The sequence below is a fragment of the Triplophysa rosa genome, linkage group LG9 (genome assembly GCF_024868665.1).
Source record: "Triplophysa rosa linkage group LG9, Trosa_1v2, whole genome shotgun sequence".
In the NCBI taxonomy this organism is placed as follows: domain Eukaryota; kingdom Metazoa; phylum Chordata; class Actinopteri; order Cypriniformes; family Nemacheilidae; genus Triplophysa; species Triplophysa rosa.
The window spans coordinates 8103763-8175851 of NC_079898.1; the positions used below are offsets into that span (position 1 = coordinate 8103763).

The 72089-nt window shown below is 43.0% G+C and overlaps 3 protein-coding genes and 1 non-coding gene across 4 annotated transcripts; 2 read left to right on the forward strand and 2 right to left on the reverse strand.

The window, feature by feature from the left end:
• Nucleotides 1-12794: 12794 nt before the first annotated feature.
• Nucleotides 12795-16301, reverse strand: hcar1-3 (hydroxycarboxylic acid receptor 1-3). The gene is made up of 2 exons (XM_057342514.1): nt 16171-16301; nt 12795-15357 (listed from the first exon to the last, which is right to left on the reverse strand). The coding sequence occupies exon 2, from the start codon at nt 15347-15349 to the stop codon at nt 14372-14374; it is 978 nt and encodes a 325-aa protein (XP_057198497.1). The 5' UTR covers nt 15350-15357; nt 16171-16301; the 3' UTR covers nt 12795-14371.
• A 6857-nt stretch (nt 16302-23158) lies between these two features.
• LOC130559261 (transmembrane protein 229B-like) lies at nt 23159-23890 on the forward strand (the record flags this gene model as incomplete). Its single annotated transcript, XM_057342229.1, has 1 exon — nt 23159-23890. A coding segment is annotated over one exon (483 nt), but the record flags the coding sequence as incomplete, so codon positions are not given.
• A 128-nt stretch (nt 23891-24018) lies between these two features.
• Nucleotides 24019-41304, reverse strand: haao (3-hydroxyanthranilate 3,4-dioxygenase). Its single transcript, XM_057342517.1, has 10 exons — nt 40963-41304; nt 40790-40868; nt 38948-39031; nt 38188-38294; nt 37647-37736; nt 37509-37552; nt 32054-32199; nt 31444-31509; nt 25008-25090; nt 24019-24711 (listed from the first exon to the last, which is right to left on the reverse strand). The coding sequence occupies exons 1-10, from the start codon at nt 41049-41051 to the stop codon at nt 24636-24638; spliced, it is 864 nt and encodes a 287-aa protein (XP_057198500.1). The 5' UTR covers nt 41052-41304; the 3' UTR covers nt 24019-24635.
• A 20354-nt stretch (nt 41305-61658) lies between these two features.
• Nucleotides 61659-61752, forward strand: trnai-uau (transfer RNA isoleucine (anticodon UAU)). The gene is made up of 2 exons: nt 61659-61696; nt 61717-61752. It is a non-coding gene; the product is annotated as a tRNA-Ile (tRNA).
• The last annotated feature ends 10337 nt before the right edge of the window (nt 61753-72089 follow it).

Genomic DNA, 72089 nt, shown 5'->3' on the forward strand with positions numbered 1-72089 from the left:
CACTAAGGGATCACCCACTCGAATCCACTGGACGGAAGAAGCACTCAGGTGTTTCGACAGATTAAAGAAGCTGTTCTGCTCTGCACCCATCTTGGCACACCCAGATCCTGAAATCCCGATTATCATGGAAGTGGACGCATCTGAAATGGCAGTTGGAGCAGTGCTCTCTCAGAGGTCAATCACGAATAACAAAGTTCATCCGTGTTCATTCTTTTCCAGAAGGCTGTCGGTGGCGGAGAGGAACTATGATGTGGGCAACCGGGAACTCCTAGCAGTAAAGTTTGCTCTCGAGGAGTGGCGGCATTGGCTCGAGGGAGCAAAACACCCTTTTGTCGTGTGGACGGACCACAAAAACTTGGTTTATTTACAACAAGCGAAACGTCTTAACCCTCGACAGGCCAGATGGTCTCTATTTTTTACTCGTTTTAATTTTGTGATCTCTTACAGACCAGGCTCAAAGAACATTAAGGCGGATGCACTGTCACGGCAGTATGATTCTTCCCAGAGAGACAGCTCCCCAGAGTTTATAATTCCTAGAGGACACATCCCAGCCCACCGCTCCATTGAAGACACTGTGCGAGAGGCCCTAGGGTTTTTTGCCCCTGACGGGGTCCCACCAGGAGCCCTGTTTGTCCCCAAACAAACAAGGGCTGAGGTCCTCCAGTGGGGACATGCTTCCCCCCTCGCTGCCCATTCAGGAACAGATAGGACATTAGAATTTATTCACAGATGCTTCTGGTGGCCAGAGATATCCAAAGACATCAGATCTTTCGTTCTAGCCTGCTCGGTGTGTGCTAGACAGAAATCCTCCAACCAGCGCCCGGCCGGCCTATTACACCCATTGCTCATCCCACGACGCCTTATAAACCCTTATAAACAGTAATACTGTATATGTCTACCTTACTATTTGTCTGCATTACCTTCTTGACTGTCTCCACCAACGCTTGCTTTACAACCAACCTATTTCAAACATTGAAAAAATAATCACTCTCTACTTTAAGCGGAAGGCTCTTTCGTCATCTGGTGTTTCCAGGAATTCAGTGTTGCAAATGATTTTCAATTGATTAGTGTAGAGAATTTAGCATAAGCCAAATAGTCGGAGTCATTGAAAGAAGAGCCATCAACCCCCTCCACTCCCCTTTCTCCTGTTTTCTTGATACCATTATCAAAAGACCAGAGTCAAAACCTAGCTCCAGGGGTCTGGGTTTAGGTTGGTGCTCTCACCGAAAGTGTGGATAACCCCCTTTTGTTTCTCTGTGGGATATTTTACGACTCCTAAGCTTCAAAGCAGAGGTGAGAAGTCTCTCTGTCTAACCGGAAACTAAACATCTGAGGCTAACCAGAGAAACTTCTCGGACAAATAGGAACTTGTCATGATTCAACTGTCCTTTTCTATAAATATATCTAAATATCTAGGTTATATGTTGTCGCTCTTGCCATTTTTAAATAATCTGTAATTGTTAAATAGGCAAGTTAATTCAGGTTTTGTTTGTATTCGTACCTCCGAATGAATCATGACTTGATGCAATTCAAACCTTAGCATATTTGATATATAAATGTTTGTCTTTACAATTCCTCCTTGTTTATGTACATTGTGTGACCATAGAACACTTTCTTTTCATTATGTTATAATTGGAATGATATCCCATGAAGATGCAAATTAGCTGTTGAGTGGACAAAGAACCTCTTCCCTGCTCAACTCTGATTGGTCAATTCAAACTCAGGTGGCCATGCCCTCTCATGAGGTTAAATATCGAGCCTGCTCTGAAAACCCCTATCTTGTCTCTTCCTCTCTTCTCTTCTGCTCTAAAACTCCGTGGTGTCTCTTCGGAGACTGCCCTCTCCCCCCCACTGGGGGAGAAGAAGGAACAATGGACTCTGCTGCCACTTGGTTAGGCCATGCGGCCGATCACAAGGCCCGCAACTTTCAGCAGGACTTGGCTTCTGAAACCTTTTGAACAATTCCATCTCTACACGCGCATACGGATATCGGGACAGCACAGAACTTGCAAGTATCCGTTTCTATCTATAGAATGGCTGCGTTAAGTCTGTGCCTCTTTGTTAAAGATGATTTTTATTGGTGTTAAGAAATTGCTGCCATGCCCTCTCTCTCTCTCTGTCTGTCTCTCTCTCTCTCTCTTTCTCTCTCAGCGCTTCCTAGCGCATTTGCATTTCATGTAACGTTATTTGTTTTTTTATGCGATCATCATTGTTTTGTTTACCATGTAGAGTAGAGTTTAATAAACAATCATATATATTCATTTGTGATGGGTTTTCTGTATTCATGCTCACAAGCCTGGTCCCTTTTACTGTGTCTCGATTTATGCTACATTTGCTCTAAATTCTGTTTGGTAAAGTCACGTTACTTATAACCATGAGATAACGTAAAGTATATAATATCATTGAGGCATTTGCTGGACGAATGCATACAAGTATTGTTATGCTTTATATTACTAATCAGAGACCGTAAAATATGTATATTTGATCACGATTATTATACATATTTTCCTTTGAGCTAAACTAATTCCTTGACTGAAATTGATGTTTTAAATAACTCATTTCATGGATATGATCTTGAAAGATCTGGTGGAGAACCATATTTGGTGAGCTTTGCTCAACAATATAATAACGTTCGCTACAATAGGGTGAGAGAGACTCGCATGGGGAAGCAACACTCAACTGACAAATTTGCAAGTAAATAAGTCAGAGGAAAACGTCTTGGTTACGGATGTAACCTCAGTTCCCTGATGGAGGGAACGAGACATTGTGTCTAACCGACAGATGGGATTTGTCTTGAGAACCTATCAACTTCGACTAGAATGAAATTGGCGAATGAAATTTGCATGCCGGACTCCGCCCCCTGATATCCAGGTATAAAAGAGAGACGGCGTGCTGCATTCATTCACCTTTGGGCTGAGGAGCCTGAGATCCTCTCACGACTGCTGCAGCGGGCGTCACGCATTGTGGCATGAAGGACACAATGTCTCGTTCCCTCCATCAGGGAACTGAGGTTACATCCGTAACCAAGACGAGACATCCGTCTGTCGACGTTGTGTCGAACCGACAGATGGGGTTCCTATGGAAAACGCCACAGTGCTGTGCCGCATCACAATCTCTAGCGAAGCAATGGTGACTGGCCTGGGCGTGTCAGACATGAGAGCTAGCGCGAAATTGTAACCTTCCAGTGGATAGGTATGGGCCTTGTTTCACTAACAGCGAGTCAGCCTTCGTAAAGACTCGTGGGGACAGGGACAGCTCGGCTAGAGGGACGAGCATGATCGCTTCCTTCACCAGAAGGGTGGTGACCTCGGCCCGAAGCACGGGAGCATCCTTGCCTCTGAATGAGGTTGTGAGAATGCCCCGAAACTTGGGCGGGCGTCTGGCGAGTTGGATCGTGCAGTCGAGACGGATCGTATCCCTTAGCCACTGTGACGCTTTGGGAAGCTCTTGTCAGGCTCCCAGGGACCGAAACAGGGGGTCTAGGGGTACGATCTGCTTCATCGACCTCCCGGGGGGTGGTTCGATTGCTGGCAGGCCCCCGGGGAGGAGATCGGCTCTGCTGACTTACCTGCCCGGCGATGCAGCTCAACGCACTGTCGATTTGAGAGTGCTGAGGGCTGCAGAGTATGCTCAACCATCCCCCGGGGGGCCTTGCAGATGTTGGGACGGGGCAGGGACCCTGGTGGTAATCTCCGTGGGGTCTTCCCGTCAGGGCTGCTTCCGCGACGGCTGCTGATGGGGCGGTGATCTCCTCTTCCGGGGGCCTGTCTGGACCGGCGTCGAAGAGGGCTGGGGCTGCTGGGGAGCAGACTCCGCACAGGATCTCGAAGGCCAGTTGGCGGCCGAGTTGTGGCGGGGTAGGATGTGGCTGATTGCCTTCGTCTCCTTCTTCACTGCCGAGAACTGCTGGGAGAAGTCCTCGACAGTGTCACCAAACAGCCCATCCTGCGCGATGAGTGCGTCAAGAAAGCGAACTTTCTCGGCTTCACGCATATGCGCAAGGTTGAGCCAGAGGTGCCTCTCCTGGACCACGAGTGTGGACATCGCCCAGCCTAGGGCCCACACGGTCACCTTGGTTGCCCGTAGGGTGAGGTTGGTGGCAGTGCGGAGTTCCTGCATCAACCATGGGTCAGTCTTACCCTCGTGGAGCTCTCTCAATGCCTTGGCCTGATGGACCTGCAGGATGGCCATGGCATGGTGTGGAGAGAGGAGGCAGCTTGGCCCACAGCCTTCGACACCAGAGATGCCAAAAACTTACACGCTTTGGACGGGAGTCTAGGTCGACCTCTCCAGGTGGCCACCGTCTGCGGGCACTGGTGCACGAGCCGAAAAGGGGCCATTCCAGGTCTACTCAGTTCCTCATGCACCTCCGGGAAGAATGGAACTGGGGCTGGGCGCGGCTTGGAGTCGCGCCCCGACCCGAGGTACCATGTGTCCAGCCGCGAGTGTTGGGGAAGGGGTGGTGCAGTGCATTGCAGCCCAATGCTCATGGCGGCCCGGGAAAGCATGGCTGACATCTCAACATCCGCCTCTTCCTGGGCTCGACCCCCCGAAGGAAGGAGCTCCGAGGAATCATCGGGGTCGGATGCCAGTAGATCGCCCTCCGATGCTGCGAGGGACATCTCATCTTCATCACGCACCATTACCGAATACGTGGCTGAGGAACAAGATGGGGTGGGACCACCTTCTGGGGAATGGTCAGACAAGCGAGACGGGATGCAAGCGGTCCGCGAGCGCTTGGCTGACGGATTTACGCTCGCAGTAATCCCCATATCACCCTCGCCGCTCGCCGAGGCGGATGGCAGGGTCTTAGCCACTGCTGTCACGGCCTGGGAAGCAAACGAGGTGGTGGCTGGATCTCGAAAGAACACAGCCACCCATGACCACAATGTCTGGATCGCCATCCGCCCGCACTGTGGGCAGGACGTGTCCACAAAGGCTGCCTCAGCATGCTGGAGACCCAAACACTTGAGGCAGACATCGTGTCTGTCCTCAATGAGAGTAGCACACTCACGAGAACAGCAGGACATGCCACGCTTGAGAAATTTTGCTCTTTTAGAATCAACAATTCTGGAACCGCCGAGATGCCCAGGGTAAGTCGCTGCAGGAAGGGACAGTCCGTTGCACCACGTCGTAAGATTCCGGCAGAATCTAGTAGCTAGTTCTGAAGTCAATCATCAATCAAAGGCTCCAAAGAACAAAAGGTGAATGAATGCAGCACACCATCTCCATTTTATACCCGAATATCCAGGGGCGGAGTCCTGCATGCAAATTTCATTCACCAATTTCATTGGCCTTTTCTAAGTCTAGCCGAAGTTGATAGGTTCTCAAGACAAACCCCATCTGTCTGTTCGACACAACGTCAAGAGACCGACAGAAAGGGAACCAGTTTGCACAGTCATATGAAACTACCCAAAAAGTTTACTTTTGGACATGACACTACTTGTTTGCTTTTGTTGTTTGCTGACGCTTGTGACTTTTTGTACTTACTTGGCACTTAAAAATTATCTTACATGAGTTTTTGTTCTCTCTTTCATTTTTTCTGGCCAGCAACACAAAGCAATATTTGTTTAAATATGAATTGGGTTCATAGGTTCACCACTCTGCCATATTAATCACGATGTGGAGATAAGTATTGGGACATCCCCTTCTAATGAACAGGTGTCATGATTCTGCCTCATCATGTCATGTCTTTCTTGGCTGTGTGGCAAGATCATGGCAGAGCCTCATGTTTTGTGTGGAGAGAGGCAGGCTATTGTTGGTTCTGACATAGCATGCACTCTCTCTGGTATCGTCTTCGGCACCACTCCTCTCGTTTCCTCGTTTAGCTTTCCATTTGTGTTTCATTCCCGACGCCTGTCCCTTGTTAATTATCCTTTGTTAGTTCCCCTATTTAATGCCCTTGTGTCTGCTGTCCTGTGCTCGTTCGTTTTTGTTACGGTACCACAGACCAGCGGAGACAGAGCTATAAACAGGTAAGTATTTATTGAACAAAGGTAGGTAAGTAATCCAATGGCAGATGGTATAAGGTGCAGATGGTGCAGCTCCACACCTACACTTGGACAGTCACTGAGTAAGAGAAGGTGAGTCACTTTCCTTCTTTTGTAGATTCCCAGACGATGAGGACGAGACGATGAGGATAACATCTTCTTATCCTTGGAAGGTATGAGTAGTCGGGTGAGTAGGAACAAAGTCACTGTGGCGTGGTATGTTCAATGAGACCAGCCAAAGACTGAGTGACTGAGTGCAGTTCATATAGTGGGGAGTGGTGATGAGGGACAGGTGACGGTGATTAGTAATCTGGTGATTGTGATCATTGCGGGAGAGTGCTTTGGGAACCTGGTGATTCTGTAACAGTTCCCCCCCGTCATGGTCCGCTCCTGAAGGCCGGTGGGACCTTCGACGCTGAGGTGGTCGACCTCTGCCTCGGGGGGCGGGTTTCTCTGGGTGGGTATTGTGGAAGTTGGTAAGTAGTTCTGGGTCAAGGATATCGTCTTTTGGGACCAAGGATCGTTCCTCGGGCCCGAAGCCCTCCCAGTCCACAAGATATTCTAGTTGACCACCTTGACATCTAGAGTCCAGGATCTCCCGAACTGTTTAGACCTCTCTAGTCTCCTCCAGGGGGTACTTCTTCCTCACCAGGTTCTGTGGAGAGAGAGGGAGAGATGAGTGAGTTATATGGTTTTAATTATGAAACATGGAAGACGGGATGAATGCGGTAGTGCTGAGGGAGTTGTAACTCGAAGGCTACCAAAATTGATCTCCTTGATGATTTTGAATGGTCCGATGTATCTGGGACTTAGCTTCTTGCAGGGAAGGCGAAGTCGAATGTTCTTAGTGGATAACCAAACCTTTTGTCCCACGAGGTAAGTTGGTGTTTCAGAATGATGAGTTTCAGCGGTCCGCCTCTGTCACCTTAGCGCCCCCTGCAGGTGATGATGGGCTGAGTCCCAGACCCTCTCACTCTCCTGGAACCAATGTTGAACTGATGGTACCTCCGATGGTTCTTCCGTCCAGGGAAACATGAGAGGCTGATAGCCGAGTATGCACTGGAATGGGGTTAGACCTGTTGCTTGCTGACGGAGCGAATTTTGTGCATACTCGGCACAAGGGAGAAATTGGCTCCAGGAGTTCTGGTGGCTGTGACAGAAGGTTCGGAGAAAACAGCTCACATCCTGAATCTTCCGTTCCATTTGTCCGTTGGTCTGAGGGTGATAGCCTGAGGAAAGGCTTACGGTTACATCTGGGAGTTTGAAAAAGGATTTCCATACTCGCAAAATGAACTGGGGTCCTCGGTCAGATATGATGTCTTCAGGGATACCAAAGTAATGAAAGACATGTTGGAAGAGGAGTTCTGCGCTTTGCATGGTGGTAGGCAAACCCTTGAGTAGTATTAGGCGGATGGATTTGGAGAAACGGTCGACGATGATGAAGATACATGTATTGCCCTGTGATGGCGGAAGATCTGTTGCGAAGTCCACTCCCAGATGTGACCATGGGCGGTTTGGGATGGGGAGAGGACAAAGTTTACTGGATGGGAGTCGAGGGGGGGTTTGAAATGGCACATTCCTTGCATCCACTCACGAACATTCTGACCTCCTGAGCCATGTTGGGCCACCAGAAGTGGTGTTTCAGCAGTGAGAGGGTTTGATTTACGCCGAAGTATGTGCCTTGGTAATGAGAGGTGTCCGGTGAGATCTAGGTACATACTTGTGGTTAGGTGGACAGCCCGGCGGAGCATCTTGGGATATGTCGGGAATCGTATCTTCTTCACTCCATTGAATGAAATTAACAAAGAGAGTATCTGGTAGTATGTTTTCCGGAGATTTGATTTCTTCGTCGGATGAGTATAGACGGGAGAGGGCATCAGCTTTATGGTTCATGTCTCCTGGACGGTAGGTAATGGTAAAGTTGAACCTTGTGAAAAAGAGGGCCCAGCGTGCTTGACGGGGATTGAGTCGTTTTGCTTCACGTGATCTGTGAACACAATGAAGGGATGTATTGCACCTTCGAGCCAGTGTCTGCATTCTTCAAGAGCCAGCTTGATTGTGAGTAACTCTCGATTACCTATGTCGTAGTTAACCTCCGCCAGGTCGAACTTGTGCAAATAGAAGGCGCATGGATGAAGTTTTGGTGGATTTCCCTGCTGCTGGGAAAGGACGGCTCCGACACAGATTCGAAATGCATCTACTTCAACCATGAAGGGCTTTGTTGGATCGGGATGGACGAGGAGGGGGGCTGAACAGAAGGAAGTTTTGAGTGCTTGGAAGGCTTGATCTGCTTCGGGAGTCCAGGATAGGGTTTTCGGTTTTCCCCGGAGAAGAGTTGTAAGAGGCTGGGCAATAGAACTGTAGTTATGAATGAAGCGGCGGTAAAAATTTGCAAACCCCAGAAATCTCTGCAAGTCCTTGACGGTTGAGAACTGGCCAGGCTTTAATGGTCTCCACCTTCCGATCGTCCATACTCACACCTCCTTGCGATACGTTGTAACCCAAGAACTGTATGTCCGATTGGTGGAACTTTTCAGCCTTGAGATACAGCTGGTGTTTACGGAGACGGTTGAGAACCTCCTTCACATGATGGTGGTGTGCTGCAAGGGTTTTGGAGAAGATGAGGATGTCGTAGATGTAAATTAATACTGAGTGGTTAAGGAGGTCTCTAAAGATGAAATGCATAAAATCTTGAAAGATGGAGGGGGCATTAACTAGGCCGTACGGCATGACTAAATATTCAAAATGGCCAGTAGGGGTCACAGATGCTGTTTTCCATTCGTCTCCACTTCTGATTCGGAGGTCAAGTTTAGTGAATATTTGAGCTCCTCGAAGTTGTTCCAAGGCCACCAGGATGAGAGGAAGGGGGTAGTGGAATTTGGTGGTGATTTTATTTAGGGCACGATAATCGATACATGGGCGGAGGCCGCCATCCTTTTTGGCCACAAAGAAGAAGGGAGATGCAGCAGGGGAAGTCGAAGGTCGGATATATCCTTGTTGTAAAGCCTCTTCGATGTACTTCTCCATGGCCTCCTGTTCGGGGATAGTGAGTGGATAGATTTTACCTTTAGGCACTGGTACACCCGGCAGGAGATCAATCGCGTAGTCCCATGGCCGATGAAGTGGTAACTGTGACGCTCTCTTGGGACAGAAGACTTCATGAAAGGCAGAGTATACCTGTGGGATGTTGATTGGTGCATCAACCTTCGGGCTTTCTATGGTAGTGGAGTAGATGGATAGGGCCGTGGAAGCATTGCGACAGCAAAGTGGTAACTGAGGGAAGCATGAAGGGAAGCAGTGATCGCCCCATTTCTTCACTTCTCCCGTGTCCCAAGAGAGTTCTGGATGGTGTTGTATCAACCACGGTCACCCTAGGATGATAATCGCTGTAGAATTCTCCAGAACCAAGAGACTGATGTCTTCCTGATGTAGCAAGCCCACTGTCAGGGTGATGGAGAGGGTACGGTAATGGATGGAGGCACGGTTAAGTGGTTTTCCTGTTACGGATTGCTGGATACTCTGTGAGACCCGGTTCTTACTCTCTATGCTATAGACATACTGAAAAACTGAGCTGTTAGCTTGTAAGCATTGCAATACTTCTCTCCAAGTGATTTTAAAAAGAGGACAGTCAGCACTGTGGCAATGCTGGGGGAAAAAAACATAAGATAAAAACCCCACTGATAACCAGGACAGTCCGGATGGCCCTTTGTCCCCGCTTGCCTTTATCCATCTGGCGAGAATGTAAGACGCAAGAGATGCGCACGGAGCAAAAGATCAGGAGCATTAGCGGCACAAAAAACTCTAAGATAAACACACCATGATGCAGGAGGATACCCGGTGATAGATTTTTATCACTAGTGAAACTTCTGCAATGGGAGTAGTTGTTGTTTGTGTTTAGAAGGTTTTTGGCCAGCAAAGGGATCCACAAAGCTATCACAACGGCCCAGATGAGGCAGGCAACCCGGCTGCTTGTTTTGAGGATATGTAATTGATTTTGTGATGCGGATGGACCACTTTAAAGTAGAAGTCAAATGCCACAGCAGTCATGAACGCAATGCTGGCTGAGCGGTTGACGGCCACCATGAATAGATTGATCCGACACCAGGCATCTCTGAATATCCATGTCTCACCACGCAAGTAGTTGTCGATGCGGTAGGGTAGACTCAGGAGGAGCAGGAAGTCGGACAGAATTAGGTTGAAAATGAATGTGACATTGGTCCCCCAGGATTGCATATTTTTGCACATGGTTAATGTTCCTGCTTCATAGTGCAGTTGATAATTTAAGCATCACACAAAATACCATGAGTAGAAGGCAGTAATAAGGAGGATAGTCCAAAAGCAATGAACTGTAGGAACAATGGTTACTATGCACTATGCAATAATATTTGGAGCATATTAGGAAGAATATCTTTGGAAATTGCTTAGGAAAAAATGAAATTGGTGATTAATGAAGAGTAATGAAACATTGGCAACTTGGCAAAGTTCTACACTAAAGTAATAATAATTAAGAGCATTTCTAAGGCCATTTGTTTATAATTTAGCTTGTAGTGCTTAGTAAATTGTGGTATGTCAAATTCGAGTAGCAAAACTGTGCAAGCTATACAGTATAGAATGGTAAAAAAAATCTGCACATCTGCACAACAAACTTGATTCGAACTTCAAACTAGCTTTAAAAAACCTCAAAAACCTTAACCTCAACTGATTCTACCCATTTGATCTGTACCCAGAATTCTCATCTTGAAGCACTTCCTATATCACACTTCCTGTTAGTTCAAGTTTATCAAGATTAGACTTGTAAAACTTGTAAAAGACTTTGAACACATTGCTTGCAAATATGTATATGAAGAGTTTGGTTCCAAAATGAGATAACTCCATTTTTAAAACATTTCAAAAATCAAGTTTTTTTTTATTGTGCATTCCAATTAATATCAATTTAACTGCAGTTGGTTTGTTTTGATTTAAGCCATAATAACTAAAAAGCTACAGCTAACTAACACAATAAAACACAATAAAAACATGATAACATTATAAAAAACATGATTTAAAAAAAGTTATCTCATTTGGGAACCAAACTCTTCATATGTTAACTGACGACATGGTGCAAGTTACCCACTAGAGATAATGCACAGTTCACGGATCAGTATACAACAAACACTGTTTCTCATCTTGTACTTTATTTGTAAGTGTAATTTTATCGTCTTTGGTTTTAAATTATTTTGCTTAAATTATGGTATAATTCTGAGCTACAGAATTGGATTAGATCTAACATTTTCTCAAACTCATGTTAAATTTTTAGGCAATTCAAGCACAATTATTCTATAAACATTGTGCAAATGTTTATTTTTTTGTGTGTTACTTACCAGATTTATCTGGTTATCTTGAATCTTTACTCAGGACTCCAAATTAAGCACATTAAGATGTAGACAGAGTGTGAGAATAAATGCCTCAGCATAAATGTAAATTTCTGATTAGAGTGCAACAACCAACCCAGTACCTGCCTCAATGCAAATGTCATGATGACATCATACAGGAAGCGAAGTTTTAGCCGATTCTGAGGCATTCTGAAATGCTCCTACAAACTTTTGTTTCTTTTACTCTTCTTGTCTTTTTGTTTGCTATCTTTCTTTCCAGATAATTTGCTTGTCAACTCTCTTTGAGAGCGCAGAGTTCTGTACCATGTAGCTGAACAAACTGTGGGTTTCAGGATTAGTTTTTGACAAAAGCAAATCAGCTAAATAATGGTACATGATGCAGCTCATCAAATTTCTCTGTCAATTTAGGCTTTGATCCTAAAGCTAAGTTCAGTCAATGTTTGTGTGCACATAAAAGAGTGATGTCGTCAACTAACAGTCAAACGCGTGCAACATGGATGGAGGGAGTTACGTACATTTCTCAGGAAATAGGGGCAAATATGCACAAAAATTTCCATCAAAAAACTACTTTTTACTGATATGCAAAAGTTGTGGTTATATACAATCAATGAGAAGTCAACCCTCCCATTTTCCCAGGATTCTATCATATTTTACTGTTCTATCCCACTATCATCCCATTTAAATTTTTTACTGTATTTCTCTCATATTTTTTAATCTTTGTAAAAAAACACTGGCCGTGTTTGATGTGTTTGCTACCTTTGTCTCCAGTAAAGCAGGCGGCACTATGGACCACTTCGAATGACCTAATCAACGCTGGCCCAGAAGAACTTACTGTTTTAGATTTTAACAGTACACAAACGTTTGAACAAAATATAACCAACAGAACATTTATAACGGGATGTTAAACAATTCTTCATGATTTGATTACATATGTGAGATTTAAATAAAAGCTCAAACCAGACATGATTCTGGAACGGTGCCTTAAATCTACTTCTTTCTTCTTTGCGAACAGACTGAGGGGGACCCCAACCAAAAAGGGACAAACCCAACAGTTTGGTTAAATTAACCCACATATTGTTAATATTTAACCCAACAACAGGTTAAAACAACCCAGCATAGGTTAATTAATAACCCAACGGTCGGGTTCGTCCCTTTTTGACCCAACGCTGGGTTGTAAATAATCCAGAGCAAAGTCTCTTCCATTATCGTGTGTAACAACCACCACTGGGTCACTAAAAGCACTTAAATTGAATGATGAATGACTTTTTTAGTTTGTGATATCTATTACATGTATCATACTTTTAGACCAAATGGCATTAAAGACATTTTGATATTGTTTATTGACCACGTTCAATTTTCAATAGAAAGTAGCGAAAGAGTATGCTGTTCTCTTATATCTGATTTTTTTTTATCAAGAACACTCGGAAGAGTGTTCTGTATAGATAAGTAACCAACATTAGTAAACAATGTGTATTTTTATTTCACTAATACTTTAGTCAGACATAGTAAAATTATAATAATTTACATTGATATTGGGATAGTCTCTTAAAGGCACAGTTCAACATGTCATCATTTACTCAACCTCTGGTTGTTCCAAACATGTATAAATTTCTTTGTTCTGCTGAAAATAAAGAATGTCAGTAACCAAGCAGATATCATACTCCATTTACTGCCATAGAAAATAAATACTATGGGAGTCAATGGGGGAGGAGATCTGTTTGGTTACTGACATTCTTCCAAATATCTTCCTGTACAACCAGAATAAGAATTAATCAGAATTGATAGAAAGTTTAAGGATTATCACAAATGCCAAACAAAGAGATGTTATGATGCTGAAAACATCATGCAAACATGAAGAAATATTTACAATTCTGCGCTATTTCTGAGATTAAAGCGTCTGTGTGACATTACGGCAGCTCACATAGTGAAGCATTCCAAATAAATAGGCCTAGTTTGAAATTCACAGTCATTTTGTTACTTTAACTTTTTTATAATGATTCATAATAAATTCATTTGCATAACAATACAGTTTTATTTATGCATTTTGCCAGGCGCTTTGATCAAACCTGACTTACAGTGTGTTCAAATTTGATTTGCACTGCATGTGTATTCCTGGGTATCAAACCTACAACCTTTCAAGCTTGTAATGCAATGCTCGACCATTTGAGATGGCAGGCAAGGGGAAGTCAACAACAATCCTGCATGAATTGTTTTCCAATTCCATTTGGTGATGCCTGCTGGGACAGGCTCCAGTCCGCTATGACCCTCAGAGGACAAAAAGATTTGAAAAATGGATGGATGGAATAAAAATGCTTCAAACGGGAAAGTTTGTTAAGTAATACAACATTTTGAACATTTTGAACAGAAAGGTAAGACAATGCCAAGATGCGATTCGTATACGGATCTATAGACGCTGTATTAAACAGTGCTTGTGTAACAACGCCCCCAAACGTGAAAACATTGCTGGAAATATGATAGTTAAGTGTTGTCTCATAAATGACAGCAAATTCCAGTAATGGCGGGAAATAGTTGTTTTGGTCTATTTTCTTTCTTTTAGGACTACACATTTCAGTCTATTTGCAAACCTGAAAATTGTTATATTGTTTCATTTTATTTATTCATTTAATTTATCATTTTGTATTTATAATAATATTATTTTACATACTTTTTATGTATTATTTATCATATTTTATCATAAAAGTGTAGGGATGTGTGAACCCATCTATATATCTATGGTATCCATCCATCTAATTCATCCATCCATCAAATCTATCGAATCCCTCCATCCACCCATCCATCCATCCATCCAGTGTGGACCCAATGCTGCCATGTTGTACAGAAAAAGTCAAGATGTCCAAACAAACATGGCAGTGCTTTAATAGGTAGTGAGACATTGCGAGTCGTCCTTTAAAATGACTCATTTATAATTATATTTTAAACTGTGATACATGCAGTCCAATGCCTGATCAATCCCCATCCACATCATCCTGTGTAGTCCAAGCCCAGTTCTCAGTCACTGCCGCTGTATGTGCTGCCCCGTCTGCTGAGCTGTAGCTGTATCACGCCAGTCCGGTTAAGAGTTGACTTCAAATAATTGCGAAATAAGGAACTGGAGAAGCAGTAGATGACTGGATCAAGAGCGCTGTTCAGATATGTGAATGCTATAGACATAGCAAACAACTGAGAGGTTATATTGTAAGCGTTGCAATACTTCTTTCCAAGTGGCTTTAAAAAGAGGGCAGTCAGCCCTGTGCCAATGCTGGGGAAAAAACAAAAGACAAAAACCCCAACGATAACCAGAACTGTGCGAATAGCCCTTTGTCCCCGCTTGTCTTTGTCCATCTGGCGAGAACGCAGGATGCATGCAATGCGCACAGAGCAAAAGATCAGCAGTATTAGAGGCACAAAAAACTCTAAGATAAACACACCATAATGCAGGCGAATACCTAGTGATGGATTCTTATAATTACTGAAACTTCTGCAATGGGAGTTGTTGTTGTTTGTGTTTAGAAGGTGGTTGGTCAGCAAAGGGATCCTCAGGGCTATCACAGTGGCCCAGATGAGGCAGGCAACCCCGGCTGCTTGTTTTGAGGATATGTGATTGATTTTGTGATGCGGATGCACCACTTTAAAGTAGCGGTCAAAAGCCACGGCAGTCATGAACGCAATGCTGGCTGAACGGTTCACAGCCAGCATAAATAGGTTGATCCGACACCAGGCTTCTCCGAATATCCATGTCTCGCCGCGTACGAAGTTGTCGACGCGGAAAGGTAGACTCAGGAGGAGCAAGAAGTCGGACAGAATTAGGTTGAAGAGAAATGTAACGTTGGTCCTCCAGGATTGCATATTTTTGCAGAAAACATATAATGCCATGATGTTCCCAGGCAGACCGAGTAACATCTCTATGATTAGCACCGGAGGAAGGACCGATGCCACCAAGTTGTGAGTTGAGCCATTGCAGTGATGTTCAGGGCCGTTTGCGGTCATGGTTTTTTCTGAAAGAAAGTGCAAGTAAAGGGTTTAGGTTTAAAACATCATTACTGTTCCTCGTTTATAATGCAGTCGACAATCTTAGTGGCACACGAAACACCATCAACAACAGCAGTAGGAGACGGTAGAATGGAATAACTAGTTGCTATCCATTTTGCAATAATGTTTGGAGCATATGAGGAAGAATATCTGTGGAAATTGCGAAGAAAAAAACATTGACTGACAACAGCTTTGTGGTTAGTGATACAAGCATTGGCAAGTATTTCATAGGAGCATACAAAGGAAATGATCCATCTTGTTTTAGTTTGACTTCAAATGAGTCACAAATTAGTCACAGAACAGTGAATTCAAAGTAGATTCTAGCTTCAGTAATACTAAAAAGTAGTAATCTAGTTTCAGATTATTATCGATTTGATTTGTACCCAGAATTCTATTCTTACAGCACTGCCCATTGCGTGCCACATTTGGAGTGATTGGCTTCCTCTAATTTAAACTGTTTCAACATCAGACTTGTTAAACCGCCTTAAGTTTGTAAATATGTGCTCTGTTAACAGCTCTGAAGACAGGATGCAAGTTAGCAGCAAGAGATAAATACAGTTCACACAATAATATAATGTACAACAAGACATTATGTTTAGTAATGTTTAATGCTATCATTTCATCTGACAGTTCATCTCTTAACTGGTTTGAAATTTTGTTATCTTCTTAAACTAAAGAATGGGTTTAGATCTAACATTTGTCTCAAACTAATATGGAAATAAGGAATTCAAGCACATAAACATTGTACAACAACACAGTAACAACGTATTTTCACTTACCAGAGTTAACTCCAGACTAGTTTGCTGAATCAAGCACATCGAGATGTAAGCCGAGACAAAGAAGAAAACTGCCTCAGCACAAGAGCAGATTTCTGGTGTGAGGGCAACAAACATCCAGAACTTGCTTAAAAGCGAACTTCCCCTGTTTTGTCATGATGACATCATACGAGAAAAAGTGATGTCCAATTCTGAGGCATTCTAAAATGCTCACACAAACTTGTTTCTTTGTTTGTCTTTTTTCTTTCTTTCTTATGCTTTCTTATTAAACAAGCAGTGATGCTTTCTTTTTTCCCATATAAAATGTAAAACATTTATGTTGGTTATATCACTTTCAGTTTTTCATTATATTTACATATATATTTTAAGTTCATTTTAAAACTTTAAGCATTTTTTATATGTGTGAACCATCTTTACCAATAGCCTACAGTATAATTCTAAACTTACGCAAGTAGGGGAGACCGGGTATGGTTGTAACACGGGTCAGTTGTAACACTTCCAATCTCTCCAATCAGGAACTAGTTACAAATCACCTGATTCACTTCACACATGCTCAGTTAAGTCCTTATTTCACATGCGAGAAAGTAGAGCAGTGTGGCAGACACAGCCGGTGTTAGAGGGAAAAATCTAAATTTGAGGTAAGAAAGTAAGTTTTTTTACTCATCTTATTTTTGTGATGGCAATGCCTGATGTGTAATTAAACTAATCAAAGTAAAATTATGTTAATTGTGTATCTGCGTCGATGTTTTTCATGCAAGTTGTTCATGCTAATGTTTTAGCAGTTAGCTGTAAGGTGAGCTAATTCATGGCTATAAGACTCTGGGTCAGTTGTAACAACAAGACTCTGGGTTAGTTGTAACATCATTGAAACATGTTACAACCAACCCCAAGCAAATTTAGTTGAATTTTTATGTTTTAATTTCAGTATGCCTAGGTATTGGAAGAGACAGACAGACAGAGGGGTGTCTCTTGAGATTTTGAAGAGAGCATCAGATGATGTGAAACAGCTTGGAAAGTCCTGAATTCAAAAATTCGAAGCCAAAAGAAGGTTGGGTTAAGTGTTTGACCTGTTCTCTGTGGGCCCATGAAGCCTGCACTCCAGGAGTGCCATACATATGTCACCACTGTGACTCTGATTGTGACTAACAATGTATTACAAACACAAACAATGTGTTACAATTTTATGTTATTATGGACAGTACTGTGACTGCCTTTATCAAACATGTTTACACACACAGACATACACGATGTTCAAATGTAATGCTATTATAGACAATACTGTGACTGACATTAACAAACATGTTTACACACACAAACAATGTTCAAGTGTTCATGTTTAATTTTATTCATTTTATTATGGTCATTAATGTGACAGAGTTACAAACTTACACACACACACACACATGAATGTTAGCTGTTCAGTTTTATGAGGATAATGCTAATGTAACACACACACACACACACACACAAATAGTGTTCAATTGTTGAAGCTGATGCACATTTGCAAATTTTATTCAGCTTTGTAACACACACACACTCACACTAGTTACACTAAAAAGTCAGTGTTAAATAAAAAGCTTTAATATCCATTTTTTTGTCATAATTCTTATTACATTTTGTTACATATTACCCCGGTGGATATTCTATTGTTACATCTTACCCCAGGGTATGTTACAACTAACCCAGACTATGGGGTGATTTGTAACATGTCACTCCTTGTGTTTGAAACTAAACCATGCTTTTTCTGTTTGTGCTGCAAAGATAACAGCTATGTTATTTAATAGCAGACACTTGAAACTAGTTTGATTTGCATTTTGAAGGCACTGGCTTAAAAAAACTCCAAGATGCAGACAGAAATGTAAAAAATGTTACAACCATACCCGGTCTCCCCTACCTGACATCAAGTCAGATTTTTTATGTTCAGTATTAAATTCAAAGAATGAATCAAGAGCAAGGAAATTTGCTTCATCCATAAGAAAGACAAAAGCAGGAGTATAACTTCTCGAGGACTCAAGTCTGAAACTTGACAGTCTGGCATGGAAACATATTGGGTTTCTGTTGGATGACACAACTGCGTGCTTATTCACACTTTCAGAAAGTGTTCATGCTAATTACAGCCCTACAACAGTTTTTTTTCAATTTTTGTGTGTGCATGTGTGAAAGCGAGAAAGAATTTGCATTGGACTCTGTTCCCGCTTGGCCTGCTAGTCTGTACTCATCACTCATTTGAATTTTGATTACTGTGAAAAGCAAACATCAGAGATATATTAATGGCAGCAGTGCAGCTTTTGTTTGTCATGGAGTTAACAGCCTCCCCTCTATGAACTCAAAGCGATCTTTCATAGTAATGTGCTTGTCTGTGCTATTTTTGGTTAAAGTGTCATTGGTCTTTAGTGCAACATTGTTTATCCTGGAAACCGGATGTAGCATGGGCCTGAGAAAATATATTGGTTTTGAAATTTCATATTTTGTACGTGTGCTATGATACTGAAAAAGGAAACACCCAATCTCTTAATGGGCAACCAAACATGTCTCATTTCAACAAAAATCACATCTGCATCTTAAAGGCCCTTGAGATAGCTTTGGTTTATTTGCCATCTTGGTTATGACTGAATGTTCACGACTGCAAGCTTTTAACATCAACCTCACTGATATCACCATCATGTCTTCTGGGAAGTGTATGACTCGTTTGGTGTTACATGGAAGTACAGGCCTTATAATGGCAAAAGTGAGTAAATGATGACAAAATGTTTGGTAAAATATTTTTTAAATGGCACCAATTCCCATTTTTCATGACAGGCCGCTGGCCTGTACATGTCTTCAAGCTGCCTGATAAGCACCAATGAGTGGGCCTATCAAAACTTCTCAAATACACCCTATTCTAATATATCTGTTTACATCTCCCGATGCCATATAAGAGGTAGTATGCTTAGGGTCCCCGCCCTTTCGCCTCTTTATTTCTGCACAGCTCGATGAGGATGTCACTGATAGCGCGGCTTAATATTTAGCCATTGTGCTCCCAAGTCTAGAGAACATAAGCACAAACAGGGAAATATCATAGAGCCAGAAGCTGCGGTGTGCTTTTGGGTTGGATGAATTGAAGATGGAGTCTAGAAAGTTGCTGGTGAGAAGGCCAAGCCCTAAGTGTAATGGTGAGTCTTGAGTGGTTTATGAAACAATTTAAACTGTTTAAAGGATGTTTAGGAGATAGTAGCGTGACCTATGAGGAACCACCTTGCTCTCATGTACAGCATCCGAACAGTGAATAACAACATACCTGCAATGACAAGATCTACGTCTATTAAGAGAAGTCTAGAAGAAAACTTGATGGCTTTATTTTGACTGAATGCAAAAATTGTGTGGTTGAAGGGAACAGCTTCTCTAAGAAATGGGCCTAGCGTTCATGTAAAGCATTTAAGAACAGTCATTTCATTACAGTTAAATCTTTCCTCTATGTTTCTGCAGCCTGATCAAGAGACAGATAATCTATCAATGACTGTTTTATGTCTCTTGAACCCTATGTACTTTCTGACATGATAGTAAGAAAGTTTAGTGGTTTTAGTTTTATACAGACTAAAGTAAAGTGTAAAGTAGACCAACTTAACCAGCTTGACAACTTAACCAGCTTGACCAGAATTGGTGACCAACTTGAACTAACTTTAAAGGTGCCATGAATTAAAACCACAATTTTAACCCGAGCTTTTGTTATATAAGAGGGAATCGTATTCACGCGAACATCATGTAAGTGTCAGAACTGAAAACGCCCTTGTTACTGAGATTACAACTGTTATTGACACCAGGCCCAGCGAACGGCAGGTTCTGGAATGTACATTGATAGGTTGAACACCGATTCCACAGAAAGAATATCAACGACTACTTCTCTAGCCCCACCCACTGGTTCACGAATGACAGAACTGAAGTAACACAAGTGGCGTGGAACCAGATAGAGCGAGCAAGCAATAAACAAATATGCAGTTAAAGATAGCTAAATATTGTGCCATCCCTGGTTGTGGAAGAACACAGTCGCTGCATAACCTTCCTTCAGATTCCGATATTAGGAATGCGTGGTTAAAGTTTATTTTTAAAGACGTTCCAGCTCACGTGGGAAAAACGTGGAGCGTTTGATGGTTTCATTTCTCTGAGGATTCCTTCGTGAACAAGGCACAGATCGACGCTGGATTTGCGGAGAGACTAAAATTAAAAAGCAGTGCTGTGCCGTCAATATTGGATCTGATAGGAATGGCGCAGCAATCTTATGTGCTTTGTTAGAGATCGCTTGATATGCCCACGGGATTAAGTTAGTATTACCTGTGGACCTGTAACGTTAGTCATTTGCAATAATTGCAAGGCGGGATCCCGAATCGGGATCTCTGTGATTTGGCGGGCTCATATGTAATTTTTCAAGGTTTTATCCATCGTTTGCAAATAATGGAGGATGTTTTGAAGTGTTTTGGTATTATTTCGGGTGCTGGGTCATATCCATAAGTTACCAGGAGTCTCCCGTTTCTTTATTTCTCATGGAAACTCTTGTAACATTTGAGAACCGCGATCGCGGTGATCTTCTGTCCGGTTCGCGATCACGGGTCTCAAATGCTGACAGGTACAGTCATATATCATTAAACACGATACAACTATAGGCTATACAAACTATATGCAAAGCCTTGCCATCACATCCGGGAAATAAGTCAGTAAATTTGAGTAAAATCATCCCGTGCGTGAAATACTGATGTGGGGAGGTCATTTATAAATCACATGGGGTCCCCAGATAATGCTAATCTCGTGCGAATGGTGCTAATGTGTAACCTAACGTTACGTGTCTAACCAAATTCACAGAAGGCTCCAACTAAGTTTACTACGCAAACTGCTATCCAATCATAGCAGTGGGCGTTTACTTCCAAGTCTTCATGGCGGAACGCCCATTCAAACTGATCGTTTGGAGAGCCGGCCTCAAAACCCGGGTAGAAAATAGCCTATTACTTATTGATTTTGATGTTTTTGAATGTAAAAACCACGCGAACGTCATACTACAGTATAAAAAAATAAACAAGCCCAGTTCATCACACCTTTAATTCATAAAACCACCTTTGACTGATTCAAGTTAGAAACAAATGGAATATGTAAATTACATGATGCAGGATGTTCAGACTGAAAGCCTGTTAGTTTGCATTTCAGCTTATCTCAGGCTTGATCTGTCCTGTGGTTTAACACATCATCTTATCTCATTTCAGAAAAGCTTTGCTCCTACCAAGACGTTCATACGTCTATTACTATCAAGCAGTTAATCTGCCAGTTTCACTTCACAGCTGAGAGCTGTTGCAAAACAGGCAGATGGTAAACACAACAACATGCATGTATTCCTTTGCATAAGTATTAAAACAAGCTTCAGCAAAAATGAAGTCACAGCTCTGTTTCAATACTGTACCTGACTACCTATTAAAGGATTATCTTAAATTTAAGGCAGTATCCTAACAGTATCCATCTCCAGATACCTTTCAACAGGGGCATTCAACTTACAGAGTCGGACATTTTTGTTTAAACAAGCATTTTTTTATCAGGCTCCTCCATTTACATCCAGCAATAGCAGATAAAAATGTAACAACGCGTCAACTCAACGCGGACCGCAAGCGCTGTGATCGGTCTGTTTGAACCCCTCCCTCAGGTCAAAAAACTCAACGTCATGTTTACTCAAACGCATTTCCGAATGAATTATTTAAGTAAATTGTTTGTTCTTCTGTACTTAACATCTCAAGCTGCAACAAAAGTGACTGTTTACTTGCCGCTATCACTGCTAATGCTTCTCAAACGAGCTGCTTCTTATTTGGCTCTTGTCTTGGTTACACAAGCAACATGTGCGTGGACACTGACGCCTAATGGTCATTGCCTGTCGAAGCGGACAACGGCGCAGAAGTATAAATTTAAACCGACACGTAGCCTACAGCGTAGAGGCTACTGCGTAGGTCCTCCGCACGAGTATGAACTGAGCTTAAGAAGGCACAACAACGTCTACACTTCCTCCGCCGAGAGCAAGTCTCCCTCAAACCATCCTGACCACTAATAAAAAGATCATCGGTTCCCCTCTCCCCTCCATCCTGGACATTTTCCTCACACAATGCTCCAGCAAAGCCAACAGTATCGTGCAGGATCCCACCCACCCCTCCCATAGTCTCTTCCAGCTCCTACCATCAAGAAGACGATACCGGAGCATCAGAGCCCGCTCCGTCGGACTGCTCAACAGCTTTTTCCCCCAGGCTGTGAGAGCCCTGAACTCAACCTGCCCCCCTGTGAAACCCCATACAGAAAAACCCTTTTTGTGCAATTCTGAGTGTGCTACTCACAGGTGATTGGGCCTTCAAAACCACCTGTGTAACACGCTCTCCCCTATGTGCACTAGAAACCTTTTACACACACTGCTGTGTGTACACAATCTCACAAAAGAACATATGCTATGTTTACATGCTTGCACTACAAATCATCTTGCACTGTTCCCCAGCTATCTGCCTGACTTACAATGTTTACAATGTTCTCCTTGCAAATGTACAGTATTTATTTGTAGCATCTGCATATAGACTGTAGTATATTTAGTCACTCTCTCAGTAAATTAGTCGTTTAGTTTGTGTATAGGTTTATTCATGTTTTACTCCACTGTTGTTTGTCTGTATTTATGTAGCACTGTGGTCCTATGAGGCACGACATTAAAGCTCAACTTGAACTTGAACTGTATGTAAAGGAAATGTTAAAATCTATTTCTCAGATGTAATTTACTGATAAGTAGCTGTTGTGGTCATACTATCAGTGAGAAGATCAAATGGCTAGTTTACTGTTCTAATGTCTGTACCAGCTCACTGAAACTCAAAAATTGATTTGTTTGAAAAAACCCTCCGAAGTTTTCTCATTAAAGATAGATCTACTGGTTAATGATACAAGGTATAATCAATGACGGTATTCTAGAGATAAGCACCCTTGTGTTAACAAAAGACTATTTTCTGCCTGTGCAGACGGTGGTGTTGACACAGACGCTGAAGCTGATGAACAGATCACACTCTCACCCCTCTCACCTCTCGCCCGACTCTACATTTACGCCCTGCATGGGTGTCTCTGCGAGGTGGCGTTCACAGCAGCCTGGGACTGGTACTACACTCATGACCACAAACTAACCGGCCACACAAGCCTTTGGGCTCTGCTTATCTACAGCTCTGCCATCTTCTTCATGGAAGGTCTAAGTGCTCAGCTGCAGCAGCAACACTGCCCCCTACCAGTCAGGCTGACTGTGTACACGCTCTTCATTTATTCGTGGGAGTTTAGCTGGGGGTTTCTGCTAAGGCTGTTTGGAGCCTGTCCTTGGGACTATTCCGAATTCAGGTTTAACTTTATTGGTCTGGTAACACTTGAGTATGCTGTTCCCTGGGCCCTGGCTGCCCTTATAGCTGAGAAACATGTTATCAGGAACACTTTGAAGATACGTCTGGATAAGTAACCACCATGAAAAGACACTGTTTTTTTTATCTCATGGCACACATGACCTTAAAGACAGCTCAAACATGCATTTAAGTCTGGGATTAGCCTTAAGCCGTTTGTAAACTAACGGTACTGTTTAGCGCGTTGACAAATTTGTTATATGCTCTCCTACTTGTAAGTCGCTTTGGATAAAAGAGTCTGCAAAATGAATAAATGTAAATGTAAGCCTTGTCTGTGAAACCGGACAATAAACTATAAGTAATATGATCATCTATATTTGTATTGGGTTAGTACTGTATGATAAGTACATGATGCGGTGAGGTACTGTACACATTTCTAATAAATGCGGTATTGTATGTGCAGTGTAGTCCAAAAGTCTGAGACCACACTGAAAATCTGAGAATCAAAATCTATTTTAAACTTGTAAATAAATAGAAAGCTTAAGGGGGAAAAATGATGCTGAAAAAACATACAAGTATTTCTAGATTATATCAAGTGTAGCCTACGTTTTTACAGTGATGCAAAGATGTACAGTTTTTTTTAACTCAAATTGTTATTTTCATTTGTTATAATGTGTATTTATAATCAGCATTATTAACATATGTGGACTCCATTGTATCCCTGGCACTACTAAATTTGGACTGAATTTTGGCTTTAGCCAAAACAAAAAATTCACCTTTTTTATTTGCTCTGTACTCATATGAAATGACTGTGTAACTGGCACGTAATTCTGATCAAAAATACACTTATTATATATAAAGAATTTGTAGATTTGGTTTTCTGCCTAAAGTTGTGAAGCTTATAAAGATAATAGTTACGAGAGTGTTTAAAAAGTAAAGTTTCTTGGCACATTTTAAAGTCCTTTATTTTAAAAAGTCAACATTTTTTGTTATACTAATTGAAAGTCTCTTGACATCTAATAGCAATCGATAATTAAAAGGGTCTAAATATTACAATATATACATTGTTATAAAGATAATACATCTGGTCATAAAATTTCTTGTTTATAAATCTCAATAAGGTCTCTTCCTCTCCGGGTCTTGCGCAACATACAAAGTAACACAATACGGTGACCGTTTCCACTGATACCTATGGAATCCACACACAAACAGTGATGTTTAGAAAACAGTTGTCATTTGTCAAACTAATATAAATATTTACTTCTATTGTTAGTGTACATGTATAGTAAAAAAACAACTAACTAACCTCACTTAGGACAAAACTGTCAGCTAAATGAATACATGGAAATGTAAATATTTATCCACAGATTTATTCCTGTTTTTAAGTTCTGTTAAGACTATCCATTAATGTGGATAAATGATCAGTTTTGTTAGATGTAGCTTATTACAACCATTCATTCAGGCACAAATTAAAAGCACACTCACTTGGTTCCTCCAAAGATAAGGAGACAGTCTCCTGCAGAGAGGTTATAATCTTTGCCATTCATGAAGACTTTGGATGATCCCTCCTAATAGAAACAATAAAAAGTGAACAAAATTCAAGTATTAGGCTAAAGTAAGCATATGATACCACAACTTGATCAGATTCACATGCTACTGTATTTAGGCATGCGCTAGAATAATATAACCATGTGTTTGGGAATGGCATAAAACGTCTTGGTTACGGATGTAACCTCAGTTCCCTGATGGAGGGAACGAGACGTTGTGTCGAGCCGACAGATGGGGTTCGCTCTTGAGAACCTATCAACTTCTGACTAGTTTAGAAAAGGCCAATGAAATTGGCGAATGAAATTTGCATGCCGGACTCTGCCCCCGGATATCCGTGTATAAAATGGAGACGGCGTGCTGCATTCATTCACCTTTTGGTCTGAGGAGACTGAGCATCCCTCGACCGCTGCGGTGGGCAGCCAGCATTGTGGCAAGAAGGACACAACGTCTCGTTCCCTCCATCAGGGAACTGAGGTTACATCCGTAACCAAGACGTTCCCTTTCTGTCGGTCTCTCGACGTTGTGTCGAGCCGACAGATGGGGTTCCTATGGAAAACGCCACAGCGCTGTGCCGCGTCACAATCTCTAGGGGACCGACGCTGACTGGCCTGGGCGAGTCAGACGTAAGCGCCAGTGCGAAATTGTACCCGTCCAGTGGGGAGGTAGGGGTCCCAGAGCTTTTTGGGAAAAAGGTGGGAAGCCCCTGCCACCGGCCATCACGGGCAGAGGCCTTGATTCTCTAACAGCGAGAAGCCGCCCAGCACCATAAGGGCCACTGGGTAAGCATTATCCCCCCTGGGGGAAAAACGCTACAGAGAGCACCATCCTACCATAGGGAGGAATTAGTGCAGACACCACATGGTCTCACCATCAGGGGAGAACTCATGGGAAAACGTGCGGACTGAAGGAGTTAACCGCAAGGTGGAGGTCCACCTAGGGAGGTCATTGGTTGCCGAGGTGGGAACCATTGATGAGGATACATCAGACGGAACTGCCCACGGGGGGGTTTACCACATCTGGAGCACTAGGTCCGGTTAGAGCTATGTGGTAGATAACGCAACCGTTCCCGGCCTAAGGAGGCAGGGCTGCTCTGCCCAGCTTGCCCCCAGGAGGGTGCTTAGTGATGGATGGAATGCCTGTTCTTTACCCAGTGGGGAAAGAAGGGAGGCGTAATAGCCGCTGATCCCCCTAGAGGAAGGGGGAAGGGCTTTCGCAGGAGTACGCTCTACCGGCTGCCGGTCCTACACGTTGCCCTGCAGGACGCGGGCTGACACCGGTTCCACGCGTAGGTATTAGAACCTCGCGAAGGTGTTGGGCATAGCCCAACCCGCAGCTCTGCAGATGTCTGCCAGAGAGGCGCCCTGAGCCAGTGCCCATGAGGAGTGTGCCTCACTCCTAATGGACAGGGGCAATCTTGAGATCGGTATGCCGTAGCTACGGCATCCACGATCCAGTGCATCACCTCTGTTTGGAGACAGCCCTCCCCTTCTGCTGACCTCCCGAACAGACAAGAGCTGCTCAGAGCTTCTGAAGCTCTGTGTGCGGCCAAGTAGAGGCGCAACGCACGTACTGGACACGACACGGATGGGGTTGGGTCTTCCTCCCCGGTGGGGAGCGCCTGCAGGTTCACCACCTGGTCTCTAGGGGGAGTGGTGGGAACTTTGGGGACGTAGCCGGGCCGGGGTCTCAGGATAACGTGAGAATCACCGGGCCAGAGTTCTAGGTAATCTGTGTACACGGAGGGTGCTTGTAGGTCCCCTACCCTCTTGGAGGTGAGCGCCATCAGGAGAGCCGTCTTTATCGTGAGGTGAGAAAGAGGGTACAGAGCGCGGATGAGGCGGTAGCCTTCTCGCGCCCCCTTAGGAACCTAATGACCAGGTTGTGCTGTCCCAGAGGCTTCCCAGCAACTGGGTCATGATGAGCGGCCACATACACTCCCAGTGTGGAGGGGGGAGAGGTTACTCTCCAGTCTCTCTTGAAGAAGGGACAGCACGTTCCCGATCGAGCAACTCCGTGGATCTTCTCTTCAAGAACAGCACCAGGATGAGAAGAGGCGCCACTTATGGGCGTATAGCCGCCTAGTGGCCGAGGCCCTAGTCTGAGTGGTGTCCCAACCTCCGGGGGTGGGCCACTCAGGATCTCCTCGTCCCGTCCAGACATGGAAGTTCCAGGGGTCTGCCTGGTATGCCGTAACGTGCCCTTTCCCCTGGGAAAGGGGGTCCTTTGCCAGGGGGATCGGCCAGGGGGGAGTTGTTGTCAAGAGCCTTACCTCCGAGAACCAAGTCCGGTTGGGCCAATAGGGCGCAACTAGTACCACTTCATGCTCCTCTTCCCTGGCCTTGCACAAGACCTGTGCAATGAGGCTCACTGGGGGGAAGGCATACTTCCGCTTACCTGTGCGCTAGGGTATCCGTGCCGAGGGGTCCCTCGGTCAGGGAGTGCCAAAGCGGGCAATGGGAGGAGTCCGGGAAGGCAAACAGGTCCACCTGCGCCTGGCCGAACTGCTCCCATATGAGCTGGACTGAGCGGGGATGGAGTCACCACTCTCCACGAGGCGTCGACTGACGAGAGAGTGCATTGGCTGTCGGGTTCAGGTCGCCTGGGATGTGTGTGGCTCACAGGGAGCTGATCACCTGCTGACTCCAGAGGAGGAGGCGTCGGGCGAGTCGTGTTAGCTGCCATGAGCGAATGCCACCCTGACGATTGATATACGCCACGGCAGCTGTGCTATCCTGACCGGACCAGCACATGCTTGCCCTGCACGAGAGGTTGCAACCTCTTCAGTGCAAGTAGCACAGCCAACAACTCTAGGCAGTTGATATGCCAGCGCAGTTGGGGGCCCGTCCACCGCCCCGACACTGCGTGCCCGTTGCACACGGCACCCCAACCCTGCAGGGAGGCATCCGTCATCACCACGACGTGCCTTGACACCTGCCCTAGGGGGACCCTGTCCGCAAGAAGGTCATTGAAGACCAGGGGGTCAGGGTGCGTCGGCAGAAAGGCGTGATGGCCATACGCCTGCTGCCGGTGTGCCACGCTCTCCAGGGAACCCGACTCTGTAGCCAGTGTTGGAGCAGTCACATGTGCATCGACCCGAGGATGCCATGTGCTCAGGAGCCTCTGAAAGTTTCAGGGGGACCGCTGACTGCCTGAAGTGTTTCAGGCAGTTCAACACTGACGGAGCGTGCTCTGAGTCAGTCACGCTGTCATGGAGACAGAGTCGAGTTCCATACCGAGAAAGAGGATGCTCTGCACAGGGGAGAGCTTGCTCTGTTCTCGGTTGACCTGTGGTCCCAACCGATCTAGGTGCTGGAGCACTAGGTCCCTGTGTGTACGCAACAGATCTCGCGAGTGTGCCCAGATGAGCCCGTCGTCGAGATAGTTAGTACCCGCACACCTCTCTCCCCGAGGGGAGTGAGGGCGGCTTCCACGATCTTCGTGAAGACTTGTGGGGACAGGGACAGACCGAAAGGGAGGACTCTGTACTGATATGCTCGCCCTCGAAAACGAGACATAAAAGTAAGCGTCCTTGAGGTCGATTGCCATGAACCAATCTTGACATCTGGTAGACGCCAGGATGCGTTTCTGCGTGAGCATCCTGAACGGCAGCTTGAGTAGGTGCCTGTTCAGGGTATGCAGATCTAGCAACCCCCCCCCTTTTTTGGGGACGATGAAGTACGGGCTGCAAAACCCGTTCAACATCTCGGCTAGAGGGACGAGCACGATCGCTTGCCAGAGGGTTGGTGACCCTGGCCCGAAGCACGGTAGCATCCTTGCCTCTGAATGAGGTTGGGAGGATGCCCCGAACTTGAGCGAGCGTCTGACGAGTTAGATCGCGTAGCCAAGACGGATCGTATCCCGTAGCCACCGTGACGGTTTGGGGGCTCTAGTCAGGCTCCCAGGGACCGAGACCGGGGCTAGGGGTACGATCTGCTTTATCGACCTCCCAGGGGGTGGTTCGATGGCTGGCAGTGCGGATTCCTTGCCGTGGGGAAGCCCCCGGGGAGGAGATTGGCTTTGCTGACTTACCTGCCTGGCGATAATGCAGCACAACGCACTGTCGACTGAGAGTGCTGAGGGCTGCTGATTATCCTCGACATTGGGTCTCGCCGTGACGCAATGTCGAGTTGCCGAACACCGTCGCGTAGAGGGTGAGAGCGGCTGTGATAAACACCCAGAGAGAGAGGAAACTCTTAAGAGAGTGGGCTGTTGGGACGGGGCAGGAACCATCCCGGATCGACCACCCAGCGATGGAATGGCTGGGGTCGGGCCCGATGGTATTCTCGATCTCCCTGGGGTCTTCCCATGAGGGCCGCTTCTGCTTTCGCCGCGGCTGCTGATGGGGTGATGGTCTCCTCTTCGATGTCTCTTCCGGGGGGCCACCTGAGTGGGAGCCGCCAGAGCCGGAGGGCGTCGAAGAGGACCAGGGCTGCAGGGAAGCAGACGGTGCACGGGACTTGACGGCCGAGGGCGGCCGAGTCGCGGCTGCTTCTTTACTGTCGAGAACTGCGGCTCAACAGTATCACCAAACAGCCCCCCTTGCGAGATTGGTGCGTCGAGAAAGCGGACCTTCTCAGCGTTACTCATCTGTGCAAGGTTCGGCCAGAGGTGTCTCTCATGGACCACAAGTGTGGACATCGCCTGACCCAGGGCCCGCGCGATCACCTTGGTCGCCCGTAGAGCGACGTCGGTGGTGGCGCGGAATTCCTGCATAAGCGCTAGGTCGGTCTTACCCTCGTGGAGCTCTCTCAATGCCTTGGCTTGGCAGGAGCCATAGCGTGGAGAGAAGAGGCAGCTTGGTCTGCCGTAATGTAAGCTCTCGACACCAGAGATGCCGAGACCCCACATGCTTTGGACGGGAGTCTAGGTCGAGCCCCCCAGGTGGCTGCCGCCTGCGGGCACGAGTGCACCGCGGCGGCATACTCCACCTGGGGGACATCGACGTATCCTCTAGCTGTCTCACCCTCGAGGGAAGAGAGGGTGACAGAACTTTGTTTGACGTGAAACGTGCCGGAAAGAGGGCGTTCCACATCTTACTAAGTTCCTCATGCACATCCGGTAAACACGGCACTGGGGGCGGGCGCGGCTTGGAGCCGCGCTCAAACCCGAGGCGCCATGTAGCCAGCCGCGCGCTAGGAGAGCGCTCATGGCTGCCCGGGAAAGCATGGCTGACATTTCGACGTCCGCTTCTTCCTGGGCTCGACCCCCGAGGGAGGGAGCCCGAGGAATCGTCGGAGTCGGATGGCAGTACGTCACCCCCACAACGTATCCACAATGTCTGCCCCAGCGTACTGGAAGCAGACATCCTGTCCGTCCCCCTCCTCGATGAGTGTGTTGCACCCATGAGAACAGCGGGACATGCCACGCTGGAGAAATTTGCTCTTTTAGAGAAAAAAACTCGAACACTTCTGGCACTGCCGAGACGCCCAGGGGAAGTCGCTGCAGGAAGGGACCGTCCGCTGCATGATGTCATAAGTTTCCAGCAGTAATTCGGCGTAGAGTTTGAAGTCTTAAAGTCGATCAGTGTGAAGGCTCCGAAGAACAAAAGGTGAATGAATGCAGCGCGCCATCTCCCTTTTATACCCAAATATCTGGGGGCGGAGTCCGGCATGCAAATTTCATTCACCAATTTCATTGGCCTTTTCTAAACTAGTCAGAAGTTGATAGGTTCTCAAGAGCGAACCCCATCTGTCAGCTCGACACAACGTCGAGAGACCGACAGAAAGGGAACCCTGTGTAAGGCTCGGCAAGAGATTCATCGGATCATCACCTGCCAGGGGAAAATGGGTTAGGGAACAAAAAGTAAAATTTACAACCCTGAAGACTAATAAAAACTGTAGAAAATGTTTTTGAGTCTGCAAAGAGATGGAAACAGATCTAAAGGTTAAAAAGACAACAAATTATACCGTAAAATGTATTTTTATAAGAATCAAGCACGTGTTTAGCACATGCATTATAGTGAGTGACACAATGCCACATTTGCATCGAGTGAGAGGTGTGGTGCTGCGACTAAAACAGCAAGCTTGCATTGTGCTTTCACACCTCCGGCATTTCTGCTGTGTAACAGCAATGCAACAGCTCAATAAAGACACTTCAACATAAATAAATAAAAAGCTAACAGAAGTGCAGTTTCCATTTGTGACAATATAGGTTTTCATAAAATCTGATTAATAGGAAAAGCTTTATACTTACATACTGTACAAATGAACCAAAGACTGACACATGGGACGTTTAAAGCACAAGATGGATCATGATTGGATGAGAAGAATGAATAAAATGCAGTACAACTGCAAGTCTTACTACTAGAATTAATGTGTTGTCTTATGTTTCCAAAAAAATAAATGATTGACATGATGTGAAGAATTATGTTTACCAGCTGCCAGATCCAGCCATCAGTAGGTCTCTTAGATTCAGATGTCCCAGGACCAAAGAGCAGAGTCTAACAGGTAAAATGTCAAAGTCAGCATATGCATTACTGTCATGGCAGGATACTGTATTACGGCTTGTAGCTGTTACTAAGTAGAATAAGCACTTTTTGAAGTATTATTGGAAGCATTAATGGAAATGAGATATCATTTGTCAGATATTACTAGTAGTTTTGGATATTTCATTAAGATACAGGCTCAGCAACGCATGGGGAATTCAAGTAATTTAAGATTTTGAGACATCATTAACAAGTCTGCCATCTAGTCACTGTTGGATTTAAAGTTTTAGCATATGCTGCCTTCTGTATGTTTATAAACCAGGACCTCACATTTTTGTGCCCTATTGGGTCATTTATAATTGGACAGGACTTAAATATATACATATATATATATATATATATATATACTTATTCTTTTATTTTAAGAACAAGCACTTATGTTAATGAAATTGTGCTGTAATCTGTGTCAATACCCACAATGGTGATCGTTCACAGTCGGACATGGAGTTATGATCTGACCATTGAAAACTGATCAGTTTACATGACTCCTTCTCCTCACCTCAGTCTCAAACTGTGCTCCAAACATGTCCACCGGCAGACCGCTGGCCAGTGCGGGTTTCTGCTTCTCCACCCACTCTCTGAAGCAGAAAGGTGTCATAACGTTCATGGTGTTGAGTGGGTATGGGGCTGGCTTGATGGGTTTAGCTGCAAAAATCAAAACATAGTTACTAAAATTAAGATAAAAAATATTATTTTTTTATTATTGAGAGTATGATTTGATTAATATTGATTTAGTGATTTACTGGACGTTTAGCAGTTCCCCTTCAGTCAGTCTCTCGACGTTGTGTTGAGAGACAGACTGGGGTTTGATCTTGAGAACCAATCATCTCCGAGAGGAATTTTAAAATGCCAATGGGCTTGGCGAATGGCACATGCACACCAGTCCCCGCCCCGTGCATATGGGTATAAAAGGGAGATGGCGGCGGCCATTCACTCATCCTTTGTTCTTCGCAACCTGCGTGGCTTATGTCAAGCATTATCTCTTCATTATCTCTAGTATTCAACGACTTCTACTGCTGGATTTACGATGCAGAGCAGCGGACTTCTCCCTCCTGATAGCGGACTTCCCCTGGGCGTCTCGGCAGCGAGCTACAGATCTAAAAGAGTAAATTTCTCACAGTTGCTAGTGAGGTGTCCTTGGGTGTGACAGACTCATCCCTGAGTCAGATGGGCATGACACCTGCGTCACATGCGTCACATGCTTGGGGCTCAAGCATGCTGAGGCAGGATATGTCGATCTGGCATGTTCTGTGTGTGAGAACATGGCGATTAAGGTGTTGCGGTCACGGCTGGCTACGTTCTTTGTGAGCGCTGCAGCCACCCCATCTGCTTCCCAGGCGAGTTATTTCCCTGGACGGTGGGGCGGCAAAAGGCTATGTCGACAAGCCTGCAGACAGCTGCCACCTGGAGGGGGTCAGCCTAGACTTCCGTCCAAGGCTTGTAAGCTTTCTTCGACACTCGTGTCGAAGGCTTACAACACTGCAGGATATGCTGCTTCCGCCCTCCACACTATGGCGGTACTTCAGGTTTTTCAGGCTAAAGTCCTGAAAGACCTGGATGATGGGAAGGCCGACCCAACTCGCATGAATGAGTTATGCTCAGCCACTGACGTCGCGCTCCTGGTGACGAAGACCACGGCACGTGCCTTGGATCAGTCGATGTCCACACTTGTGGTCCAAGAGAGGCATCTGTGGCTCAATCTTGCACAGATGGGTGACACCCAGAAGGCCCGCCTTCTGGATGCGCCCATCTCGCAAGCTGGGCTGTTTGGTGACACCGTGGAGGATGTGTCACAATGGGGCAGAAGCAGGCTGAGGCGATCAAGCAGATCCTGCCGCGCCGTGACCTGGCCACCTATCAGTCATCCTGGTCCCAAGTGTAGCCTACTTCCCAGCAGCCCGCCTCCCCGCGGCAGCTCCTCTGGATCCAGGGCCCTCTCAGAAGATGGCACGCCCGAGACGCAGGCCCCCGTGGATGAAGGCATCTTTCCCCCATCATCAGGCTGCTAAGAAGACCTCTAAGCGGCCCTGATGGTAAGAACCCAGGGAAGAACCCAACATCGGGCCCGACCCCGGCCATACCAGCGCCCACGGGCCCGGCGCCCACATTCTCACAGAAAGAGTGTTTCTCCCTGAATTTTCTCTCTGCACAGCACCCTCGACTCGACGGTGTCATGGACGAACCATGTTGCCGACCGCAACCTCCACAGGACGTTGCGTCGGTCAGCGACAACAAGCAGGTAAGTCAACAGCACCGTCGACCTCCCCGGGTTCCGCCCCGTGCGAGGTGACCGCTCTGTCAGTCACTGAACCATCCTCCCACGGCACGGTGAAGCAGATCATCCCTCTAGTCCCGCTGTCACAGTTCTTGGACGCTTCTTGGCAAGAGTGCACCAGCCCGTCACGCTGGCTAGAGAAGACGATCCGTCTTGGTTATGCGATCTAGTTCGCCAGATGCCTGCCCAAGTTTCGGTGCATTCTACACTCTGCGGTTCGAGGGGAGAACGCTTCCGTGCTTCGGGCCAAGGTTGCCTGCCTTCTGGCGAAATGTGCGATCAAACCCGTCCCTCTAACCAAGATGTCTTCCGGGTTTTACAGCCTGTACTTCATAGTGCCCAAAAAAGGTGGGGGGCTGCGACCCATTCTGGATCTGCGCCTCCTGAACAAGCACCTACACAAGCTGCCGTTCAGGATGCTGACGCAGAAGCGCATCTTGGGCTCAGTTCATCACCAGGATTCGTTCGTGGCAATCAACCTGAAGGACGCGTACTTTCATGTCTCCATCCTCCCTCGGCACCGACCATTCCTGCGGTTCGCGTTTGAGGGAAGAGCGTATAAGTACAAGGTCCTGCCCTTTGGTCTGGCCCTGTCTCCTCAGGTTTTTAATAAACTCATGGAGGCTCCCTTAGCTCCCCTCAGGGAGCAAGGCGTGCGGATACTCAACTATCACGATGACTGGCTTATCTTGGCACACTCGCGAGATGTGTTGTGTACGCACAGGGACCTCGTGCTCCGGCACCTAGACCGTCTGGGCCTACAGGTCAACTGAGAAAAGAGCTAGCTCTCCCCAGAGCAGAGCTCCTCTTATCTCGGTATGGAAGTAGACTCTGTCCATATGTCAGAGCGTCTCACCAACGAGCGTGCGCAGTCGGTGCTGAACTGTCTGAAACTTGTCAGGCGGACTCCAACGGTCCCGCTAAAACATTTTCTTTGGCTCCTGGGGCACATGGCATCCTCGACAGGGGTAATCCCTCTCGGGTTGATGCACATGCGTCCGCTTCAGAGTCATGTTCCCTGGACGACGTGGCACACCGGCACCAGGCGCACGGGCACGCAGCATGCAGTATCGGGGCAGTGGACAGTCCACGGCTGCGGTGGCACATCAACTGCCTAGAGTTGCTGGCTTTCCTTATGGCACTGAGGAGGCTCCTACCCCTCGTGCAGGACTAACACATGCTGGTCCGGTCGGACAGCACGGCTGCCGTGGCGTACATCAATCACCAAGCCGGCATACACTCACGGCAGATGTCACGACTCGCCCGACGCCTCCTCCTCTGGAGTCAGCAGGTGATCAAGTCCCTGCGAGCCGCTTTCATCCCAGGCAAACTGAACCAGACAGCCGATGCGCTCTCTCATCAGGGGACGCCCCGCGGAGAATGGTGACTACATCCCCGCGCTCATATGGGAGCGGTTCAGCCAGGCGCAGGTGGACCTGTTTGCCTCCCTGGACTCCACCTATTGCCCGCTTTGGTACTCCCTGACCGAGGGACCCCTTGACACGGATGCCTTAGCACACAGCTGGTTGCGAGACAAGCGTAAGTACGCCTTTCCCCCAGTGAGCCTGTGCAAGGTCAGAGAAGAGGGACATCAAGTACTGCTAGTTGCGCCTTACTGGCCCAACCAGACTTGGTTCTCAGACCTGATGGCTCTCACAACCGTTCCCCCTGGCCGATTCCCCTGACAAAGGACCTTCTGTCGCAGGGGAAGGGCACGATGTGGCACCCCAAGCCAGGCCTCTGGAATCTCCATGTCTGGCCCCTGGACGGGACGAGGAGACCTTGAGTGACTTGCCGCCAGCGGTCAGAGAGACCGTCCTGCAGGCCAGAGCCCCCGCCACTAGGTGTTTATACACTTATAAGGGGCGTCTCTTCTCGTCCTGGTCTTCTTCCCATGGAGAGAACCCACGGAGTTGCCCGATCGGGACAGCGTTGGTCTTCCTACAGGAGAGACTCGAGAGTAACCTCTCCCCATCCATGTTGAAAGTGTATGTAGCCGCTATTGTCGCTCATCACGATCTTGTGGAGGGTAAGTCTCTCGGCCAACATGACCTGGTCACCAGGTTCCTTAGGGGCGCGAGAAGGGTGAATCCACCTCGACCACGCTCCATACCCTCTTTGGACCTTAATGTAGTCCTTCAGGGCCTTTGTACGGCCCCTTTCGAGCCCCTCAGAGATGCCAGTCTTTCTCATCTGACGATGAAGATGGCACTCTTGATGGCGCTCGCTTCTATCAAGAGGGTGGGGGACCTCCAGGCATTCTCCGTGTCCCATGGGTGCCTAGAATTCGGGCCCGGTAGCTCTCATGTTATCCTGAGACCCCGGCCAGGTTACGTGCCCAAGGTTCCCACCACTCCCTTTCAGGACCAGGTGGTGAACCTGCAGGCACTCCATGTTGGTGTCTCCACATGTAACCTCTCTTTGTGGTAGGATGTGGCCTCCGTAACACACTCTTCAACGAGGAGAGCAATGTTTCCCCAAAGTTCCTAACGGCACCGGGCGGAGTCTCGCTAATAGAGACGAACGCCACTGTCCGTGATGACCGTCGGTACGAGCCTCTCAGGGTATACTACTAGTACTGATCCCACTTGAAGATTACATCTCGCAGTAGCGCTCACTTGTGACTCGCTAGTCCAGTCAGTTTCGCTCCACTGGAGGTCGTGATACGGCTCAGCGCTGTGGCATGTAGAGATACGTTCCTAGTCTGTCTCTCAGCACAACGTCGAGAGACCGACTGAAGGGGAACGTCTCGGTTACGACTGTAACCTCCGTTCCCTGATGGAGGGAACGAGACATTGTGTCTTCATGCCACAACGCTTTGCCAACCCGCTGCAGCGACCGGGAGATGCCTCTCAGGTTTCTCAGCCCAAAAGATGAGTGAATGGCTGCCGCAATCTCCCTTTTACACCCGTATGCACGGGGCGGGGGTTGGCGTGTGTATGCCATTCCCATTGGCGTTTTAAAATTCCTCTCGGAGATGATAGGTTCTCAAGATCAAACCTCAGTCTGTCTCTCAACACAACGTCTTGTTCCCTCCATCAGGGAACGGAGGTTACAGTCGTAACCGAGACGTTTTGCTGCCACTTTTAAAAGGGTTTCTCAGCAGTTCACTCATCATCAGTCACTGTATAGATTGTGTTGTGATATTTCAATGGCACTTTCATCTAGACAGGGCGTTCACTTCACCATATATTTTACTCGCTCCACTCATTGAAAATGAATTGAAATGCAGCAATTTTTGGCCTGGTAGCTCATTGCAGCCTCTCTCAGTTTAGCTGCTATCTTTCTGTGGCTGAGTAAGATGAGTGATCTATCCATTAAAAAGTGTCTTCAGCTGCTAGAAGCCAAAAATGGAGGATGGATGGATGAGAATAATGCCGTATACTGTACAATATACTTCGACACATCTTACGTGGTTTATGAAAAAATCAGGAATCTTCCTGGCATCAATCTTGAGACATTTTACATGCACAGTGATCCATTTCACTATTTAATCTTCATTTTTATTGGAATGTAATTAAATTGTATAATCAATTATTTTTTTCATCTGCATACAACAATGCAAAAGTAATAAATAAAACTACAATAAAATGATTTTAACAGCTAACTGTGTTCTTGCTTTGTGGAAGTTGTTGTTTGATGTCTGGCATCATGAGTCAGATAAGAGAAAAGTATCCACCTGGGTCAGGCCTTCCTGTTTTATGCTGTTTGGAATCCATAAACCTGACATACACAAATGCAATCCCTGTGTTTGTACACATGCATACGCAAACATTAAAAAAGGAAAAATATTTTTAGAGAAGTCTAAATGACTTACTCTTTTATGACGGGAACAAGTTGGGTTCCGAGGTTTTCACAGTAGAACCAGCGCTCAAATAAGACATCAGTGGTATTGTCCACATAGTACCTTGAGTAAAGAAAATTCATTCAATTCACATATTAAAGAATTGTTTTGAAGATGGAGGTACTCACTGAAATATTTTCTATATAATGGCTTTCATTTACTATTATACTTCATAATAAACAAATATGTAAACAAACCTACACTCACCATGGCAAATAATAAATATTGCACGCAATGGTACATTTTTCACTAAAAGATTTTTGTTAATCATTTCATGATTAGTTATATTGGTTTTATTGGTTTAATTAAGTAAAATTGTAATCTTTCTAAGGACGCTGGGAGCCTGATTAAGTAATCCCTGGGGATCAGGGTGTTAGAGCATGCATCATTTCTCTAGTAGAATGAATAGGGTCATGGAGCAGATAAAGGTCACAGTTAAGATTATGATCAAAATGGCACTCATAATTCACACGTTTGTTTATGATTCGGAGGTCACATTTAATATCTGGGGTACCTGAGCCCATCTGTTTCTGAGTCGAGTCTTCCCCTTTCCACCACCAGCCCAACTGTGTTTGCCTGTCTCTGGGGGGAATGTGGAATCCGTGCTGGAAGTAGGAACATCTGAAAACCACAGATGAAACCAGACTATTCAGTGTAGCACACGTCAATAAATACACCTCTTTCATGTTTGTAGGCCCAAGGGTGTTCTTATTTGTTTCGATGAGATTTTACTCCTTAAATTCCTTACATTTAAAATAATAAAATTAACAGGATAGTTCATCCAAAAAAGGAAAATTCTTTCATTCACTCATTTGTATGACTTTCTTTATATGCAAAACACAAATGAAGATGTTTTGAAGTACATTGGTAGCCCCACAACATTGGTCCCCATTGTCTTCCATTGTATGGACACAAAACCATAAAGGCATTTCTCGAAATATCTTTTAAAGGTTTCGAACAACATGAGCGCCAGTAAATTATGAGATTTTTTCAACTATCACACATTAAAGTATAAAGCAACATACGTATAAAGTATTTTTACATGAAGTATTTGGCATTGACATGGGATATTCTTTAAATGCTAGTAGTCTTATTATCAGGCAGAAAGCTGAAAAATTAAAGCAGCAATAAGTCTTAGTTTGCTCTCCGTTAAATCTGACTGTCTAGGAGGAACAATTGTCTGCGGCAGTATATGACAGATAATAATAGCAGAGCCATTTCTGAGGCAGCATGAACTGTGGGTAGTCAAGCCCGACCAGTGTCAGGATTCTCACCTCTCCCTCTCGGATATGCACATCTTTGTGCTTGCCGTTCTCGATCACTTTGAGAACCATGTCACCCCTCACCTGGTAAAAGAGCTGTAACACAAAGGGGAAGTGAAACAGGATCAGTCAGTGAAAAGAATTGTAGAATGTGGATTACACAATTTTTTGTCTTTTCTTGTAACCATGACTTGTATTACAAATGTACCGCTGTTGTAACAGAAGCTCTTCTTATTTTGTGATTTAATTCATATACCTTGGAATAAGAAGATTTATGGCAGATTAGGTAATAGCTTTGGGTTCCTGTAACTCAACCCAGCTCTGATGCCAAGGTGCTTGTCTAGCAAAGGTCATATGTTTAATTCCCAGAAAAAAAAGAAAATTGATAAAATGCATACCTAATGCATTGATAAATGTAAATTCAATTTCGATACAGGATCCTTTAGCACAGCCACTGCTTTTTGACTGAAATTTTTTATCATTCTGTTCTATGAAATGTAAATGATTCAGTAAATCTGCCCTTAAACCTTAACAAATCCTACACTTAAATGGCACTCAACTGTAAACTTTTGTAACATGTTGTGTCTAGAAAACCTTTTCAATGTGTAGATTTTCTGTACACATGATCGCTGTTGTAGTTAAGGATGGTTTGCGCTGACCTCTAGTGACCAAAACTAAAGCATTACCCATTCCAAAGAGAACAGTCTGGCACACCAAAACTAGAGCATCTTTTCAAAGGTGTGACATTGTGGGCTGCTCAGCAAGAGACAGTTATATTCACTTCCTCCTGATGTTTGATTTTTGAAATGACATTTGCCTCTGTTCCATAAAAGTCTTAATTAAGGCTCGGGGGTGAATTCACTAATAATGAATTCTACTCGCTGAGAGTGTTGTTAATTTGCACAGACATTGTTTTAGAATTCGATTCACTAAAGTAATTATGCAAATCAGAGCTAAACATCATTTGCATGAGACAATTCCCCATCTTGCATTTGGTTCATGAGTGCTGGATGAATGTGGAGAATGCAGCAGACCACTGCAAATCACCATCTGTAATAAATTGGACACTGACGGAGCAGTGCTTTAGATCTTTATTCCTCTCACTATTGTTATTTCTATTTTTCTTTCATGTTGATTATTTTGTTAGAATCGTAGTTAAATCAATAGTTGTATTATCTCAAAATATGTCAGTGCCATTGTTTTGTATCAAGATGCACATCAGTAATGGTTTCTTATAAGGCATTTTAATAAATGCAACTTAAATAGCCTAAATTAACTAAGGCATAGTCCTGGCTTAGGCTAAGCCTTGTCTATGAAACCGGGCCATAGTATCTTACATTTGGATTGAAAAGTTATTCTACAACTTTATTGCCTAACTGTAGAAAAAAATAAATGACTTATTGGGTGTCACTGTCAACCATTATAAAATTACAAAAGGGCAATAAAGTGTGAGAAACACCAAAAATATGTTTAATATATACATATACTTGAAAACATTATATAATTGCACCATCACAGAGACTTTGTCCTCATTAAATAGAGTAAAAGCACAGTGTATTAAAGGGTCAAGTCCATGTAATGCAAAGGTAGCCACTTAGTGTGTGTAAATCCTGTCAAGTAATTTAACTTTCAGCATTTCAAAGTACAGCCAAGATTGTGCTTCCAATATTAGATCATTTTTATTTATTATATCCTCCTCTATTGATCTTTTTCGCTCATTATTTATGAGAAATTTAATATCACTGCTGTTTAAAGTCTTTATTGCTTTTATCACTCGCCAGTCTACTCAAGTTAAGAAGTCTGTGATAGTAATCTTTACGTTATATTCAATGAGCAGTGTGTATAGCACCTCACCTCTTCACCTTCCTCAATGTGATAATCCTTCCTTATGTTTGGACCACCAACATACATAATATTCAACTGATAAAAGAACCTAAAATGACATCATGTAAAATGGTCAGTTGTAATGGCACATGTCAACCTTCATGAAAGATAACCGCTTTGAAAGTTAACCCAAGCTCACTTACATTAATTTGTTGCACACAGGTGGTAGAAAAGAACTCTCATTCTCAGAAATCCACTTGTCAATGTTCACATGAAGAGATGTGTTGGTCATTTTTCTTTCTAATTTAAGAATAGAGCAAGATAGATAGAGCAACAAACTTTGTGACCAGTGATTTGTTTCACCAGTGAATTCCTGACAGACAACCTGTGTTGAATAATAGGGGCGGTGCTCATGCGTATGTGACCATGAGGTTGAAATCCATGTTTACGCAGCAGTAACCTTTCAGTGCCTACACTGCAGCATTAAACATGGATTGTACAGCGAACACTTAATAGATCTAGACTGCCTGTTTTGCTTTTTAAAGTGGTGCATGACAAAAAACCTGATCAAAATCCTATATTCACATTTAATAAGAGTATTGTTTTGGGTAAAATAAGCCTAAGCAGAAATACCATTCAATAAGAGAAAACAAAAAATGTAGTAACATTTATAATACATTTTTAAATTATAAATTATATATTAATTTTAGACATTTAGATATTTATTTATTTTATTAGTATTATTATTATTATTAGTAGTAGTAGTAGTAGTAGTATACACTATACTACACTATAGTAGTAGTTCACTGTAAAAAAACAACTAGTACGATTTACTTAATTCTTTGGGTAAATTTGCACAACATTTAGACTTTCAAATTTACTTAATAAAACTGCAAAAACAACTTTACAAAAAAATTACTTTAAAGAACTCTGTGCAAAACTTGTGCAAATTTACACAAAAAAGTCAATCCTATAGTTGTTTTTTACAGTGTAGTTGTAATGTAATGTATATATATAAAGCGCACGACGAAGGAGTAGAGTTGCAAAGAGTAGTTTTAATAAATCCACAGAAGAGAAAACCACAGGAACATAAACCACACGCAATAAAACAATACCGGACAAGGAACAGAGGAGAACACAGGGCTTAAATACACAGGGAAACATAATCAAGGGAAACAGAAACAGGTGTGGAACTAATTAACAACTATGGAAACTAATGAATGAACACAGGCAAAACAGGAACAGAACTAAACCAGAACAAAACACAGCAAAACCGTGACAGTTCCCCTTCAGTCGGTCTCTCGACGTTGTGTTGAGAGACAGATTGGGTTTGATCTTGAGAACCTATCATCTCCGAGAGGAATTTAAAACGCCAATGGGCTTTGGCGAATGGCACACGCACACCAGTCCCCGCCCCGTGCATATGGGTATAAAAGGGAGGTGGCGGCGGCCATTCACTCATCCTTTGTTCTTCGGAACTTGCATGACGTACATGTCAAGCGCTCCATCTCTTCGAGATTTCTTCCAGACTGCTGGATTTACGACGCGAAGCAGTGAATTTCTCCCTCTCGGTAGCAGACTTCCTCTGGGCGTCTCAGCAGCAAGCCGCAGATATCTCTAAATGAGCAAATTTCCTCTCACAGTCTGCGCTGTCTTCGGGCATGTCTCGCAGCTGTATTCTTGGTTATGACAGACTCATCCTCGAGTCCGACGGGCATGACACATGTATTGCATGTTTCCAGCATGCAGTGGCAGGGCTCGTCGATTAAGGTGTTGCGTTCACGGTTGGCTACGTTCTCCGGAATGTAGCCGCAACCCCATCCTTTTTCTGAGCAAGTTCGACTGCCGCTTCGGCAAGGTCGACCATTTTGGAGAGCGGCGGGGGTGATTGGGGATTCCCATGGATGTCACTCCGCCAGTTTCGGCTCACGGACCATCCGTGCCCCGGCACGCTCACCTGGCTCGTCCCCGATGGGCGGCGGTGTACTGTCCCATAGCGGGCAGACTCGACAACGGGATGGGGATGAACTTTCTGTCATAACGTCGGACAGCTACCTCCTGGCATCGGATGTGGAGACCCCTTGGAGCTCCTGCCCCCCGCAGAGATGACGGCCGTGCTTGACCCAGTTGGAATCGTATTGGCCCCTGAAGTGCCCCTGTCATCTCAGGGCCTCTGGAGCCTCCACCCGCCCATTTTGGTCTATCGGATCACAAGTGGATGACGTTAAATACAGGTGTAGACGGGGTGAGAAACGTTTTGAGCTTGTCGACTTTCTAGCACTTCCTGAAGAAGTCGAAAACGCATTCGACCGGATTGTATTTGTGGTGTAGACGCTCATGTTTGAAGGACCTAAAAGGTTGGTTTAAAGACGTACAAAGCACAATGTTTTCTCACCATTCCAGACTTCTAATACACACTTGTTAGAAGTGTTCGGACGCGTCACGGCTGTCAAAGCAGAAATAAAAACCGCTGCTTTCAGTATGTTTTTCTGTCATCTCCGGTCGCGTTTATATGTAAACTGCATGCGCTTATTTCGTCCATTCGATCTAACAATTTCTGCATACAGCTGCTTAGTGCTTATGCTTTCACTGTCGTCGTCCCCTTAACGGTAAATACCTAAACACTTTAAAGTAAAAAAGCACATGATTGTTGCTGTCACTTAACTTCTCTTGTCTAACGTTAGAAAGTCAGCTCAGGGCTCACGCGAGTGCCCAGTAGCCAGTGTGGAAGACGCTCGAGACAGTTGACGGATTTGTGACCTCTCTCTTTCTTTCCGTGTCTTCTTGTGCTTGAAGGGACAAATAACGTTACATACAGAAATATGTCAAAATACCCTACTTGTATCCTGGAAAACAGTCAGTTAAGTTAATTCATTTTTATATGTAACAACACAGTGAAGAATCCGCATTCGGTTATCTGAAAATATTATTTTGCATTTTGATTATTGCATTTGATTTTATCTTTATCTAAACAAAGCAATGTTTTTAACTTGTAAGTTATATTTGCGGAAGACAAAGAGCCACGACTCCAGAAACTCAGCCAGTATAAAAATGTGTGCATCATCCGCACTCGCGGCGCTTGCTTGTGCATCCAGTCTTCAAGCTCAAAAATGCGTAAACCAATGAACAAGTGACATTTTTAGCCATAGGAATAAACAGTTTTTAAGTGTAATGAACCGCAACAGCCAAGTGACCTTCCCCAAATGACAGTTTGGGAACCACATAGGCCTACTGTGAGAGCTGGTGTCGAAAAGCGGAGTAGCTAATGGACGGACCGCCCACTATTATGATAAGTATTCCCAGTTATTACAGAAACTATTTATTAAAGCAGTGGTTTTCAAACTTTTTAAAGAGCGACCCTTAAAAAAAAAAAAAAATTAGGCAACCCACCTCTCTCTGTCTATATCTAATATAATATATAATTACGTGTGCGCGCATTTCAGTATGTATATATATATATATATATATATATATATCGCGGAGCGAGACCGGAGCAGCTAATGAGCATGTGTGTGTGCGCGTGTCTGTGTGTTTATACAACTTACTTAATGAGAAGGGTGGGCCTGCTTATTCTGCATAATCTGTTCCCAAGCTGGTTCGCAGGACGAAAGGGCAACACGCATGTCCGGAGAAGCATCCAGTTTGTTTCGCTGTCTCGTCTTCATTTTGGTCAAAACGGAAAATCCTGTTTCACACATATAGGTGGTTGTGAAGGGTAGTAGCAATAAAATGCTTGCTTTGCTCAGCATGGGATACTCCGTGGAAAGGCCTATCCAGAAAGAAGACAATTTTACTGTTTTGTGACGAGTTTTCAACGTGCTGTCATAAGTAAGCTGAAGCATTTCTGATTCTTCTTCAGAGGTTAAATTCAGTTTAGCAATTGATTCTGGAGTTTCAAAGTCAAAGGGATTTTTCACCCACTCCTTGTCTTTTAATTCACCAAACTTCTCCTTGGGAAAGTAGCGACAGAAACTGCCCGTCAGTGCATCCAGATGTGACTGAATGAGACGTGTTAAGACTTGCGACCGATTTCTTGCAAACATCATTTTCTTCAATGTGTCTCATCATTGTCGGAAACATATAGTAGCTTGCGGTTTTGAGTCGCAGCTGCCAGAGTTCGAGTGATTTCTGGAAAGCCTGAATTTGTTTGCAGTGTCTGAAAATATTGTCCTCCTGTCCTTGCAGTTTTAGATTCAGTTCGTTTAGAACAGAAAATATGTCGGCAAGATAAGACAGGGTTAAAAGCCATTTCTCATCGCGGAATGAGCTCGCGAGAGGTGACCGTTTCTCAGCAAGAAAAGCATGTATTTCATCCCTCAACTCGTACACTCGGCTGACCACCCTTCCCTTTGACAACCATCTCACATCTGTATGAAAGAGTAAATGTTTGTGCTTGGCTCCCATTTCAGTATACAAGGCCTCGAAAAGTCGGCTCGAAAAGAGCACTGCCTTTAATAAAGTTCACAACTTTGACAATGTCTTTCATCACTACTTCAAGTTCCGGTGGTATTCCTTTTGATGCTAAAGCTTCGCGATGAATGAAACAATGATTCCAAACAATGTTCTGTCCTGCTGCATCCTTAATTCTTCTGACAACTCCGCTATGTTTTCCAGTCATGTTGGCCGCTCCGTCGCTGGTGATGCCTTTGCAGTTAGCCCAATCCAGACCGCATTTAGTCATGAAAGCATTTAACTCTTCAAAAAAACGAGCTCCTGACATGCTAGAAGGTAGCGTTAGGCAGCACAAAAGATCTTCGACAAATTCTCCTTGCCAAATGTATCGAACATAAACCAGTAACGTAGCACTTGATGAAACATCAGTGCTTTCGTCCAGCTGAATAGCAAAATCTTTTGCTGACTTCAGTCTCTCTATAAGCTGGTTTTCCAAATTTTGCGCAATATCCCCAATTCGACGTGACACCGTATTGTCACTAAGAGGAATTAGTTTTGTATTAACTATGTCTAGTGCAGCAGGCAGTATTAATCTCTCTGCAATTGTATGTGGCGCTTTTTCTTTGACAATACGATATGAAACTTTATACGATGCCAGGTGCAATTTGTGATTGTGTGTTATGCTTCTGCTGAGTACCTGAGCTGATGACTGAATTTCTTGAGCCTTCCTCTGAAAAAAAGCCAATGGTTTGTCCGCCAGGTCGGCATGGCGCGTATTTAAATGTCTTTCCAGCTTCGCTGGCTTCAAACTTTCATTTGCCAACTTTTCCCTGCATATTACACACATTGGTATGGCAGCATGGTACGCGTCAGAACAGTTGACAAACCCAAACTTTAAGAAGTCATCTTTAAATGGCCTTGCTGTGGATTTCTGCTTTTTCTTTGCTGGGACATAACTGCCTTGTTGTTCCTATGCATCGCCTTCGCGGTCTTTCGTGCTGACCTCCGCTTCTGGAGGCAAGGATCGACGGCTGACGGCATTTTCAGCTCCTTCATTTGAAGAGGTCTTTTCTTGTGAAAAAATCGTAAATGGTACTTTTTGGCTTTGGCTTGCTCATGTTCACCATAAAGACGGGTGTCACGGTACTGAAGCCTTTGCATCATCTCACAGGGAGAAAGAAAAATGGCTGCGTCAACGACACTGCGTACAATTTACGTGGGTCAGGTGACACAGTGATGGATTTATGGACTTATTTTGCGTGTATTCAAATAATTTTTTTGTGTGTTTCTGTTCAAAATTCTTGTTATTGTTATTATTGTATAATAAAATTGAATTAATTATTTTACTAACATTTTTCTTAAATCATCCTGGCGACCCATTTTTTAATTTGCTTGAAAACCACTGTATTAAAGTATTGTTTTTGTCATCTCTGTCCCAACCATTTTTCAAAACAAAGTTACGCCACTGAATTTTGGTGTCATATAAGTTTGCTAATTATAATACAAGATAACACAATGGGTCAAAAACAACGATAACAACAACTATTTCTTTTTTGTGGCAGGGCCAGTGAAAATGTTGGCAGAGCAAGTAAACATTTGAATCACTGCCTGGGCCAGTTGAAAAATCCTTAGCGTTGAGCCCTGCAGCTACAACAATGCACTAGTTTATAATCTAAATTTACCTTATTTGTTTAGCAGCTAGATTAAATATAGGATTCACATATTAGTTAACAGTTCAGAGAAGTAAAATAGTTCAGGGATGGATAGTCTGACACTTAAAACCCTATAGTATTTGGTCATACCAAAAGTATGTTTACAAGTACTGTATATAAAACTTTTGTGTCGTGTTGTGTTGGTTTACTTACTGACCCGTACTCATCTCTGTTGTTTATCATTAATAAACCTGCATCATTCTCTAACTCATCTCCAGTGTTTTGTTCAGAAATCTGGTAGTGCCAGCAGCAATTGAAAAATTAAAAAGAATTGCGCACTATACTTGGCCCCCCTCTGTAAAATGTGGCCCCTGCTTTTAAAAAATCCTAGATCCGCCACTGGTGGACATGCCGTATCAATGAACACTACTTCAGCCCGTCGGGTTGGAGGATGAATCCGCCGCATCCAAGGGAACAATGGCGAGACATTATAATAATAAGGATAATCTCTTCAGAGACGAAAGAAGCGCTCAGCATAAGTAAATGCCTTGCAGGTTCCGAAGAACAAAAGGTGAATGAATGGGCACGCCATCTTCCTTTTATACCCGTATGCACGGAGCGTAGACTGGCATGCCATGCCATTTGCCAGAGTTCATTGGCCTCTTAAAAGTACAATCAGGGATGATAGGTTCTCAAGTTCAAACCTCATTCTGTCTCGACAAAACATCGAGGGACTGACAGAAAGGGAACAGTCCATTTCTCTCCAGCAGCCACTCTACAAAAGCGGCGAAGTTCTCTCGGGGGCCAATTATCAAGAAAAACGCTGCAAAAAAAATATTTTCTAGGTCCGGTATTCTGTAACGTAATGGCTATAGCACACGGCAAAGGAGTAGAGTAACAAAGAGTAGTTTTAATAAAACTACACATATTTAAAACAATACCAGACAAGGAACTGAGGAGAACACAGGGCTTAAATACACAGGGTTTGCGCCCGTAGTCGCCTATTAGACCATCCGGGAGCTGAGCAATGGTCAAATTTCAAAAGTAAATCAAATAAATGTAGAGGAAAACTAAGGCGGACATCTGTTTTTAATGTAAGTGCCAATAAATTAATTTCTGTGTGAAAATTATGACATTTTTGTTTTGATCAACGCTCACGTGTAGGTTGTTGTTAATACATCGTAGGCCAAAAAGCATACGGGTCACATGACTATAAAACATGGCGGACGCAGTATGTCTGAAATGTATTCATACTCTCATACTAGAACGTACTGTTTTATGTCATGATTCTGCCCCATCATGTCATGTCTTTCTTGGTCTTGTGGCAGAATCATGGCAAAGCCTTAGGTTTTATGTGGCGAGAGGCGTTTTGGCCCTGTAGGCCTTCCATATACTCTCTCTCCGGTGTCTCGTCTTTGGCCCCGCCACTCTCGTTCTCTCGTTAACTTCCCTTTAGTGTTTCACCCCCTACACCTGTTCCCTTGTTAATTATCCTGTCTGTCCCCCTATGTAATATCCCCGTGTCTATTGTCCTGTGTTCGTTCGTTGTATTTATGTGCTTACTGTGGTGTTTGTTGAATAAACACTCTGAAAAATAAATGTATGAACTGGCGTGTAGCCTCTTTTATTTTATTCTTCCCCCACCTCCGTGATGTAATCACTTATTTCACTATTGCCATCTAGTGGACAATAATAGGAACATCAACTAATCACTACACTTACCTGTTTGCTTTGTACTCCTGAGCTGTTTGCTGTTGTGCTTTGTTCCACGTCCTGATGATGTTGTGTCTTACCTATGATATTTCCCGAAGTCAAGTAAGTCTAGTTTAGTGTTAGTTTTTTGTAGTCATGTCAAGTGTTGTATTTAGTCTTTGTTAGTTTAGTGTAGTCAGTTTATGTTTCTGTGTTTCCCTGTTATCATGTCTTGTTTTCCCCATCGTGGGGTTTTTGTTTTGTTCGTTGTTTATTAATAAAAGTCTTTGTGTTAACCCCTTCATCCCCGCTGCCTGCAATTGGGTTCTTTCCTGTGATTCACGACAGTTTTAACGGCCAATAGGTAGGTACTTATTCAAATTCAGTACGTACTGTCACAGTATGCGATTTCAGACGTAGCAAGGGAAACATAATCAAGGGAAACAGAAACGGGTGCGGACTAATTAACAACCATGGAAACTAATGATCGAACACAGGCAAACTAAACCAGAACAAAACCTTGACAGTAGTAGTCAGAGTATTTAATATTATTAATATTAAATTATATAAATGTGTTAGGGAAAGCCATTTTAACAATATTGATAAAGGCAATACAAGTTTTAATGAAGCTGAAAAAAAACGTTTAAATAAAGACAATTTATTGTGCAAAAATGGTTTTAATGGCCTATAATTTAAATTTATATTAATGATCAATCAAATTACAGTTCAATAATTAATAATCTTATAATTAGAAGAAGTCTGTTCATTAAGGCAGGTTCAAATATCATCATCATTATTTTAATATTGTTAACTGAGAGGCAGAGTAAGTATCAGAAAACTTTGGTAAAGTGTGGTCTAGAAGTCTGTGGGAGCCTTTTAAAACAACAGGAACAAAAAGTGCTACAAAGACGATGTTGAAATGAAGAGGATATTAATGCACTTAAAATTATCATGACTTCTACAAATATATTTTGCATTACCCGTCATTACGTCCAGACAGGTGATAATTGTCAGGTCTCAGGTCTAACCACCTTTCTGCTTTTCTCTGTGTGTGTGTGTGTGTGTGTGCGTGCGTGCGTGCGTGCGTGCGTGCGTGCGTGCGTGTGTGTGTGCGTGCGTGCGTGCGTGCGTGTGTGCGCGCATGTTGTCGAGCGCGTGGCTTTGTTTTGACGGCTTCCGTTCGCTCGTGTGTGCCACGCTCCTCTCATCTCTTCATTCATTACAATTATTAGCGTTAATTTCCCTCACCTAGTGTTCTCATTCATTTTGCCCTATTTATTCCTCTGTGTTTCTTTGTTCTGCGTGCGATCGTGATTTGATGTTGTCTTGTCGTGTGGACAGTGGTGTAGTCTATTTTTTTGTAGGGAGTATACTCTGATCCCCCGGCCTACTCACCCGTCCCAGATCGACAACCCATGAGCACCACCACACTCAGGAATGCATATGCCTGTAATCAAGAGCATTCTGGAAGATTTATTGCAAGCAAGATTTCAATAGCCAATGACAGCAGGGGGGACTTGCTGGTTTTGTTAATCACTGTATAATTCAGCCAGTTAAGAGTTACATTTAGCCTTAGATGGTATATGTATACAATCCCTAAAGCACAGGTTTTATCAGCTGGCAATTTTCAATCCACATTTGTGATCCATGTGAAAACCCAGCTATAAAGTAATTAATTTTTTTACATAGTATTTCTACATAAACCCACCCTGCTAAAAAATAGTATTACATAAATTCTAGTGGTTTCCATTAAAATACCATTATGAATCACACATGTTTTTATTACAAACCTTTAACAAACTGTCTTGGGCATTAATGGGTGTTCTGTTGATTCCCAACTGCATCTATTGTGTTTTGGGCAGGGTTGTACTATTTTTTCAGTAGGGCAACCAACATAATGTAAAGAATATGGTGGGAAAGTAAAATCTTTATATTTTGGTTTTGTCATGATTCTGCCTCTTTTGGTCATGTTTTTCTTAGTCTTGTGGCAGGATCATGACAAACCCACGTGTTTAGTGTGAGAGAGAGATGGCATTGTTTGTTTTGGAATTTGTTTTGGTCTCGTCCTTGTTACCGCCCTCTCGTTTCTGCATTATTGATTGTTAATGATTTCACGCCCCGCAACTGTTCCCCTCTTGATTTGGTTCCCTATTTTATGCCCTTGTGTTTTCTGTCCTGTGCCAGTTCGTTTTGCTTAATGCCTTGGAAAAGATATTGCGTCTTGTTCTTGTTCCGTGAGTCTGAGTCATATCAAATCATGTCAAGTCTAGTCAGTGTAAGTTTATGTCAAGTGTTGTCTTTAGTCTAGTTTAGTTAGTCTACGTTCCTGTTAAGTCTGTGATTATTATCCCTCTATCTTTGCTGTTTTACCCCCGTGGGTCCTTGTTTTGTTAATAAATCATTGTTTTTTTTACGATCGTGTCTGCACTTGGGTTCTATCCACAATCCCTGACAGAACGAACTGGCCACAGATTAACCCAGCAAGCAGCACCTCATCCCTGGCTAGGCGGGAGTCGACTGACCACCAACATTGGTGGCAGTCGACTTCTGCCATGATGGAGAGCGGCGAAGGTCCCTTCCCCCCTCAGGGGGACAGGGATTTTCTGTGTATGCCCGGACATCGACGGCTAGGTGGGGCTTCCTTCCAGAAGTGGTCTGGAATGCCTTCTTTCTAGCGGGTCTCACCGATCCTCTACCTCTGGCAGAGCGAGAGAGGTTCCCTTCCAGGAATTAGTCAAGGGTCTCTCATCCAGCTGCCGTCGGGACCCTTTCCACCCCTGCCTGCCTTCCATCCTGGAGGATTACATCGTGGGCACCGTTACCCTGGGGAACTCAGCACTTTTCGCCTCAAGCTCCGCAGATCCTGACCCTCCTGCACCAGACTGGAAGACGGCTGGACTGACGACTGGGACGCCGGCTGGATTGCCGACTGGAACCCTGGCTGCATCACCGACTGGGACATCGGCTGGACTGCCGGCTGGATCACTGACTGGGATGCCGGCTGGACCGCCGGGCTGACTGCAGACTGCGGCGACCCCCTCCTTCGCTTCTTCTTCTTGGACCGCGCCACTGGGCGCGTGGCCGGCTGAAGGAAAGCGACGGGGGGGGGGGCGTGGGGGGGGCGTGGCAGGCTCTGCACTGGAGGAGTTGGAGGGAGAGTCCCACGACTCCCTTCTCCCATGCCTGCCACGTAGGCCGGCTGGTGGGAAAGAGACTGCAGGGGTTGAGGCTGATGGAGGTGCTGAGCTCCCCAGGGTGAGGGTGGCCAGGACGCAATCCTCTGGTACAGTAGTCAAGGGAGAGGATACCCAGGCTGGAACTGAAGGCCAGGGATCGTCCCGGTTGATCGCGTACCTGATCATATCACCCAACCACAGGGGGCTCAACATTTCCATCTTGGTCCTCTTGAGAGGCTCGTGAGGCAGCAGTTAAAAATAACCTTGAGCTCTGCCTCACCGAATTTAGTCTCCCCTGCTGCAGCCACAAACTCCTGAGCAAAGTCCCTAATCCCGCATGGAGCTGTCCATCCTCCACGTCTGCTGGGTTCTAAAATGCGGTTCGTTCTGTCACGAATATGTAAGCAGAACCCAAATGCAGACGGGTGAGGATAACAAAAGACTATAATTAATAAAAGACAAAACAAAAACCCACGAGGGGGCAAAATAACAAGACAAATGGCAGACACAAGGCAAAGAACACCACACTGACTAGACTAATTAATAATACACTAGACAGAACACTAACTAGGATAACTGGACTAGGATACTCGACTTGACAGATATACAAAATAGCAGGACTGGAACAAACCTTTGACGTATAGTCATCGGGAAAAAGACAAATGAACCGCACAAGACAGCACCAGGGCATTAAATAAGGGAACTAACAAAGAAGATAACAATGGGCAGGTGTGGGTAATGAGACACAGGCGGGAAGCTAAACGAGGAATACGAGAGGGCGGGGACAAAGACGAGACTACAGAGAGTGCATGACAGGTCAAAACAAACAATGTCATGTCTCGCTCTACACTAAACACGTGGGTCTGTCATGATCCTGCCACTAGACTTGAAAAACATGACCAAAGGAGGCAGAATCATGACAGTTTTGTCTACATCATGTAGATGTAATGCGGGTGCGGTTCAAGTTTGGGCATTTTTGTCAAACGGGTAGGGTCGGGTACGGAATTAAATTAGTGCTGTGCTGCTGTCGGATGTGTTCTTTTAAATACTGCGGGTGCAGGTTTTCAAACAGGAACCGTGCAGGACTTTGACGCAGAGTCGCAGAGAGAGAGAGAGAGTCGCACCAAGTCCGTTCACTGCAATGGAATCGTTTTTTTCACAGCAACGGCGGTTCACGGATCCTCTCAACGGCTCTGGGTGGAGGCAAGGTGGACAAAGCTTCTGATACGGTGTGTATGTAAAATACAGGTAACTAATGTAAAGTACAGAGATAAAAACTTTGAAAATGGCATGAAATGTAGGACAAATTTTGTCTATCAGGGCAACTAACTGTAACATATAAAAGGCATTTATTTACTGATGAAATGTATGACAATAAGGATTGACGTATGAAGAGTTCAGATGCAAAACCCTAGCCTCCTTCGTCAAAAATGTTAAGATGTTAAGTAAATGCTCGTCACACATAGTATAGCTTACATTACTCAAATAATTTTGCTTCAAAACCCGCTAAATACCACATTCTGCCCTGTCTGAAATATCTGCTATTGCTGGAAGTAAATGGAGGAGCCTGATAAAAAATGCTTGTTTAAATGAAAAGTCGTCTGACAGATTTTGCAGGTTTTGCATCTGAACTCTTCATATATACACTGTTATATGCTCAAGAGAATTTAGCGTTTGGATAACTAAGAAAAACTTGTATTGGGTTCTTAAGAAAAAAGTAAAATGTTATTCTCAGGGGGCTAAGCCCACTATCCCTTCCAACCCTAGCAACGCCCCTGCTACCCGCCCCTCATAAAAGTGTGTCTTAGTGTAGATGGACACCACAATGGCTGCTAGAGACCTTTTCATTTCTGCTAAAGAGACATTTGAAACTGATCACTTCTAGAAAGATCTTGCCTATATGCTGTCTACTTTTTACTGCTACTAATCTAATGCCTTCTGGGACACTCTGAACTTTTGCGTTACATTCTGGACACCAGGCCCCGGTTGCATAAAGCACCTTAAGTTTTTCCCTTAAGTATGACACTTAAGGGGTGATTTTCCTTTACCAAAGACAATAGGAGAATAACTATCCCAGGACACCCCACTCCTGGTACCATGTGGTGTTTGTTGAATAAACACTCTGAAAAATAAATGTATGAACTGGCGTGTAGCCTCTTTTATTTTATTCTTCCCCCACCTCCGTGATGTAATCACTTATTTCACTATTGCCATCTAGTGGACAATAATAGGAACATCAACTAATCACTACACTTACCTGTTTGCTTTGTACTCCTGAGCTGTTTGCTGTTGTGCTTTGTTCCACGTCCTGATGATGTTGTGTCTTACCTATGATATTTCCCGAAGTCAAGTAAGTCTAGTTTAGTGTTAGTTTTTTGTAGTCATGTCAAGTGTTGTATTTAGTCTTTGTTAGTTTAGTGTAGTCAGTTTATGTTTCTGTGTTTCCCTGTTATCATGTCTTGTTTTCCCCATCGTGGGGTTTTTGTTTTGTTCGTTGTTTATTAATAAAAGTCTTTGTGTTAACCCCTTCATCCCCGCTGCCTGCAATTGGGTTCTTTCCTGTGATTCACGACAGTTTTAACGGCCAATAGGTAGGTACTTATTCAAATTCAGTACGTACTGTCACAGTATGCGATTTCAGACGTAGCAAGGGAAACATAATCAAGGGAAACAGAAACGGGTGCGGACTAATTAACAACCATGGAAACTAATGATCGAACACAGGCAAACTAAACCAGAACAAAACCTTGACAGTAGTAGTCAGAGTATTTAATATTATTAATATTAAATTATATAAATGTGTTAGGGAAAGCCATTTTAACAATATTGATAAAGGCAATACAAGTTTTAATGAAGCTGAAAAAAAACGTTTAAATAAAGACAATTTATTGTGCAAAAATGGTTTTAATGGCCTATAATTTAAATTTATATTAATGATCAATCAAATTACAGTTCAATAATTAATAATCTTATAATTAGAAGAAGTCTGTTCATTAAGGCAGGTTCAAATATCATCATCATTATTTTAATATTGTTAACTGAGAGGCAGAGTAAGTATCAGAAAACTTTGGTAAAGTGTGGTCTAGAAGTCTGTGGGAGCCTTTTAAAACAACAGGAACAAAAAGTGCTACAAAGACGATGTTGAAATGAAGAGGATATTAATGCACTTAAAATTATCATGACTTCTACAAATATATTTTGCATTACCCGTCATTACGTCCAGACAGGTGATAATTGTCAGGTCTCAGGTCTAACCACCTTTCTGCTTTTCTCTGTGTGTGTGTGTGTGTGTGTGCGTGCGTGCGTGCGTGCGTGCGTGCGTGCGTGCGTGTGTGTGTGCGTGCGTGCGTGCGTGCGTGTGTGCGCGCATGTTGTCGAGCGCGTGGCTTTGTTTTGACGGCTTCCGTTCGCTCGTGTGTGCCACGCTCCTCTCATCTCTTCATTCATTACAATTATTAGCGTTAATTTCCCTCACCTAGTGTTCTCATTCATTTTGCCCTATTTATTCCTCTGTGTTTCTTTGTTCTGCGTGCGATCGTGATTTGATGTTGTCTTGTCGTGTGGACAGTGGTGTAGTCTATTTTTTTGTAGGGAGTATACTCTGATCCCCCGGCCTACTCACCCGTCCCAGATCGACAACCCATGAGCACCACCACACTCAGGAATGCATATGCCTGTAATCAAGAGCATTCTGGAAGATTTATTGCAAGCAAGATTTCAATAGCCAATGACAGCAGGGGGGACTTGCTGGTTTTGTTAATCACTGTATAATTCAGCCAGTTAAGAGTTACATTTAGCCTTAGATGGTATATGTATACAATCCCTAAAGCACAGGTTTTATCAGCTGGCAATTTTCAATCCACATTTGTGATCCATGTGAAAACCCAGCTATAAAGTAATTAATTTTTTTACATAGTATTTCTACATAAACCCACCCTGCTAAAAAATAGTATTACATAAATTCTAGTGGTTTCCATTAAAATACCATTATGAATCACACATGTTTTTATTACAAACCTTTAACAAACTGTCTTGGGCATTAATGGGTGTTCTGTTGATTCCCAACTGCATCTATTGTGTTTTGGGCAGGGTTGTACTATTTTTTCAGTAGGGCAACCAACATAATGTAAAGAATATGGTGGGAAAGTAAAATCTTTATATTTTGGTTTTGTCATGATTCTGCCTCTTTTGGTCATGTTTTTCTTAGTCTTGTGGCAGGATCATGACAAACCCACGTGTTTAGTGTGAGAGAGAGATGGCATTGTTTGTTTTGGAATTTGTTTTGGTCTCGTCCTTGTTACCGCCCTCTCGTTTCTGCATTATTGATTGTTAATGATTTCACGCCCCGCAACTGTTCCCCTCTTGATTTGGTTCCCTATTTTATGCCCTTGTGTTTTCTGTCCTGTGCCAGTTCGTTTTGCTTAATGCCTTGGAAAAGATATTGCGTCTTGTTCTTGTTCCGTGAGTCTGAGTCATATCAAATCATGTCAAGTCTAGTCAGTGTAAGTTTATGTCAAGTGTTGTCTTTAGTCTAGTTTAGTTAGTCTACGTTCCTGTTAAGTCTGTGATTATTATCCCTCTATCTTTGCTGTTTTACCCCCGTGGGTCCTTGTTTTGTTAATAAATCATTGTTTTTTTTACGATCGTGTCTGCACTTGGGTTCTATCCACAATCCCTGACAGAACGAACTGGCCACAGATTAACCCAGCAAGCAGCACCTCATCCCTGGCTAGGCGGGAGTCGACTGACCACCAACATTGGTGGCAGTCGACTTCTGCCATGATGGAGAGCGGCGAAGGTCCCTTCCCCCCTCAGGGGGACAGGGATTTTCTGTGTATGCCCGGACATCGACGGCTAGGTGGGGCTTCCTTCCAGAAGTGGTCTGGAATGCCTTCTTTCTAGCGGGTCTCACCGATCCTCTACCTCTGGCAGAGCGAGAGAGGTTCCCTTCCAGGAATTAGTCAAGGGTCTCTCATCCAGCTGCCGTCGGGACCCTTTCCACCCCTGCCTGCCTTCCATCCTGGAGGATTACATCGTGGGCACCGTTACCCTGGGGAACTCAGCACTTTTCGCCTCAAGCTCCGCAGATCCTGACCCTCCTGCACCAGACTGGAAGACGGCTGGACTGACGACTGGGACGCCGGCTGGATTGCCGACTGGAACCCTGGCTGCATCACCGACTGGGACATCGGCTGGACTGCCGGCTGGATCACTGACTGGGATGCCGGCTGGACCGCCGGGCTGACTGCAGACTGCGGCGACCCCCTCCTTCGCTTCTTCTTCTTGGACCGCGCCACTGGGCGCGTGGCCGGCTGAAGGAAAGCGACGGGGGGGGGGGCGTGGGGGGGGCGTGGCAGGCTCTGCACTGGAGGAGTTGGAGGGAGAGTCCCACGACTCCCTTCTCCCATGCCTGCCACGTAGGCCGGCTGGTGGGAAAGAGACTGCAGGGGTTGAGGCTGATGGAGGTGCTGAGCTCCCCAGGGTGAGGGTGGCCAGGACGCAATCCTCTGGTACAGTAGTCAAGGGAGAGGATACCCAGGCTGGAACTGAAGGCCAGGGATCGTCCCGGTTGATCGCGTACCTGATCATATCACCCAACCACAGGGGGCTCAACATTTCCATCTTGGTCCTCTTGAGAGGCTCGTGAGGCAGCAGTTAAAAATAACCTTGAGCTCTGCCTCACCGAATTTAGTCTCCCCTGCTGCAGCCACAAACTCCTGAGCAAAGTCCCTAATCCCGCATGGAGCTGTCCATCCTCCACGTCTGCTGGGTTCTAAAATGCGGTTCGTTCTGTCACGAATATGTAAGCAGAACCCAAATGCAGACGGGTGAGGATAACAAAAGACTATAATTAATAAAAGACAAAACAAAAACCCACGAGGGGGCAAAATAACAAGACAAATGGCAGACACAAGGCAAAGAACACCACACTGACTAGACTAATTAATAATACACTAGACAGAACACTAACTAGGATAACTGGACTAGGATACTCGACTTGACAGATATACAAAATAGCAGGACTGGAACAAACCTTTGACGTATAGTCATCGGGAAAAAGACAAATGAACCGCACAAGACAGCACCAGGGCATTAAATAAGGGAACTAACAAAGAAGATAACAATGGGCAGGTGTGGGTAATGAGACACAGGCGGGAAGCTAAACGAGGAATACGAGAGGGCGGGGACAAAGACGAGACTACAGAGAGTGCATGACAGGTCAAAACAAACAATGTCATGTCTCGCTCTACACTAAACACGTGGGTCTGTCATGATCCTGCCACTAGACTTGAAAAACATGACCAAAGGAGGCAGAATCATGACAGTTTTGTCTACATCATGTAGATGTAATGCGGGTGCGGTTCAAGTTTGGGCATTTTTGTCAAACGGGTAGGGTCGGGTACGGAATTAAATTAGTGCTGTGCTGCTGTCGGATGTGTTCTTTTAAATACTGCGGGTGCAGGTTTTCAAACAGGAACCGTGCAGGACTTTGACGCAGAGTCGCAGAGAGAGAGAGAGAGTCGCACCAAGTCCGTTCACTGCAATGGAATCGTTTTTTTCACAGCAACGGCGGTTCACGGATCCTCTCAACGGCTCTGGGTGGAGGCAAGGTGGACAAAGCTTCTGATACGGTGTGTATGTAAAATACAGGTAACTAATGTAAAGTACAGAGATAAAAACTTTGAAAATGGCATGAAATGTAGGACAAATTTTGTCTATCAGGGCAACTAACTGTAACATATAAAAGGCATTTATTTACTGATGAAATGTATGACAATAAGGATTGACGTATGAAGAGTTCAGATGCAAAACCCTAGCCTCCTTCGTCAAAAATGTTAAGATGTTAAGTAAATGCTCGTCACACATAGTATAGCTTACATTACTCAAATAATTTTGCTTCAAAACCCGCTAAATACCACATTCTGCCCTGTCTGAAATATCTGCTATTGCTGGAAGTAAATGGAGGAGCCTGATAAAAAATGCTTGTTTAAATGAAAAGTCGTCTGACAGATTTTGCAGGTTTTGCATCTGAACTCTTCATATATACACTGTTATATGCTCAAGAGAATTTAGCGTTTGGATAACTAAGAAAAACTTGTATTGGGTTCTTAAGAAAAAAGTAAAATGTTATTCTCAGGGGGCTAAGCCCACTATCCCTTCCAACCCTAGCAACGCCCCTGCTACCCGCCCCTCATAAAAGTGTGTCTTAGTGTAGATGGACACCACAATGGCTGCTAGAGACCTTTTCATTTCTGCTAAAGAGACATTTGAAACTGATCACTTCTAGAAAGATCTTGCCTATATGCTGTCTACTTTTTACTGCTACTAATCTAATGCCTTCTGGGACACTCTGAACTTTTGCGTTACATTCTGGACACCAGGCCCCGGTTGCATAAAGCACCTTAAGTTTTTCCCTTAAGTATGACACTTAAGGGGTGATTTTCCTTTACCAAAGACAATAGGAGAATAACTTTAGTAAAACTTAAGGTATACTTAAGGACACACTTAAGGGAAAATTACACTTAAGGTGTTTTATGCAACCGGGCCCAGGTCAGCAGAGACTAGAAAGGCATTTTTCTTGTTCACATTTGCAACATACAAGAGATATGACCTATATAGTTGTTGAAATCTTGACATGTCCCATATTTTTATGTGTCATGGGACATTATTGATGTTAAAACACAGAAGTGAAGCTTCCTTCTCAAATAACTTATTTCACAGAAAAGAAACTACATCATCAATATATGATTAAAATCAATACAGTTAAATAAAAATAAATCTTGGTTGTAAACAAGGCCCACCGACAGATTTGATAATAAACTACATGTATAGCAGGTCTGTGTTAAATGTTATGTAAAAATTAGCTGTAGTTTTTAATACTCTTTAAATCCATATATTTTATTTAATATTACAATGTTATAATTATATATTATTTAATTATATATATTACATGAATGTGTAATTATAAGCTATCTGAAAACTCACCAGACCAAAAGTGCAATAACCATGAGATACAGGAGGAAAGATTGTATTTCCAGTTTTGTCTAATACATGAATTCACCATTGTGTCAGAAATCATCTGCAGATAATGAATCTTTTTTTTCTTTATTAGTCATCTGACACGTACACTACTTCCTTACCAAAGGACAACAACCAAACCAACACAAACCAAAACAGGGTTGTGGGAAGCAAATGTCATCGTTCTGTCAGCCCTGTAGGTGTTTAGTATTCAGATTCTTGTGACAGGATTGTGACAGTCCTTTGTCTCGGGTCCCCATTTAGAGAATGAATATCAGAGTGGCTCTGGTTGCAGTTATAAATAGCTAAGCACATTTTTATTGCCTTATCATTTTTTTCTGTAAACATAGGCTGTAACGAATTCTTTTACTGCTAAAAGTGAACGTCTTCTTTCTGCTTGTCCAGAGCATTGTGGGGTTATAGTTATTGAGATAACACATACAGTTTTTTAAATATCACAGTTTTTCTTTTAAAATGTATTAATACCAATTATCAAACAAAAATAATAAAAACAAGTTATTTTATTGACATTTCGCAACCGTTTTCAGATGCATTAATAAACAAATATCCATTTACAAAATAATAATGCAAGACATGAAATGAGAATGAGATGGAGAATCTGATAGTATGGCAGAGAATACAGATGAGCTCATGCAGGAGCAGAAAAGTGGAGAAAAAGAAACTTAAAAGAGAGAAAAGGGAAATCAGCGAGGAAATAAGCAGCGTGAATTTTGTAGCGCAGGCACAGAAATAAATATGTGTGGCAGATAAATGTGACATTTTTCTGAGCAGAGAACAAAAGCTGAACGTTTCAAAATGTCTGGTGACAGAGGAGACAGTGTGAGTCAGCTGAAGTCAACAGGTCAAAACTATTTATATATATATATATTTATTCTGTGTAGTGTTATTTGTATGCACCATGGGTCTGAGAGTAACGCAATTTCAATCCTCTATATGCATGTACTGTACATGTGGCAGAATTGACAATAAAGCAGACTTTGACTTTGACTATAAAAAAAATGCTCAAACTGAAATAAATCCGTCGTTATCCATACATTTCCATTACTCCAGCTCATTTGTAGCCCCTATTTAAAGCATGCATATTTCACTTGATGTAACACAAATTATATTACAACACAGTTTTAATCGATTATATGAGAATTTAAAATGAGTTTAGTTATGAATTAGGCCTATTGCCACCGACTAACCCCACTTATGTGTCCGCTAGAGGGCGCATTTTTTAAAACATAAAAGCCAGTAAACATTACCAGCAGCCCACAGAAAGTTTTCTACAGTTACTGGTATTTTAATATATTCCTTGGTAAGTAAGCTGTTGTTTTTCCACAAGTCTGCTTAAAAAATGTAATAGTATTTCTCGAACACATGTTTACTGTTACGTTGTATTAAGTACTATAACATGCGAATGTTTGTCATCAAGTCATAACATCACATAATACAAATGCCAGCTACAAGACAATTGTCTCTTGCAGTAATGCGATCATTTATTATCACCTTGCGATCTTAGAATCTGTTATTATTTATCCTGATGTTTGTGAACAGTAGCGGGTACAGCTCATATGACGTTATATCCAGCAGCATTGTAATGCAAACATACATTCGACGTTTAATATCGTCCTCGCAGATCAACGCAAGTTATATAACAATTATGAAGCTTTCATTGTATAACCGTGTAAATATAACGCAATTCAATCTGCAAATAGGCGTAACAGTTATAGAGTTGACTGGTGCTGTTTGCACTAACATGTGTTAGCATTCATTACACTACAGGGCAGCTAAAACACACGGTATACGAAAACCTTTGTGACTTTTAGGGGCATCAGCAAAATAGAAACTTCAGTCAAATGATAGACGCGGTAATGAAAATATATTTAGAAGACAAATAACATTAAATCATGCTATGGGTGTGGGCCTGCGGTCATATACCAAGCCGCAGCCAATGTGAGCGAAGCTCCAGTGGCGCAATCGGTTAGCGCGCGGTACTTATATAGCAGTACATTGCAGAGCAATGCCGAGGTTGTGAGTTCGAGCCTCACCTGGAGCAGAGTTTTTGAAACTTTTGAGTCAAAAGATTTCTAAATGTTTTAAAGCATTTCTATGTTATCTGTAAATTATCCCAGTAGATAGAAACGTATTCCTCTGCCTCATTACCAGTATCACAGTGCACACAGATAATAGCCTGTAATCTTTATAATTAATATAATATATTGCAATTACAACAATTTCAGTAAGACAAATAAACAATGAAAACATGATAATGTAGAGTATTACAAATACAATTATTTGTTTTAATTACAATATAATAGTGTATTATGTAATATAATTGATTATAATATGATTATGTTGTCTTAAATAATTTTATGTGAAGTCTTATTTGGAGTTTTATAATTGTGTATTAAAAATGTGAAATTCTTTGTAAACTAGTGTGAAGTGAAGTTCATAACGTGTTTTGTAAAAGGAGAATTTCATTGTATTTTACTGCAGTACCTCAGTCAAACAGCAAGCGGCACTGTACGATCATCTAAAAACCCATGCAGACCTTTAATGCATGAGGAGGAGCACCAAAACACGCCTGCCGGATGATGGCAGTGTTGTTAACGTTTTAGGACGATATTCTTCATTATGTTCATGTTTTTAAATACTTCATTTCAGCAGTCCACTCTCTCATTTACTTCCTCAGTTCATTTAATTACCACTCATTCACGTTTTCCTGGTTGTTGAAAGAAGGTTTCATCTTATTTTTCTTAATATAATAAAAATACATTTAAGTTACTTTCATAGACTAAGATTCAAGAACAGACTAATGCGATTACTTGTTTGGGCTCTTTTACAGTTTCTCCTTTTGAATCAATTGAATTACCTTTAATATGCAGTCTGTAAGAATCAAGACCTTCCATCGTGTGTTTTCACATCATCTGATCCCAGTCTAGTTTTTCCTTCTAGTCAAGGTAATTACCCTAATATTTGTTTTGTGCCTTTATTTAATCTACTCCCATGTATATTGGGCAGTGTGACAAGCCCTTATGTGTAAGATGTTTTCAAGAGAAATGAAACATCAGACGTGACATACTGACTTCTTTCCACACTTGATCTTGACAGTACTGATATTATCTTTGGCTTGAACATTAATGTGAGAGAGAATCAACAACATTTTTTATATGCGTAAATCTGGGATCGCAGCCAGATCTGATTTGATTTCTTCAGAGGCAACGTTGTGGGAAGATTTCTGCACAGTTGGCTGGGCGCTCACAATGAATGCTGGTTTATTCGTTTTGTTAACAGAAATAGATAATGTAATTCAAAATCCACAGGCTCTGGTTAGAGAGCCTTGGGGGTACAGCTTGGAAAAGATCCTGCTGTGATTTAGATAAGACTTAAAAACATCCTACAGTGAAAGAATGAGTCAGCAAATCCAGACTGTGGAAACAGCCGCAGATAGCTGACCATCAAGCCTTAACCCCCCCAACCAGCACAGTCAACTTCAGTATCACTGCAGATTACATGATTCAATATTCATACAGTTGACTTGTAACCTAACTGGTGCCTAATGACATAACCTGCTGTGCTGAGGGCTTTAGCCTTCACTTGTTGAGCTGCATGGAGGCCGGAGGCAATTAGCATAACATCAGTTGCAAACAGGGTCAACTCAGGCAAAGAGTTAACCCGTCTTTGGCCTCTCGGTAAAGACGCTTCATTAAGAAGAAGCTTGTCACATGTGATGACCTTCTCTGGAACAAACAATTCACTGGTTTTCACGGTCTTAGCTTTTCAGTTTGTTAGGAAGGCTGAAACAGAATATTGTACACCAGAAGGAAATATCATAATTAAAGTCCATTCAACTATATTAAAAAGCTATTAGTCATAAATTAGATTGTGGTTTTGAAGCAGAGTAAACTTGACTCTCATTAACATGGGAAACAATAATGATGGCTATTTTTGGTTATTTTTAACAACACTCAAAAATTGAGGAAAGCTTTATTGCTTGGAGTAGGGGTGTACGATATGGCCAAAATTGATATTGAAATATATTTCTTCATTTCGTCGATAAGATATAATTCCGATAACAATATGAACAATGTTACAAAAAGCAAAATGTAAGATTTAAGTTGAGAGAGCCCTCTGATATATGAACAATAAAATGCTGATCAAAATCATTCCAGATGCCAGCAGTGTGCAAAGCTACATATGATCGCTGATAAGAATGAAATATTTTTGTATAGGACTGTGCACTTACCTTGTGTAAGTATCAAATATTAGAATCATGTTTCCAATAAAAGAGGGAATAACTTCTCTAAAGCACAGCATAATTCCATAACTTCAAAATGTGCTTTAAAGCATGGGCGTATCTTCTTTTTCTTTGAAAGCCTGCTTTTGACATATTCGTCTAAATTAATCATCTTCAATTATTAACGTCCAATGAATTATGTATGACTGTATTTCCAGGGTTTTTTTTCCAAACTTTTCAACTTTTGTTTGTGTATTTTTAAATACAAGATTTGCCATGCTCTCCTGCAAGTTGACATTAAGAACCATTTAAATTAGTTTCCGTGTCTTTCATAGGCCCTACAGTATGCTTCATGTATGCGAAATTTGCATTGAGAACTGTTTAAACTTGTTCGTGTTTATTTTCCGACAAAACGGGAATTACTAGACTTAAAAACTTTGAAAGCAAGAAAAGGACATATGTGTTAGCCTTCTTATTTAGGTCATAGACAGCACTACGTAGGACACTGAAGGTGTGTTTGTCAGAAGTTGTTCTTTGCCCATACAAGCCCTCTGTCAATGTCAAATCGGCTAAATCTATCATCACTGTGTTCTGTCTGCACTTGCGTTGTGTTCCTTGGAAGCAGATACCAATGAGATGTCAAAGAGGCTAAACACACACAATGCACTTTACTGTCTAAACATTGTCAGAAATGTTTGTCTTTAGGCCTACATTTCATGGTTTCACCACAAATTTCACTAGCCATCCCTTTGCTTAATATGGCTGTTTGAATGGGTCTGTTTCAGGGGCCTGTACAGTATATATGTTGTACTGTATCCCAAGTATATAACAAGAGACATATGGATCCTTGTCTGATGTTACAGAACGTTCTCCTGAAATCTGAGGGCTGCCTTATCTCTTGAGGTGCTCTAGCAATTACATGTGCCAGAAACATGGTGTTAGGCATGAGCAATGTCTGTTATTACATTTAAAGTTTCAGCCTCAATTTCACTAAGATTGTTTCTTGAGACTGTAAAGGGGACCTGGAATTAATCTAAGCATGCATTGAAAATTGCTCATTTTTAACCTGACAAGCATGTGATCAAATGTGACAAGCTATTGTGATTCATTGATAATTCGATGATTGTTTTTTAGTGGTTCTCAAAAATCACAGCTTCCCATGATAATTTTCCTTTCATTTTGTTATATTCATTGTATGATCTCAGGTCTCTCTTATGTGGATGAAAATATTTATTGTAGTTATGCTTGTAATGAATTTTACTATCTTCTTGCATTGGGCTGTGTCATCTTAATGGATAAAATAATCTCATCATAGTGCTCTATTTAGGTGTATGCTTCACACTTCCCATATCTGCATTAAAGGGATAATTTATTCAACTTTATGACTTTCTTGAATGAATATTGGCCTCTATTGACTTCCATCATATGGACATTTCTCAAAACATCTTTTGTGTTCTTGAGAGTTGGCATACATGATGAAGCCATGAATTTAGCTGTCACTGGGTGTTTAAACAACAGTATTTTTCTACTGATAACATTAGTCGAATAAATAACTCATTGTTGTTGGTAAATGATTTATAGGTGAACATACTGCATTCCTGCTTTACATGAACCAAACATGTCATTTGTATCTGTATGTTTACGTAATCCACTGCATACAAATGCAATCATAGTCATCTAGAAACCGAATAAAAGTTCCACTAACATAATCCTGCATAACTCTTACATGGACATGTGCTTTCAAAAATCCCTGTTTTACCAGTCACTTAAATAAATCTTAGCTCTATGGCTCCAGTGACAGAGGAATGTATTTTAGAATATAACTCGCATATGTCATTGGTTAAGGCATGATTGTTAGCTGTGGGTTGCGACAGGTCATTGGTTCAGTGTTATGTACTAACGGCCTTAGGCAATGCTCATTATAGCAGAAGGCATAATTATTATCATTACTGTGCCTGTTTTTTTTCACACACCATTTTCCTCCAGGCAGGTTGATGATTAAGTGTCTGTAAGACTGCCAACAGGAAGTGATGTCACCTCTTTCGGCATCTTAGACAAGAGTTCATGTTACCTTACTTTTCTCATGAATGCAGTTCATTATGGTGCAGTTATTTGAGAAGTGGAATTATTGAACCGTCATTAAGGTTTCTTTTTTTTTGTGATTCCACTCTTCAATAAAATTCTGTTTAGGCGAGTTATGAATTCGTATGAATTAGCATGATTCATTTTCTCGTAAAAGTCACTTAGTTTTCTCTTCTACGTTTCACTTTCTCTTTCATCCAGTCTGAAATGCTCGCTACTACGAATTTATGAGTTCAGTAGTCATAAACTATTTCCCAGATGCCCGCAATAAGGCTAAACCTTTTGAATATTCTCATGAATTTGTTTTTTGCCCTTCTGCTGATGTATGCCCCATGTATGCTTGCCTGAAGTACAATGAAGACCCGTACTAAACAGTGTGGAGCTGAAGTAGAGTGAGAACAACTGGTTTATAGCTGTAAGCTGTAATGAATCTTCAGTGAAAAGGTACAAACTATGCAAGCACCTCCAGGTAGAGGTGGGGGTCTGGTCTAGTATCGGCTTCTGTACCCCTAACACCTCTTTAGCCTTATTAAACATATTTCTGAGAGGCTGTTCCCTGCCAGTTTCCTTGACATATTCTTCCTCTCTGCTGGAAATTTGACTTGATTTACAGGACTTACACTCCCCAAGTTCAGATGGTTTTCATCGAAACATAAATCTTCTCAAATGTCTTTACTAAGACTTTGACAAAGATGGCTGTTTTTTAAAGTTTCTGAAATTAATTTTAATAATATGAAAACGTTAAACACATGTATTGCAGAATTATTTGAAAATAATGTGAATGATGGTCATATGCGTTTTGTTGGATAGTCATTTTTGAGGAATGTTTGACTTGTTGCAACCCATTTATTGATAAAAATAGGCTGCTTTTGCAGTTTCCTCTGTTTTATCAGCCACACCAAAGATATTGTATCCTACCTCTCTCTACCCCATCCAGTGTCAGCATATTAAAAAGAACGCTTCCTGACCACATCCCCTGGACTTGCTGCCCATCCAGATACATGTCCTGAATAAAGATGGCTCATCTGAGCTGCTCTGTTTGATTTATGAAAATTCAGGGCACCCAACAGTTGCCCATGTGGAGATCCAAAATTGTTTTTTCCTGAGAACATCCTTCATCTATCTTCTTTTTGTATTGAAAGCAGGCATCTTTCATCTTCTACAAATTTCTTCTAAAATGCCAAGATATCAATCGTTTGTATTTTTTGATCAAAATTATTTTTTTGAAGTATTAAGCATTTTCACTGTCATGTGTTGGTGTATTTTATAGGGCTGTCAAAATTAACGCGTTAATAACACGTTAACGCAAATTCCTTTTAACGGCACTAATTTTATTAACGTGCGATTAACGCAACGCGCATTTTCTGTTTGACCCTTGGCCTTGCCCGTAGTTTGAGAAAGTAAACGATGCAGCAGCAAACAGAAATGGAGAAATAAATAGGTCTTTTGAACGTAAAATTCATATATAAAACGATGTCTGATGGTTCTGTCGACAAGACTAAAGTGATCTGCATTTATTGTCAATGTGAATTAAGCTATCACCGCAGCACGTCGAGTTTAAAATATCACTTGATGGCGAAGCACACAACTGACACAGAGAGCTCTTCTCCTCGCGGCAGACCACACTAGATTGTTTTCAGCAGAGATGGATGGACAACTCCACAAGCAACAGACTCACCACATCGATAGCTAAATGGGTGGCTACAGCATGTAGGCCAGTTAATGTAGTGGAGGACGAGGGTCTACTTGAAATTATTCTCATCGCATCTAACGATTACACATATGAACTACCTTCGAGAGCCACTGTTACAAGCAAGATTCACGACTCTTACGAAGAGGAGAAAGCGAAAGTCGAGGAGGCGATAAGACAGACAAACACGGTTGCGCTCACCAGAGATTACTGGACTTCCCTCAGTAACCATAGCTACCTGGGGGTCACGGCTCATTATTTTGACACACACTGGAAACTACGGTCGTACGCTTTGACCGTCATGAAGACAGACGAGAGGCACTACGCTGACGTTTGCGCTGAGCACTTTCTGCAGGTAGCCAGACAGTGGAATATTGAATTCAAAATTAGCCCACTGACCACCGATAGTGCACACAACATGATTGCCGCGGCCAGGCAGCTTCCGTTCGAACATATGCCTTGCATTGCACACAGCCTCCACCGAGCTATCACAGTTGCGAAAATGTAAACATGCTTGTGTAAGTAAATAGCTCAGTGCAAAGAAAGAAGTAATGGGAACCTGTGTTTTTCCAGTTTTTTTTCATTTGTTTAATAGACATGTACAAGTTCTTTGAAAAACATCTATGACCTTTGAAACATGTCTAGTCTTCATGCTCTATGTTGAGTATGGTTTCACTAATAATAAACAATATACATTTGCATAAAGCATCAATATTTGTCCATGCCCATGTTAATTAGAGTATTAAAAACTTGAAAAGTATTCATTTAAGGTACATTTATAATGGATAAATATGTGCGATTAAGTTGCGATTAATAACGAGTTAACTCATTACAATCATGTGATTAATCGCGATTAAATATTTGAATCGATTGACAGCCCTAGTATTTCAACTTAACACCAAATGAAGTGTATCATAATTACAGTGTGTTTAAATAAGGGATGCACCTATACCACTTTTACCGATCCGATACATGAATTCTGAGTATCGACCAGTACCGATCCTGATCTGTTACTAGCACTGTTTTTCCCTGTCAATGTAGAATTGCATATATTTTTATCTTTTATTGCCAGAGGTAAACAGTACTTAAGCATTTTTGTTTTCAAGTACATTTTCAAATATCTGAGTAGAGTGTTTTTACTTTGGAAAAAAATACTTCACTACATTATAAAGCATATCATACTTTTTAATCCACTACATTTCATATATAAATGTTGTTTTTTAATCATTTAATCATTGAGTACATTAAAATCTATCGCTTTCTTTTACTTAAGTGTTTTTACTTTTAAAAGTCGAAAAGTACTTTATTTTTAATGTACCTAAGTACTGTATTAAAGGTAAAAAATATATAAAAATGTTTTTATGAAATGTACTGGAGTATGAGATATGCTTTACAATGTAGTGAGGTCGATTTTAACAAAGTAAAAACAGTCTCATGAAGTACAGATACTTAAAAAATATACTTAAGTAAAAGTAAAAAATACTATGATCTCTTTTTATTGCTCAAATTACTATCACTGTATAAAATTCTCAAATGCAGAGTGGCACAGAAGCGCTCATGCGCATCGTGGACACACAATGATGCACTTAATGCATCCGCTTTTTACACTTACGCGTTTAAAACACATTCTCCTTCTGAAGTCGTAGAAGTCTTTGCTCCCCAAGTTAATAGCAGTTATAACACAAAGAGAAGAGATGTGTTATGTGTTTGATCCAACAGTTTAATCAGAGGTTTAAAAAAGTGTTATTGCGTACAGTATGAATGACGCACAACATTCAGACCGCTTCCAGCGCTTGTCTAATCTAATACACTCAGTGAGTGTCTCCAGCAAAATACATTTTAAACAAAACTATAGACTATTATCTAGTGATTATGAAGAATTATCAAAACATTAGAACATCTTGGAAAGAGTGACGTCCTGACTGTCACCGTACACACGTATGCTGAATGGAGATTGACAGATGACAGCACCAGCGGAGGTTGTTCCTCTTATAAAGAAATGATATAAAAAAGACTTGGAATATAGTGCATGAAAACTTTTACGGTGGTTTCATGATAGTTAGTCTTTTTTGAAGCTTAAGAACATCTGCGGTTAACACACTGGATTTGGATCGAACCCGTCAGTCCGATACCCGATCCAGCAAAATAGTCCCGTATCTACCCCGATCCAGGGTATTGGATCGGCGCATCCCATAGCTCTCGAACAACCAATCTGGCTGTGGAAGGCTCACAAAATGTTTACCATCCTTTGATTCTTGAGTCCTTGAAGATCAGGAAAGGATCAGATATCTGTCTACAACGGCTTCTTATAGACAGGGGCTTCTTACAGTATAGACAGGGGCGGTTCTAGGGGGGACCCTAAATCTGGAATCGTTTCTGGAATTTTTTACCACAACCGAGCAATTTCGGGTGCAATGCACAGTTTGTCCTGCGAGTGGCAGTAACGATGCTTGTGTGCCAAAAGGAAGATTACGTAAGCAATGTCGAGTCTGTGCATCTTCAGCAAGATTACGTCTACATCATACAAGTAATGGAAATATTTTGTAAAAAATATAACGAAAATGCATATCATTACACATCATACTAAAATACTGACCTATATTTTCCGGCGTTGCGCATGTTAAATCTACATATAAAGCAGTCGTGACTCGTGCCTATACAAAGAATCAGCTGCTGCCAGAGAACGTGTAACACACCAAAGAAATTTTATTTGTAAATGAAATGAGATCAAATGCAACTTACATTTATTGGGGTGAATGTTTGATAAAATGCACTTTTGCCTTATAATTAAAATAAATGGTCTGTCATTCCCAAAGAATTAGCAGAGCAGAGGTGGAAAGTAACGAAGTAAATTTACATAAGTACTGTACTTATGTACACTTTTTGAGTATCTGTACTTTACTTGAGTATTATTTTTTCTGAGTACTTGTACTTTATCTTCACTACATTTGAAAGACAAATAACATACTTTTTACTCCACTACATTTAAAAAAGGTTCAAAAGTAGAAAATGGTTTATATGCAGCCGGTTTCCTGTGTGCGCAATTTATCTGGCTTGCAACCTGCCAGGACCTTTTACTGTTGCCAAGTATTTCAGTTTTTATAAGCTCGCGGTTTTCCGGCAAGCTTTGAATGGCCATGTAACAAAGCTCAATAAAACGGGAGGGAAGGAGGCGGGAACCGGTGAACATTTAACAATAAACTTTAATCAAAAATAAACAAACAATAATACGGAAGTAAAAGGCCGGCGGCCCCTCACGGACGACTGCCGGTATTCTGCCAATTTATGCATCCCTATCAAATTTTGCTACCTCCATACAAAACAGGACTAACCCCTCCCCCAACCCAACCCTTACACCTAAATAACCCCTCCCCCAACCCAATCACAACACGAGGGTAGCACAAATTTATGGGTAGCATAAATTGGCAGAACACCGGCCACACAAACGTAAACACAAAACTTAACATTTCCGGGCCCGGTCCTCTCTCGTCGGCAGTCCCATCGCTCGTCCTCTTATGCTCCCGAGCTCCCCCGTGAGGCATGCGGGACCGGTGCGCGTACAGCTGATACTCATTATCACTCACGCCACCGGCCCCGCCTTCCTGCCCCACGGCTCTCATCCCGCCTTCCTCGCTACAGGCCATTTGGCAGATTTTTTTTCGCAAATCTGGCAACTCTGGAATCTTCCCCGCTAAACTAATGTAAACGTAGGCGCTGCTACATTGTTGATAGCGCTCTAAAAAGACAAATAGAACAATAAAAGACGAAAAAGGCACATGTTAAAGTGTGGTGTAATCATCTGTGGGTTACGATCAGTCAAAGATCGTTGAAACATTGTCATGAAAATGATCGGCATAACGGTTAAACGGTAAATAAGCATCACATACACCTTGAGCTACACGTGCGTGTTAACTTCTGATCTGCTGCTGTATCATTTAAAGCGATTTGGAAAATGAATGAATGATGTTTTTACTGAAGTAACTATAGTTGAAGTATTCCTGTTGAAATAAAAACAATAGAACCCTGCCCAAAATACAACAGAAAATGTAATGGATTTAATGGTTATAATGGGAATTGTACTATGGATACTTGCTTGTATGTGATGGATTCTATTGGTGGGATGGTAAATCCTATTGGAATAAAACCCAAAACACACTACAAAGAGGAATTTCATTTAAAAATCTCATTCTAATTAAAAAATTCATTGTTTTTTTCCTCAGGGATGGTATTTGCAGTAAAACCACAGTATCCACATATATACCATTTTCTATATATAGGAACCATACTCCAAGTAATAATCTTTAGTAAAACCACAGCAACTAAACATACCATAGTTTCATTATACTAGCTATAGTTTATGTTTGTAGTTAAATTATGGTAATAC

Bases quoted from the DNA above. Each gene is read 5' to 3' on its own strand.
- haao (XM_057342517.1), bottom strand. From the start codon at position 41,051: ATGACCAACACATCTCTTCATGTGAACATTGACAAGTGGATTTCTGAG. The intron at 39,032-40,789 runs GTGAGGTGCTAT...TTTGTGTTACAG, and splicing joins ACATTGAGGAAGGTGAAGAG to CTCTTTTACCAGGTGAGGGG. The intron at 25,091-31,443 runs GTAAACATAATT...TGTTTCTATTAG, and splicing joins ATGGCTGGATCTGGCAGCTG to GAGGGATCATCCAAAGTCTT.
- hcar1-3 (XM_057342514.1), bottom strand. From the start codon at position 15,349: ATGACCGCAAACGGCCCTGAACATCACTGCAATGGCTCAACTCACAAC.